The sequence below is a fragment of the Neovison vison genome, chromosome 13, assembly GCF_020171115.1.
Source record: "Neovison vison isolate M4711 chromosome 13, ASM_NN_V1, whole genome shotgun sequence".
Lineage (NCBI taxonomy): Eukaryota > Metazoa > Chordata > Mammalia > Carnivora > Mustelidae > Neogale > Neogale vison.
The window spans coordinates 49,639,854-49,711,942 of record NC_058103.1 but is presented as its reverse complement, the minus strand read 5'-3'; the positions used below and the strand labels follow the sequence as shown (position 1 = coordinate 49,711,942).

Below are 72,089 nucleotides of genomic sequence, written 5' to 3'. Positions count from 1 at the left end.
TACTTTTTTAATCCCTACATGGTCCCTTAAAGCTTCTGCTTTATTTCTATGACTTGACTATTGCAGTTACAGAGAAATGAGTAGAAACATGCTCCTTCCTCAGAGTAGGTCAGCTGGTTACTGGGCCTCATGGAGAGACCTTATAGTGCAATGGTCTCCGTGTGCCAGCATCTGCTCCCTCCCAGTCAAATTCAAAGAGATTAGCAATCTCAAAGAGGATGAGTCTTGCTTACCAGATGAAAGACTAATAAATAAATTAGAATGCCAATTAGTTACATTACAATGGGAACTGCAACAAGCCTGCAAGTCTAGTTGAAATTTTTTGACCAATGCATTCTATCCCCTTAGGCAAACGTACCTGGGAAGCTAAATTATAATCAGAAACTGGCTTAGTAAACATGAAATTTAGTCAAAGGGAAGTGAATATTACTGAAGATGTGGACTTGAAAAAGAAAGGGTATCAAGAAGGAACCTCAGAGAGGTGGGAAGAGAGCCAAAGTACAATGATATCTCTGATGGCTCAAGAAAAGAGATTTTCATGAAGAAAAAGGTCAGCATTGATAAATGCTGTGAAAGATGACATTAAGTATAAATAAACAAACCAGAAAAAAAGAGTTTTGAATTTGCCTTTTAAAAGGTAGCTGATCTCTGCTTAACAGACTCAGTGGGATAATAGGGCTGGAAACAGGTATTATAATGGGCTGCAGAGAATGGTTCCTAAAAGATAAGACAGCAATTTGCAAAACATTGTTTTAAAAGCCTGTTGGTGAAGGAAGTAACAAAAAAAAAAAAAAAAAAATGGAGGGACAGGGGACAGGGTATATGAGGATTTCTTAAGCTGGAGTGCTCAGCCATATCTATACTTTGGAGTGTAGTAATAGAGAAGAGAATAAATGATGAAACAAGAACCACCATTGATGAAATAAGGCCACTGTTGGAGGCATTATTAATTAGTCTTAGACAGAAGCAACATCTCCTCCAGATTAAAGGGAAACCAGGTGCTAGAATAGACACAGATAAACTGGTGTGGATAGAGACACAATTCAACAAGGCATATACCTGTCTTGACAGACATATTTTGGTCTATATGGGGAAGAAAGTTTGCTAAGAGAAAAAACAATAGTGGTGGAGTAGGTATTTTGAAGACGGTGGTTAATGTTTGGAAAAGATGATGTGGAAAAACAGAAGAGGATCTGATTAAGGATAGTACTGGGTTATAAACCATAGAGGTGACCACCCATTTGTTATCAGTTCCTCAACTCTGATTTCATCTTTCACCACCCAAGAAACAGGTATAGAAAAGGCAGGAGGTTGATCCAAATTAGAGTTAACAAAATAGATCTGGTAGAAATACAGGGAAACTTTGATTCTGAGAATGTTGGAAGAGAATGAATGGAGTGACAAACCACATGCTCCCTAGTAGTTGGAGGAAATGAAGCCATGAGTGGGCAGCGCATGAAGGGGAAAATGGAAAATAGGTAATCTAGAGACATTAATAAAAACTATCATAGTGTGTGTCTCCTAGAAGCAGAGATTCAGAAAAAGGCTTATCTGTAAACAGTTTAAGAAACTCCAGAGGGGCACCTGGGTGGCTCATTCGGTTAAGCGGCTGCCTTCTGCTTGGGTCATTATCCTAGGGTCCTGGGATGGAGCCCCACATCAGGATCCCTGCTTAGCAGACAATCTGCTTCTCCCTCCTCCTTTGTCTGCTGCTCTGCCTACTTGTGCTCACTTGCTCTCTCTGTCTGTCAAATAAATAAAGAAAATCTTTAAAAAAAAAAAAAAGAAGAAGAAAAAGAAAGAAAAGAAACTCCAGAGAACCAGAATGAGGATCAGGGAGAGTTAAACTGGGAAGAAAGGAAAGTCAATACAAGGATGTGTTCCCATGTTAGTTGCTGACACAGATAACAGCGTCCTTGATCCTGATTAACCTTCTAGAACTATGGAATGTGTCCGTAACTGCTCACCCAGGGAACAAGAATTTAAAGTATTTTCCATGCACTTTCAGATGCCATTGGTCAAGGGTGATCCCATGAGCACTAACTCTGTCACATTTCTAATTTGCTCATGCATGAATGCCAAACAGGTTCCTGAAAACCTTCCATACTGCAGCATCAGAGAAGCGCTGGAACGGGAAGTGAGGGGTATGTGAAGTGGGACATGTGAAGAGATGCTGCTGGGTTGTATCTTCACAAATTTGGTCAAATCTTCACCAAAATTTCACCATAACAGTGGCTGGAGAAGGAGGTGAGTGTACATAAAGTGGTATAAGGCCTAAGTAAGAAACTGAGAGAGCTAGAATTATAAAAAGCTAGTGACTCTAGATTCATATATCAACATTTAATATTTTAGAGTTGGAATCATTCCAGGCATGGATAAACATCTGGATGTGGCCTTAAGAATAAATTATTGGAATTGAAGTAATCTGGAAATTTTGAGACGGTATTTGATAGTTTACACTGCAATGACAAATGAACCGAAAATCTCTAATATGTAACAATAATGTTTATTTCTTATTCAGAACACCTGTCTACCTTAGATCAGAGAAAAACTCTGCTCCATGACATCACACCTCATGCTAACCAAGCAATCCTTATATGGAACATTGCCAGAGTTTTTGGTAGGAGGTAAAGACAGTGTGGTAAACTTCAAAGCTTCTCCTCAGAAGTGACACTTATCACTTCTTTTCACACTTTCCTGGCCAAATTTAGTTATATGTCCATGCCTCAGCTCCACAAAGCAGGGATATATAATTCTTCCACAGGGAGGATCACCAGTAGAAGTACCAAATGTGAGTGAAGAGTAATATATAATCTACCACTAAGGCTATGTTGTTACATGACTCATATGAACACTTACTGACAGTAGGATTGAAGGAGAAAAGAACAATGTCTTCCATGAACGAAGGTTGGAAAGTAACAACAATAAAGATCTGTGGAAGGTAACCCAGTGAAGAAGAAAGCAGCAATAGTGATCTTGGAGAATATCCTGGAACCATTGGCATGAGGGATCATAATAACAAAGAGCATAAGCTTAAGGAAAGTGCTGCAGAAGTTCTATATTTGGGGACAGCTGATTTTTGAAAAAGCATTTCTGTGACTGAGGATGCAATGGGAGTGACTTACAAGCTTATTTGGTTTTTTTGGTTTTTGTTTTTTGTTTGTTTGTTTGTTTGTTTTGCTCTTGTTTTCCTAAAGCTCGGTCTTTCTCTGGATTATAGCTTTCACTTCCATCATTTCAATTACTCTTATATCCAAATGACTCTCAAATCTTCACCTTAAGCCCAGACCCTCATCTGACACCAGACCCAGATATTCAGCTGCATGTCATCAAAATGAAAGAAGAACAAAACTAAACTCACCATCTACTCCACAAACTCCTCCTTCTATGGTCCCTAGGTAAATGGAACCATCAACCAAAGCCACTGAGAACTCTAGAAATGTGTTTAGGGAAGATAGAAATTATATCAGAAATTTTTCATATACCACTTCTGGCAATAATTAAGATATGGTGGCGTTCCTAGCAAAATAGATAGACACCAGACCAGGTTTACTATATATCTTAACTAGCATAATAAATTAAAAATTGAGAGCTGGCCAGCAGACAACAGCCACCATAAGAGAAAAATGTGGTTCCCTGTGTGGTTCCTAGATCTAAGTCAGTTCCCAGAGACCACTGATTGATGTAGAGGCCAGTTCTCTGAGGAAGGATCTGTCAGTGCTACTAGGAATACATACTGTAAATTTCATCCTGATTCTTCTCCAAAGTGACATGTTGCCATTTTCCAGGGTAACTATTCACTGAGGGATGGAAAATAATCACATTTTTCAAGACAGTTAGATATGGGGTTCGAGTAATACCTGGGAACCCAAAACGCCATTGTGGTCCTCTGTTTAGAGATAGGAGCTTATGAAACCAACTGATCAATGAAATTTTACTCTAGTATTTCTGATAGTTTGTCTAATGAGTTTTATATCCAGGTGGTAATTAATTCCCATTACCATATTCTATAATGGAACAGACATATCCTGACTTGTGGAAGAAGGCATTTGGTAGGAAAAGCTTTATAGATAACCCTAAAATTCCCCCTCAGCAATCTTATCTCTGAACAAGGAGCCTATTATAAAACTAAAGAAGTATATCAGAGGGCAGAACACAACAGAAGCGACTGGTCTGACCATGTATTCCATCACGCAGAAGCAGCTAGCCTAATAGAATGGAACAGTGGTGGCCTATTAACAGTATAACTAAGGCATCCTCTTAGAGACAACACCCTTCAGACTGAGTTGTTACCACCCAAGATACAATAGTTGATATGCGGGGCTGTATTCCCAAAGGCTAGAATACACATCTATGATCCAAGAGGTAAAAAAAGAATTCACAATTCCCACCATTTCTCACAGTGACCAATTTGCAGGATATGTCCTTACTACCCCTGTAATTTTCATCACCGGTTGGTCCAAGATCGTAGTCCTGAAGTGGGGGGAAGCGGGTAGGCAGGGAAGGTAAGCTGTGAGAGGAGAAGAAGGTTTGTAGGGAGTTTCTGCCAAGAGCTATATCTATGCTCAGCATCTTCTCTCTTGTCATTTTGGTTTTCTTATTCCAAGGGATGAGGAAGAAGATAAAGGAGTGGTTGTACTGGGAAAATCATGGACCCTGACTATCAATATGAGCTAGTGTGTCTGCTAAACAACCAAGCAGGAAGCAATGCATTTTTGTTGTTTTGTTTGTTTTGTCTCCAAATTTTTATTTAAATTCCAGTTAGTTAACATGCAGTGTAATATCGGTTTCAGGTGCAGAATTCAGTAATTCATTTTGCCATTTACATACAACATCCAAAGCTCATCACAGGTGCCCTCCTTAGTACCCTCACCTGTTTAACCCCCCCTCCCAACACTACTCACCACCCCCATGCAGCAACCCTCAGTTTGTTCCCTACAATAAAGGGTCTGTTTTTTGGTTTGACTCTCTTTTTTTCCCCTATGCTCATTTGTTTTGTTTCTTAAATTCTACCTATGAGTAAACAGAATAGAAAACCCTAAAATGAACACACAATAATGTGGTCAATTAATATTTGACAAAGTAGGAAAGAAATCCAATGGGGGGGAAAAAAAAAGACAATCTCTCCAACAAATGATGTTGGGAAAACCGAACAGCTAGATGCAGAAGAATGAAACTGTACCACTTTCTCACATCATACACAAAAATAAATTCAAAATGAATTAAAGACCTCAATGTGAGACAGACAGGAAACCATTAAAATCCTAGAAGAGAACACAGGCAGTAACATCTTTGACATCAGCTGTAGCAACTTCTTACCCGAAACATCTCCTAAGGCAAGGCAAACAAAAACAGAAATAAACCACTGGGACTTCATCAAAATGAAAAACTTCTGCACAGGGAAGGAAACCATCAACAAAACTAAAAGGCAGCTTACAGAATGAAAGATATTTGCGAATGACGTCTCTGATAAAGGGTTAGTATCTAACATCTATAAAGTTTATAAAACTCAATACCCAAAAAATAAATAATACAGTTAAAAAATGGGTACCAATGCATGTAGAACTCAGGGGCATCCCTACTGCTTCCACATCAGTGACTATAGCAGTCCATTGATTGTAACCACCATAGCCCAATAAGGACAAGGCAGCCAAGTACTCAGGCTCCTTGGGGAAGAAGTCTGGGTTATCCCACCAGACAAGCAACTCAGATCAGCCAAAGTCTTAATAAACAGTAAGAGAAATCAAGAACACAAGGTAGAGGAATGGAAGGATACTTCTAATAAGGTGCCAGGATGAGCCACCACAGTTGGAACTATAGCTTGTTTTACTTTCTTGCCTCAGAGAATGTAGTTAGCCACCACTCTGAAAGAAGCTCTCCCCCTGTCCACTCTGAAGGAAGCTCTCCCCTGTACCTCACCCCTAGGGAAGAAGTGAGGGCACCATGCTGTTACAATAGTAGAGGTCCCCTCTTGTGATGGGGGAAGGACAGAAAAAAGAAAAGGATATGAATAGTTCAAGGGGTGGATTGTATCAGATTTCTTTTTTGTACCGTTTCCAATCTTCCTGGCCTTCTATCCCTTGTTCTCACTGCTGCCACAGTGAGTAATCCCATAGAGTCTCTCACTGCCTTCACACTGGTGTGACCTGCAGGCACATGGCCATGTGCCTGGACTAAATGGCTCTCTTGCCTCACTTGCCTTTGATGCTTACTCAGGACCAGTAAGACAGGAGGCAGGGGACAAATTATTACCCTATGAAATCAGGAATAAGAATCTGAGACAAAATTTTTTGTCCAAGTGATTTACAGAAGAAATCCTCTCAGGAGAAAGGGAGCGAGGAAAACAGGTCAGAGCAGATCAAGCAGGTAAGCAACTATTTGACCACAGCCAAAGAGCGTCAATCTGATCCCATGGGGACAATTCAGAGAACATGAATTGGGTCAAGGGTCAGTCCTTTGAATCTCCTGTGAGTCAGCCATTGGCTACAAGCTGTCCCTGGGGCTGCAGACATAACCGCCCTAGTCCACTGATTTCCCAGCAACACTCCAGAGAAGAGAGCAGTGTGATAAGTTATTGGCAATCAACACAGCAGCTGGGGGATGGGAGGACAGGCCCAATAGAGTCAACTATTGGTGGGGGCAACTACAGTGTTCTTTCAGTCCTCTGATGGGAAGTTTGGGAAAGCTATTGACCTGGCTACTCAGGGGACAGCTCTCAGGATGAGATAATCATTTGAATTTAGTTAACAACCAGCTCCACAGTACACCCTTGTTTGGGGTCTTTTTCCTCCCCAGTCACACTGTCCTTGTCCCCCATTCCTGCTTCCTGGGATTGTAATCCCTAAAAAAGCAGTAACATATAAACCCACTGCTTCAGTCTCTGGTTTCTGGGAAACCTAAACTAAGACCATTAGAAAAGGGAGAAATAAGGGATATGGGACTGAGAGGATAGTCAACAGTTCAATATGTTACAGCAGGTGGGGAAGGAAGGAGAAGGAGTAAAAAGACCTAAATTTTAAGCACATTTTCCATGTAGGTAGCATGCTAGCTGGATGTCTTTTGACATAACTATTACACATTTGGCATGAATAGCACATAGGTGGAGAACGTGTTTAAGAATCCACTACCATGGGGGGTGCGGGTGCCTGGGTGGCTCGGGAGGTTATGCGCCTGCTTTCAGCGCAGGTAATGATCTCAAGGTCCTGACTTCCAGCCCCATATAGGGCTCCTTGCTCAGCGGGCAGTCTGCTTCTCCCTCTCCTCTGTCCCTCCCCGGCTTGTTCTCTTTCTCTCTCTCTCTCAAATAAATAAAATCTTCAAAAGAAAAAAAGCTTCTACTATGATGGAAAGCATTTTATTCTTCAGAAAAATTTTTTTTTCTCTTCTTCCTGCTATTTGGTAGTTCTGAACATTAAATATTTTTCCCGATGGGATCAAAAGTTACCTAAGTGCATGATTGCAAGTGGAAAAATAGGGGACAGAAATCAGGTATTGGCAGTTTTTCCATTTTAATTTTTATGTGAATATTTAATCTACATACAAGGACCGAAAGCATTCATTCAAGTCAAAATGTTTCAGTGAACGTATTTCAGCAGTTTGACTCTATAACAACAATAAACCTGTTACATTTTTCCAGACAATGCCAACATTTGGATTTTTTTTAAACAAATAAATTTCTTATTGACAGGAGCTAAATGGTGTTTGTAGCATTTGTATCAGACAGTAGATCCCATCCATTCACTATACTTTAACTAACTTGTTCTATGTGCAAGTACGTGTTTTTAATGTTTGTTTTCTGTGCTGTTCCTGTCAGCTTGCTATTAAAATTAATATATATATATATATATATATATATATATATATATATATAAACATATCTTTTAAAAAAGACCTGATTTGGCTGAGGCTTGTACAGAATAAGGCATGTTGTGTGTGGCCCTGGGGGCCTGATGAAGGCTGTAGTCTTGCTCAACACTTACCTCATATTTTGCCAAGAAGATAATCTACAGAATCCCCACCTAACACAACCCAAAGCAAGCAAACCTCAACTACTTAAAGTTTTGGAAAATGGACATCTCTCAAAGTACAAGATAGCTTATGATTTCTCTACATAGTTCATAAAGATTAATTACTTTATAATTAAAAGTCAAGGATGCCTAAAAATTGATAGGAGATGGGGAAAGGGTTGATTACTTGACTTCCTGGATGTTCCTCTCACAGATCTCATGAGACTTCCCCATTAGGAGAGAAAAGACCTCCAGCTACCTGGAGAAGTTATCAGTTCAAATCACAGTTCTTAGAAATAGTGTAAACTCTTATATGTTTACTACATGGACCTTAGAAATATTCCTAGCTTTTGAAGTGTGAACAGACTTTCATATAGTACAGAGAAACATTTTTATAAAGCCACATTTGAATTGCTTCTTTACTAAAAGGTTACATAGATTATTATGCCTAAGCAATTGATTTACTTCACATCTATAGCACATTTAATAAGCACTCCATTATAAAAAGGCTCCTTAATCCTCTTCAATATGAAAAGCAAAAATTCACTTACCAGCACAGGAAATAAGATTACTGTGCCTAGCAACACTATTATCATTAATTTTATTTGTTAACTTCCCCCCAACCCCGGTTCAGCATGTTTCCCAAATGTTAGTTAGCTCATCAAATGAAACGATGTCTTTTCAAATTAGCTGATGAAAAAGTACTCTGATTGTCATGAAAGGATAAAAAACGATGAGCCTAAAGCCATACAGTAAAGATGGCAGAGACTGAAAGTTGAAATGCTCTGTTATTTCCAATAAACAACCATCAGACCATGTTCTGTGTGTACACATAAGAACCATCTATGAACCCATGTTTGGACCGCTTAGTTACAAGCAAATAGCTATACAAATATCAGACTTCCTATATAGCTCAGGTGTTTTTTTAGGGAATTTGAAAGTTTTTTTTTAAATATGACAGAAGGTAGGCATAATAAACAAAGATAAACCACCACAAATGAAGAGGGAAAATGCTGAAAATATTAGAAATTTTGGAAAGCTCATAACTTAACAAAAAGTTATACATACCTTTTAATAAATGCCTGCAGGTAGATATTTTAAAGCTTAATTCCTTTGTTATCTAAAGTCCAAGGAACCCACACACCTTAGGTGTCTGCACATTGTCAAAAAATGCCTAGAAAACGGGCTGCTATGTGAATGGGGCACACATTTTTCTCATCATTATAAGAACGTGAACAGGTATGTCCAGTGACAAATCTAGAAGGAGCTATTAAACAGTTTTACAGTGAATTTCCCTGTCAAATTAGTGACCATATTTTAGTTTTTCTTAGTGCACACAAGTGAACACTTGGAATATAGAGCATCCGTAGAAATGCTGCATATTTCTTTTTTTTTTAATATTTTTTAATTTATTTATTTGACAGAGATCACAGGTAGGCAGAGAGGCAGGCAGAGAGAGAGGAGGAAGCAGGCTCCCTGCCAAGCAGAGAGCCCGATGCGGGGCTCGATCCCAGGACCCCGAGATCATGACCTAAGCCGAAGGCAGAGCCTTTAACCCACTGAGCCACCCAGGCACCCCATGCTGCATATTTCTGAGACTCCTATTTTAACACCTAACACCTATTTTAAATTTTAGCTTAGCATCCAGTGACATCCTAGTACTACTCCTTCATTAAGCACTGGTCGTTGAGAGACTACTCTGCACCATGCACTGGGCTGGGGATTGGATCTACAAGGGGAAGTAAAAATACTTTGCATTACTCTCAGGATTGTAAGAGTGTAAGATCCTTAAGGAAGGGAACCATGTTTTATATCTCCCATGAAGCGTTCTAGGCAAATATTAGGTATTCAAAACATTGGTTCTTTTTCCCTATGATAACAGCCTCTGATTTATTAATTCCCCAACAACAGTTGGTCAGATCACTCAAGGCATCTCTTGTGTTTTCATGTGATTGTTTTTTTGGCTTTTTAAATTTCTATTTTGATTCAAGTTAGATAACATACTGTGATGTTAGTTTCAGGTGTATAATACAGTGATTCACCACTTCATACAATACCCAGTGCCCATCATAACAGGTGTTCTCTTTAATCCCCATCACCTACTTCATCCAACTCTCTCCCCCTTCCCCATTGATAACCATCAGTTTGTTCTCTAGGGTCTGTTTCTTGGTTTCTCTCTCTCGCTCGCTCTCTCTCTTTCCCCCTTTGCTCATTCATTTTTGTTTTTAAATTCCACATATGAGTGAAATCATATGGTATTTGTCTTTCTCTGACTTATTTCACTTATCGTTATATGCTCTAGTTCCACCCATGTCACTGCAAATGGCACCACTTTTTTTTTAATCCTGAGAGTGACTGCTGACATATGGAACAACTCATTCTCATATGCTGAAATAGATCATTCAGTAGCATAAAAAAATACAGAGTAATTCTTATGGATTACAGCATAATGTGCTTATATATTGAGAGACAACCTTGCCTCTGAGATACAGGGTCTCTCTTTTCCTGCATTGTTAGGCAGCTTGGACTGCATGCTAACAATATTTGTTCACCTCATGAATATAAGAAGTACCACAACAACCTCCAAAGGAATTCTTCTACCTACACCTCTGCAGCTCATCAATTTGAATTTATCAAATATACTTATATTTCTAGTCTGATTACATTAGACATTCTTTGGACAGGTTCCTTGTTGCATTGCATTACTCCATTTATTATTTATATTCTACCTATTTCCTAAAAGGAAAAAAGACAACTTAAAATATAAAAACGTATGATGGACAAGGCCATTAAAGTTAGAAAGATCAAAAATCAGTTCAGAGTAATGAATAAACATATCAAAAAGTGAAAATGACTTACTAGAAGAGGGCACTAAATTTAGTTTCAAGTTTTCTGAAAGTCAAGGAGAAAAGAGGGTTTATGATATAACAGATGGTTCTCCTTGACAGATGCAAGGAATTATATAAACTTATCCATGGCAGGGACTGGTAGGTACCCACCAAAATCTGTTCTTCTCTTCTGGGGTGAGAGAGCTGTGGCTGGGCCATGAGTAAAGATCTCAGTTATTCTTCTTCCCTCGTGATGAACAATGGCCATGTAACTCACAAATGGCTTGACAGCAAGACTGATATGCACCACTTCTGCTTCTCATGCTTAAGAGGAATTCTACAATCCTGGATGTCCAGTGTTTTCCCATCCTATTGGTAGACCAGAAGAGAAATGATCAGTGTAGCCTTGGAAGCCACGAGTTAAAAAATGGTAGAGCCTCTACTGGCCCGGATCCCTGATTGATCACAAAGAAACAGAAAGAAGGTTTTCTCTTAGGAATTAGGTCGTTTAACTTCAACAGTTTCCTAGAGTCATCCAAATACCTCAAAAAGGTAATCCAAAGGTGTTATCTTTGAGCCAAACCAAAAATCCTACTAAACATCAAGAGAAATAAGGCCTGAGGTCATAGCTAATATTTAGGGTCAGACTAGTTAGAGAATTAGAAAAATAATATCAAGAAGCATAACACATTCTAGTTGCTACCTGGAGTCCTATGATAGCACAAATGAGTGCCAGGAAAGCTCGCCCCCATGGTGTGGTGTTGCCTAGTTCACCACTGCAAAGTTCATTAAAGAGCCACTCACTGTGCATTTGGGCCAGAGAACCCACTTGATCGTCATAAAACTCAAATCTGCTTCTCAGAAAAATTTTGTAGTTAAGTTTCATCCTTTCCTTTCCATCATATCCCACAACCCCAAAGAACCCCCAAGCCCCCACAGTGATCCCTGCCCCTGCTACATTAACCCTCATATCAGCATCCCATGCTCAGAGCTCCTTCTGATTTCCTTTCCCAATCAAGTTTTACTGATCGTGTGCCTCATCCCCTTAGATCCTCACTATGGAATGACTTTCCAATATAACTGTCTAATACCAAAGTATTGTATACAAAGATGTGTGTTCCAGCACCTCTCTCTTAATATTTCCCCTACCAGATATTCTACTTGAAATATAAACAAATTTCCAATGTCAAAGCACACACATGTGCACACACACATGCAAACACATACACAATTAATTCTTGGAATTTAGAGCATGTTGGTCACTGGGGTAGTAGTTTGGATTCAAAGAGAAGAGGGGAAAATGGAAAAGCCAGACTGTTATTATTAGTGTCAAGATTCAACTGTGGTGTTCTCAAATGATAGGACAGCTTAAAATAGGATTTTTAAAAACTGTCTATTTCCTGAAATTTTAGGAGATTAAATTGAGGTCATAGATGGCTCACAGAGTTGTGGAACTATCTCTTGGCTGACTTCTGACATTCTAAGAAAGTCTATTTCACCATGCAATCTTAATTTTTGTTCTTAACTAGATGACTGTCATCTATTTTCCTTCTCAGAATCTGGTAGCAGAGAGTTAAGTACTTTGGATTTGGGGTTCTTCCCTCAAGTCCTGCATCACTAGATTAGATAGATACATACCAAAATTACAGATACTTTATAAGAGCTGTGAAAGCTTAAGGCAAAATAGTCTGTGATGAAAGAGGGGACAAACTATCTTCAAATAGCTCTGTTTGTTAGATGGTTAATGAAGGGATGTTTTAAAATAGAGGGCTACTATACTGTTTAATCCTGATATACAACGGGAAAGAATACTAACTAGAGACCCTATGTCTGCATAGGACATAGTGTTAAATAGCTCTCCAATGACAGCCTTAATGTATATATTGCATTTTTTATCCCCATGACAATTCTGTCAAGTAGATATTATTAGCCCACTTTGAGTAAGCAACAGTTTCAGAGATCAGTAAAGACCCAATTCTGTATTTGCCAGGACTCTGTCAGCTGTATGAGATTGAAACCAATTCAAAATGTCTTAAGTGAAAAAGGGAAATCACTAGTTTACACAATCAAAATGTCAAGAGGGAGATCTGGCTTGAAATATGACTGGGCACAAGTGCTCACATGGCATCTTCTGGACTCTGTGTTTCTCTCCATCCCTTAGAAAGGAAAGGGGCTTGGTTGGAGCCCAATGGCCATCAGCAGCCCAAAGATCACATCTTTAGAGTTTAGCAAACCTAGCAAAACAGAGTGTTTTCCACAAAGGTCTGGTTGAGGTTGCAGGCTCTTTCTTGAACCAAGTTCTGGGGGTAGGTACATGACTATCCAGGCACAGAACTATTCCATGCACATCTGATAGAAAGAGGAGACAGATTAAGCCCCCTCTACTATGACATAGCATGGTCCTCTCTACATACTACATATGCAGAGTATTGTCTTTTCAGAGAAAGAAGGAAATGGATTAAGCAAACAAAACCAGGAGATAATCTACTATAATCATCATCCTTGACCTTCAAGCATATTGTAATCCTTTTTCTCATATAAATATAAAATTATTTCATTTGGCATAATGGAAGTATTCATTATACAACCAATAATGCACTAACTCTTTTGTCAGGGGACATGACCCAAATTCTCATAAACTCAGAATTTCTGAATATTATGCATACTTTGAATGAAATTCCTCAAGCTATAGCAATCTATGTCAATTGATTACTCTAACCTCCATTTGCAGACATAGGGGGGAAAAAAACCCAGAAAAATTACAAACGACGTCCATTTGAGAAAGGAGGGAAAAGGAGGCAGTATTCAATGGTTAGCTATTGACAGCACTGCCTATTCTGTTGGAGAAGAATAGCAAGGACTCACTGCCTCAACGGTACAGTGAGTTCCTTCACAGCTGGGTCACTCTACCATCCTCACCTGGAGGATTTCTGCTCTCCATCATCCTTCATAGTAATACCTGAGAGGGCCATAGGAGAGGAATCCCCTTTCAGAGGTTGCAAAGTTTCAAGATGCTTCTTGTTTGTATGGTCTCTAGGACCTGAACCTTAGAGCTTAGGCAATCACATTCTTATGGCAAGTCTAGGTGTTTCCTTTAAATACAGCCCCCTTGAAAGTCTCTGAACTCTCTGGGACACACATTTTCTTTCCCCCAAATGACTAGTTGAGCCTTCTTCTCAGTCCTAGTAAACAACACAATGCAGTTTTCTTTTTAAGATTTTATTTATTTATTCATGAGAGAAAGAGAGAGGCAGAGGGAGAATCAGTCTCCCTGAGGAACAGGGTGCCCGATGCAGAACCCTGGGATCATGACCTGAGCCAAAGGCTGATGCTTAACTATCTGAGCCACCCAGGCACCCAACATATTGCAGTTTTATCTCAGCACTCAAAGAATTGGACTGATGGCAAACTCTCAGAATCAGAAAATTGTACCATAATACTTATTTCTTTTTTTTCTTTTGCGTTATGAAAACAGTTCTTGAGACTTTCATGAGTACTAACAATAAAATTTAAAAGAGGATGAGAATATCCAAAAGCTTCCACCAAACTTTACAAAAATATTTTTGTTGTTGTTTGAATGAATTTATTACATTATTTTAACATTATTTTTATTATCTCTTTTTTATTTTTAATTGAAGTACAGTTGACATACATTATTACATTCGTTTCAGGTATACAACATAGTGATTTGACAATTCTATACATTACAAAATGCTCACCAATAAGTGTAGTTACCATCTGTCACCATATAGTTACTACAATATCATTAATTTTATTCCCTGTGCTGTTCTTATCATCCCCGTGACTTATTATATAACTGGAAGTTCGTACCTCTATACCCTTCGCCTATTGCACCCATGCCCCTGAAATACTATTCTAAAGCAATTGGGAACAGTTAACTAAATTGACTTTACTCCTGAGAAATGAAGCCTGAATTTTAGTTTGAGAGCCAGTTCTCCCCTTCAGCCAGACCTTTGCTTCCCTACAACATGGAGCCGCTGGTTCCCAGAAGTGAGGGCCAAGGTGATTTTAATCAAGGTTTGTCTAATAAATTACTTTCCCTCTACCCTAAGCATACACACACACACACACACACACACAGGTCCAAAAAGCCTGATTTTATATTACTGAAAAATAGACATAACTTTGTTTGTTTGTTTGGCTTTTCAGAAGCTGTCACCTCTGGAACCATCACTGAGGTATTTGGCTGGAGAAACATGTGTTTTGCCAGTAAGTTAATAGCAGCTCTTCTAATTCTAGTCAACAGTGTCTGCATACACACCCCACTTTATACTACCCCTACTTGGAGGCAGTGAGCTGTCTTTATCCTTCCAACCCATTTCTATTATAACTTGTTAAGTTGCCACATTTAGGATAACTGTTTGGCAAATTGCAATTTTCCTTATGCACAGTACATGAAAGCTCTCATTATATGTTTCTGCATGGGGAGCAGAGGAAAATTTTATTTCAGAAAAAGAAAAAAGAAGATATCTAAGCAAGGAGAAACCATTTCTAAGTGTGTGCTCAACAATTGCATTATTCTTTCAAAGTTATCTAACACTGTTGTTATGCAGAGGGAAAGTGTTTCCAGTGCTATCATTTAAGTTATCCTTACAGAATTCCAATAATGGAAAAAAACATATAAATATTATCTCTCTCTTCTTATGGGTTATAACTAAAATAAAGCAACAATTATTTCAGAGAGCCAGAGCAGAGTTAGACAGAAAGGCTGTCTTGATTTGAAGAAAGATGATTTAGGATTGGGGGGGGAAAAAAGAAAGAAAGAAAGAAAGAAAGAAAGAAAGAAAAGAAAGAAAGAAAAGAAAAGAAAGAAAGAAAAAAGTTGGAGGTAGAGGTGAGTGTCAGGTACAAAAGTTGAATGCCCATTCTGTTGTGTTTGGTTTTGTGATTAGTATGTAACACTGGCCTCTCAAAAACTGGGGTTTAGAAGTTGTGTAGTAAAGGGTTAATTCCTCAATGACTGGTCCTTGAAGACCTGTACCTTCCACAGAAAGGCCTGTCTTTAAGAGAACTGGTGCTTGGCCAGTTCCTGGCATATAATCTCCAATCCCTTGGCATATTCCACTTTATAAGACTGTTTTTGCATTCCTGAGTCTTTGGCTAACCTTTTGTCAGTCTGATCAGATGGCTTATGCTAACATTGTGACTTATGTTGAATGCCTGTCTTGATATGCCTGAGGGCTTGGGATATGCTGTATTAGTTTGACCTCTAGGTCGAGGGGAAGGAGCTAGACTCTGAATAGCTAAAGTCTGTCACACAGGTGTTCCTTTCCTATGTGGCAGACCCCAGATAAAAACCCTGGACACCAGGGCTCCATGTGAACTTCTCTAGATGACAATACTAACACATATTGTTGCACACTGCTTCTGAGAGAATTTAGCCCATCTCTGTGCAGCTCCACTGTTGCACAGTGTCCCCGGGAGGGGACACTCAGAAGCTTACATCTGGTTTCTCTGGATTTCATCCATTGTCTTTTTTTTCTTTTAAGATTTTATTTATTTATTTATTCATTCATTCATTTATTTATTTATTTGCGAAAAAGAGAGCATGAGTCGGGTTAGGGACAGAGGGAGAGGGAGAGATAGAATCTCAAGCAGAATCTGCACTGAGCACAGAGCCAGACAAGGGTCCTGATCTTATAACCCTGAGATCATGACCTAAGCCAAAACCACGAGTTGGAAGCTTAACTGACTGAACCACCCGGGCACCCTAACTCATTGGCCTTTTTAACTCATGTTGATTTGGATCTGTATCTTTTCCCTGTAATAAACCATCAGTATGACAGCATTTCTGAGTTATTGGAGTCCTAGGAAATCATGAGCCCTAAGGGTGAGCCCCTTCTAAACCCCCAGCACAGAAGTGACTGAAAGAGATAGCTGGAGGAACTTGTCCCTTGAATATTTAGCAGAGCTAAATATTTTGTGCTGTCCAAACAGAAATAGACATACTCAAGGGTCTATTGATAAGTGGTTCCTTGAAACCAGCATCCTGGAATCACACCTGAATTCCATGGTACTTCACAATTCCTGGACTTTTTTTTGTAAGAAAATTACTTTAAACAAACATAAAGTTTACATAAGATACAATTTTGACCTTTTTTAATATGTAAGTTAACACTTACTTTATTAGAAAAGAGTAAAACACAATTATCCTTCCTTGATGCCAAGTGCATTACTCAGGAGATAAAAGTTGCCATATGATATTATGATATTCCCTGAAATGATCACATCATTAGAAAATCTTTCAGGAGCACATAGATTCAAGCTGATATGAGTAAAATGCACTTTTGAGTATCTAATAACATAATTTTGATGTTTTGTATTTTATTCTTACACAAGAAGTATTAAACTTTCCAAAATATTGAAAAACCAGAATACACAAAATTAGATAATTGTCCTGATTGGGTTAAATTTTAATTACATTATATTTAAAAGAAGGAATGAGTAAAGTGAAGAATGAGAGCAATAAACTCCTAGGATACCAGTATGATAAGTGAGTTCAGGCAGAGAGAGAAAGTCTCATGTCTGAAACAGTCTACTGTGCTTCTTTCCTAAATAACAAGAAAATGAGCTCTCACACTTCAGTGCATTAGAATGCCCGTACTGGCTCTATTGTTTCTTAAAATCCTTCTTTGATATTGCAAATGTCGTTTAGTTTTTATACTAAATCTCCCTAGTTTCTGACTTTTTCATCTTTGTTAGACAAAGACTTCTTCTTAGAATGGCTTCTGCCCAATACACAGTTCAAACCACTATCATCTCCCAATGTACACAAACCTAAAAATACCATCTGACTTGGCAAATCCCATAAGATGTTTTACTTAAGCCTGAGGAGCATAATTTACCAAGAAGAGGCTATTGAGAACTGAGGAACCCAGTCTCACCCAGGCCTGGCTCATCCAGTATACCTTGGATTATTACTAGTGAAAATCAAGACAAATATTTCACATTAGAGATATAAAACATGGCTGCTTCCCAACTGGAAAAGTGTACTGGGTCTCTTTTTAATTTTCATGTGTAAAGGATGCAGCAAATATCTCAAAACCTTTCTTCTGAACTGCCCCCACTGAAGTATAATAATACTAATAAATCTATTGAGCCTGAAAATTCTGGGCAGTATAAAAAGTTTTTCCATCCTAGCCTTGCATAAAAGCAACAAACAACCTCTGTGCTTAAAAAGACTATGAGTCTGTTTTATAGCCTCAATAGGAACAAGCAGCTAAACCAATCTATAGTCCCATTACCACCTAATAAACTTACATTAAAAACCACTAAACCTAATGCCAAAAAAACTGCCTCTTTCTATTGTGCAGTTTCTGAAAAATCACAGCTGTAGAGCCCCATCAGCTAATTTGCGTACAATCTCTCCCAACAAGACTTTCCCTGAATAAAAACTGAAAATCTAAGGTGCAGAGAAGCACCCCAGATTCTTTAGATGTAGGTAAAGAAGGAAGTTTAGATTTAAGAGGTTTAAAAAAAGCAGCAGTCACCAAGAACTGCCTTATTGGAACAGAAATATTGAGGTCTGTTAGAGGGTTATGATTGTAAAAGTTTGATGTACTGGCGCGCTTTGGAAACCATAGAGCAGCTCAACATTCAAATAAGAACTGAAGTGGACAAGAAGTGCAAAAAAATTTTTATATCTGCTCACTAAGATCATTGGCAAGGTATTTGATATCATGTCCTCAAGGCAGCACACCCTCAACTGTCCATATATTTGCATAATGACTTCCCCTGTTCTTTTTGTTCTTTCTCTACTCATTGCTATAGAATATTTCTGCTATTTCCAGAAGCCCTTTAAAGGGAACTCAGTTCCCTGAAGGGTAAAATTTTGGTAACCTAGGACCTTCAAAACCCATTATCTAATTTATTATTGGTGTTAGAAATCCTTGAAATATTAAAGGAGAAAAAGTCTCTAGATCAGATACAATTCTCTTTTTTGCCTAGCATTAAGATTGCATAAATGGAGTAATTGGGCAGATATGGGAACATATAAAATAAGGCTGGAACTTTGAGAAGTGTGGTGGTCTCAAAAAATGGAGACCTAAACCATGTCCAAGGATTAGGAATCTCAATATTGTTCAGATATCCACTCTACTACAAATTATCAGATGAAATCTTAAAAGATTTTTGGAGTAACATCAGAATTATGACAGTATAAGACATTGCACATTTTTATCTCCCCTCAAACAACAAAAATTTGACATCCACTCATAAACAAAAATGCCCTGTGGAAGATGTGGGACTCAGCACCATATGCCAAGGGACCTGAAAAGGAGTCTTGTCCACCTATGCATTGGGTCACATACTGAGAGGCCTCTGCACCAGCCGTGGTCACCACAGTAGCCTGTGACCTGGTTTCAGACCCTCTCAGCTGCAGTCTAAGAGTACCTGGAAAATACTAACTTGGATATTCACCCACAGATGAGCTTTTGTAGAAATCCAGGTTTCCAGAAATGTTCCAGAACTCCAGGAAAGGAAAAAAAAAATGACTATGAATTTTAATGCACTGGATTGTATGAGAGGAATAGTTTGACTTAACCCACATTACCCTTCCTCCAAGCAGAACAACTTAGGGCAAGATGAAAACCTCTTCTCCCACGGGGAAAGCTTCTTCTACCATGGGGAAAAGAAAGAGTGGGTGAGTGAGCACTCAGCTTCCTCAGCTGCTCAGCTTGCAGCCAGAGAGATTCATTTTTCTCTTACAGCATCCAGAGTACTAAATCATAAGTTCCATGCTGGGAGGAAGGGAGATTAGGAGAGGGCAGAAAACATATTCAGAGGGCATTAAAAGGGCATAGTTCTTACTGACTGCATTATGGATTCCATCAGGAAGAATGCCCACAAGGCACTGGGAAAGCATCACCCAAAGACTTCCCCTGACTGGCCCACAGCATCACCCAGTCCCCTGTGGGCCTCACCTACATTTCCCTCCACTCTGTGACCAACACCCTGGGCATACTCCCGAGCATGGTAGTAACAGTAAGTTTTGGTAGATGGCTAGGTAGCATGCACAGAAAGCAGCCCAGAGTGTGTGGACCAGGAAAAAAAAAACCCTACATATGAACTGTAGCACTAACTTCAGAGAACAAAAGAGAGGCTATCAGCAAGCAGCCTGCTTGATGTGTGGTAGGACTGAGAAAAGATATACAATCTTAACAATTCAGCCACAAGAAGGCACAAAAAGCATGGAAGAGAGGTATCCATAGAAGGTCTCAAAAGGCCTCAGAACCTCTAACAGCAGTGATGGGTTTTTCTACCCCGAAGGAAGTTAGGAAAGATTGTGGCACAATCTTTAGGAAAGAAGTGGCTACTTCAAATGCAAAGATGGCAACGCAAAACTCCAAGAAACATGAAAAATCAAGGAAACATGACATCATTAAAGGATCACAATAATCTTAAGGTATCCAAACTCAAAAACATGGAGAGCTAAGATTTCCCCAATAAAGGATTTTTGAAATAGCTGTTTTAAGGAAAATAAGTGAGCTACAAGAAAACACAGAAAGGAATCCAACAAATCAGGAAAACAGTACAGAAACAAATGAGAAAATTACCAAAGACATAGAGGACATTAAAAAAAGGGGGGGGGGAGCAGAAATTCTGGAGATGAAGAGAAAAATGAATGAATTGAAAAACACAAAAGAAAGTATGAACAGCAGACTAGAACAAACACAAGAATGAGTGTGTGAGATGGAATATAGAAACTTTGAAATTTCCCAGTCAGAGAAAAAAAAAACAAAATAAATGAAAAAGAATGAGGAAAGCTTGCTTGATCTATGGAACACCATCAAAAGAGCCAATGTGTGGGGTGCCTGGGTGGCTCAGTGAGTTAAAGCATCTGCCTTCAGCTCAGGTCATGATCCCAGGGTCCTGGGATCGAGCCCTGCATTGGTCTCTCTGCTCAATGGGGAACCTGCTTCCCTCTCTCTCTCTGCCTGCCTCTCTACATACTTGTGATCTCTGTCAAATAAATAAATAAAATCTTAAAAAAAAAAAAAAAAGAGCCAATACGTGAAATACTGGAGTTCTCGGAGAAGAGAGGAAGAATGAGGGCAGAAAGCTTATTAAAGAAATAATGTGGTACCACAAGTGTGGGGAGAGATTTGGACATTCAAGTTCATGAGGCTAATAGGTCACCAGTAATTGCAATCCAAAGCATTCTTCTGGAAGAACCATTATAATAAAACTCTCAAAAATCAAAGATAAAGAATCCAAAAGGCAATAAGAGAAAAAACTATAATCTGTAAAGGAATCCCCTCCATGATATCTGTGCATCTCTCAGCAGAAAGTTTAAAAGGACAGAATGACATATTCAAAGTGCTGAATGAAAAACACACTAGCCCAAAATACTCTATCTGATTAAATTATCCTTCAGAAATGAAGGAGAAATGAAGATTTCCCAGACAAATAAAAATTGAAGAAGCTCACTACTAGGTCTGCCTTACAAGAAATGCTGAAGTGAAAGGATGCTAATTAGTAACATGAACATAACATGAATATATACAATATGCCAGTAAAGGTAAATATATAATCAAACTCAAAATACTCTAATAGTGTAATATGGTGCTATACTAACCACTTATCTATAGTACAAAGGCTAAAAAATTAGTATTAAAATAACAATAGCTCTACAATTTGTTAACAAATACCCACATTAAAAAAAGGAAAATTATGACATTAAAAACAAGACAGAAGAGTAAGAGAATGAGTTTTTGTATATGGCAAAAGTTAAGTTGTTATTTATAAAAAACAGATGATTATACCTATAAAATGTTTCCTATAAACCTCATGGTACCACAAAACAGAAACCAGAGTAGATTCACAAAAGATAAAGAGAAGGGAATTAGAGCATGCCACCACAAAAAAATCACCAATTCACCACAGAAGGCAGCAAAACAGAAAGAAACAAGGGAAGCACAAAACAGCCAGGAAACAGTTAATTAAGATAACACTAGGAAGACCTTACCTATCAATAATTAACTCTAAATGTAAATGGATTAAATTCCCCAATCAAAAGGCATAGAGTGGTAGATGGATAAAAAATAAGACTTACCTATATATTGCATACAAGAGACATATGTCACCCTAAAGACACACATAGACTCAAAGAGAAGAGATGGAAAAATATATGGTAACAGGACACAAAGAAGATCATTATATTATGGTGAAGAGATCAAGTCATCAAGATGATATAACATTTATAAATATATATACACAACATCAGAGCACCTAAATTCCTAGACGAAATACTACTATATCTGAGGAGAGAAGTAGAAAAAGTATAATAGGAAAGGATTATACCTTCAACAATGATTAAATTACCCAACAGAAAATCAACAAGGAAACACTGGACTTGAACTATACTTCAGATCAAATGGATCTAACAGACACATAGAGGCATACATCAGAGATATTGTGGATTTGGTGCCAGACCACAACAATAAAGCAAATAATGCAAGAAGTGAGTCAAATGATTCTTTTTGGTTACTCAGTGAATATAAAAGTTATGTTTACAGTAATCTACTAAGTGTGAAATTAATAGTGTTATATAAAAAAGTACATACTTTAATCAAAAATACATTATTGCTAAAAAATGCTAACCATCATCTGAGCTTTCAGTGAGTCATAATCACTAATCATAGATCTTCACAAATATAATAACACTGAAAACCTTGAGATATTGAAAGATTTACTGAAAAGTTATGCAGAGACATGAAGTCAACAAATGCTGTTGGGAAAACGGTGCTGATAGACTTGCTCAATGCAAGGTTTCCACAAACCTTCAATTTGTAAAAATCACAATGTCTGCAAAGTACAATAAAGTGAAGCACATTAGAATGAGGTGTGTCTATATAGAACAGTCATCCAACAACAGAGTAATACACATTCTTCTAAAGCACCCATGGAACATTCTAAAGATTATGTCATATGACAGGCCACAACAAGTCTTAGCAAATTTGAGAAGAATGAAATCAAACCAAGTAGTTTTTTTGTTTGTTTGTTTTTGTTTTTGTTTTTTGGTAACAATGGTACGAAATTAGAAGTTAATAAAAAAGGAAAGAGGTAAATTTTACATTATTCTTAGAAATAAGAACAAATTAATATACTCCTGAACAGTCAATATATCAAAGAAGAAATCAAAAAGGAAATTAAAATATTTTGAATAAATAAAAATAGAGATACATCATAATAGCACCTACAGGATATGGCAAAAGCAGTTCCAAAGGGAAGTTTATAGCGATAAATCCCTATAATAAGAGAAAACAATGATCTTAATCATATTTTACAAATTAAGGAGCTGGAAAAAGAATAAACTAAACTCAGTGTTGCAGAAGAAAAGAAATAACAAAGATCAAGGCATAAATAAATGAACTAGAGAGTGGAAAAACAATAGAGGTTACTGCCCCTGCCCACCCCCAGAATAGCCCCCCAACTGGGCATTCCACCTCTGACATGATGCCACCTTGGGTAGCAAAAATCTCTCGTAAGTTACTTTGTTCCAATTTTGAGAGATCCTGGCATTAAGTTGAAATCGAGAACTCAGAAATCTTATTGTCTGATCCTGGTTTTCTTCTCTTCTTAAAACCATTTACCCCACAAAACTTGGAAATACCTGAACATAGCTAATAGGTCAGCCATCTAACTCTACTCAAGAGATGAAACATCCCCAATTCTTTCAATTACCCCTCTTGTGATCTGGTTTCCGTTCCTCTCATCTCAGTGATGATGCTGTTCTGAAAATATACCAGTTTGCCATTGTCTTTCTTGAAATGAAACACCCAGAACTGGATAAAATACTGCAGATGTAGTGAGAACAATATGATAAGAAAATCACAGATTGCTCTTTTAATCTGCACATTATTTTATGCATCTGAGGTTGAGCTGGAGGTCCTGCTCGGGCAGGCACTCTGAGGCGATGGAGAGGAAAGGAGGCAAGATCCTCTTCCCTTACATGTTAAGCCCAACATTCTTTTTTTTTTTTTTTTTTAAGATTTTATTTATTTATTTGACAGAGAGAGATCACAAGTAGGCAGAGAAGCAGTCAAAGAGAGAGGAGGAAGCAGGCTCCCCACTGAGCAAAGAGCCTGATGCGGGGCCCAATCCCAGGACCCTAGGACCATGACCTGAGCCGAAGGCAGAGGCTTTAACCGACTGAGCCACCCAGGCACCCAAGTCCAACATTCTAAATATGAATCTCTTCCAGAAGATTCTGGTCTTTCTGCAGTTGGAAAACATCACATCATGTTTGAAACCCCTGGTTCATGGTTTTTCTCTGACTCAGTCTCTTCCCTCCCTCTCAATCTTAGTTCTCATTCTCCTCTCTAGCCTCAAGATCTTCAATTTCCTGGTTTTTTATTTTATTTATTTTTTTAAAGATTTTATTTATTTATTTGACAGACTGAGATCACAAGTAGGCAGAGAGGCAGGCAGAGAGAGAGGAAGGGAAGTAAGCTCCCTGCTGAGCAGAGAGCCCAATGCAGGGCTCCATCTCAGGACCCTGGGATCATGACCTGAGCTAAAGCAGAGGCTTTAACCCACTGAGCCGTCCAGGCGCCCCTACCTGGCTTTTTAAAAACGATTTTCCTAAGTTATCTTTTTTCTACATAATAAGCCAGAAAGTAGAGAACTTATTATGGAGTATTTGTCACTATCTTCTCAAGCCAGAAAACCAAAAGGTAAGTATACTTTAGTATGCTTCCTGTGTTGTCTGTTCCTCTTGGTTAAGATTGTGTTCTGTAACCACCCAATTTACAATTACAATTACAACTACAACCCCACCCCCAGTGACCCTTAAACCAACTTAGCCTGCTTTATTTTTTTTTTCCTATCCAGATTCAGATGTATTCTTTTTTTTTTTTTTTTCAGCGTAACAGTATTCCTTGTTTTTGCACCACACCCAGTGCTCCATGCAATCTGTGCCCTCTCTAATACCCACCACCTGGTTCCCCCAACTTCCCACCCCTCACAGCTTCAAACCCCTCGGATTGTTTTTCTGAGTCCATAGTCTCTCATGGTTCACCTCCCCTTCCAATTTCCCTCAACTCCCTTCTCCTCTCCAACTCCCCTTGTCCTCCATGCTATTTGTTATGCTCCACAATTAAGTGAAACCATATGATAACTGACTCTCTCTGCTTGACTTATTTTACTCAGCATAATCTCTTCCAGTCCTGTCCATGTTGCTACAAAAGTTGGGTATTCATCCTTTCTGATGGAGGCATAATACTCCATAGTGTATATGGACCACATCTCCTTATCCATTCGTCTGTTGAAGGGCATCTTGGTTCTTTCCACAGTTTGGCAACCGTGGCCATTGCTGCTATAAACATTGGGGTATAGATGGCCCTTCTTTTCATGAAATCTGTATCTTTGGGGTAAATACCCAGGAGTGCAATTGCAGGGTCATAGGGAAGTTCTATTTTTAATTTCTTGAGGAATCTCCACACTGTTCTCCAAAGAGGCTGCACCAACTTGCATTCCCACCAACAGTGGAAGAGATTTCCCCTTTCTCCATATCCCCTCCAACACATGTTGTTTCCTGTCTTGCTAATTTTGGCCATTCTAACTGGTGTAAGGTGATATCTCAATGTGGTTTTAATTTGAATCTCCCTGAGGGCTAGTGATGATGAACATTTTTTCATGCGTCTGATAGCCATTTATATGTCTTCATTGGAGAAGTGTCTGTTCGTATCTTCTGCCCATTTTTTGATATGATTGCCTGTTTTATGTGTGTTGAGTTTGAGGAGTTCTTTATAGATCGTGGATAACAACCTTTTGTCTGTACTGTCATTTGCAAATATCTTCTCCCATTCCATGGGTTGCCTCTTTGTTTTGTTGACTGTTTCCTTTGCTGTGCAGAAGCTTTTGATCTTGAGGAAGTCCCAAAAGTTTATTTTCACTTTTGTTTCCTTTGCCTTTGGAGACATATCTTGAAGGAAGTTGCTGTGGCTGATACCGAAGAGATTACTACCTATGTTGTCCTCTAGGATTCTGATGGATTCCTGTCTCATGTTGAGGTCTTTTATCCATTTTGAGTTTCTCTTTGTGTACGATGTAAGAGAATGGCCAAGTTTCATTCTTCTACATATAGCTGTCCAGTTTTCCCAGCACCATTTATTGAAGAGACTGTCTTTTTTCCACTGTATATTTTTTCCTGTTTTGTTGAAGATCATTTGCCCATAGAGTTGAGGGTCCATATCTGGGCTCTCTACTCTGTTCCATGGGTCTATGTGTCTGTTTTTATGCCAGTACCATGCTGTCTTGGTGATCACAGCTTTGTAGTAAAGCTTGAAATCAGGTAATGCGATGCCCCCGGTTTTATTTTTTTTTTTTTTCAACATTTCCTTAGCGATTCGGGGTCTCTTCTGGTTCAATACAAATTTCTGGATTATTTGCTCCAGCTCTTTGAAAAAATACCGGTGGAATTTTGATCAGAATGGCATTAAAAGTATAGATTGCTCTAGCAGTATAGACATTTTAACAATGTTTATTCTTCTAATCCAAGAGCATAGAATGGTCTTCCATCTTTTTGTGTCTTCTTCAATTTCTTTCATGAGTGTTCTGTAGTTCCTCGAGTACAGTTCCTTTACCTCTTTGGTTAGGTTTATTCCCAGGTATCTTATGGTCCTTGGTGCTATAGTACATGGAATTGATTCTCTAATTTCCCTTCATGTATTTTCATTGTTAGTGTATAAGAAAGCCACTGATTTCTGTACATTGACTTTGTATCCTGCCACGTTGCTGAATTGCTGTATGAATTCTAGTAGTTTGGGGGTGGAGTCTTGGGTTTTCCATATAAAGAATCATGTCATCTGTGAAGAGAGAGAGTTTGACTTCTTCATTGCAAATTTGGATGCCTTTTATTTCTCTTTGTTGTCTGATGGCTGTTGCTAGGACTTCTAATACTATGCTGAACAAGAGTGGTGAGAGTGGGTATCCTCGTCGTGTTCCTGATCTCAATGGGAAGGCTGCAAGGCCTGCTTTATTTTTTTTATCATACTTATCTAACTTATTGAAAATTTTACTCACATTGTTCATTATCTTTGTCTCCCTGTTTGACTGTAAGCTCCACAAGGGTAGAGATTTTCACTATGCTGTTCATTCCTAGACCCTAGTGTCTAGAAGAGTGCTTGCCCTATTTTTAGGTGCTCACTATTTATTAACTGAATGTCCATTTCTTTGCTTGCTCCCATTGGTGTCTGCCAGGACAAACTGCCTGTATTTATTCCTTTGTGCTTAGAATTTCTACTTGTGAATACTTTCTCACTTTGTATTTCATTTCAGGTCAGGTAGGCTGAACTGTCAATTGCTGGCAAATCTTTCATAATTTATCATCAGTCTGATAGTTCCTTCCAAAAGCCAGCAGACAGAAACTCCATCTGTCAAAGCATGCCATGGACAAGGCTGGAAAATTATTTGTCTTCTTTCCATTTGTTCAGCTGCTTTAATGGTCAACCACACCAACTTACCCAGGGCTCTGATGAAGCCATGGTCCCGCACATGGTCAGGATGGGTTGCTGTATTTTGTCATCACTATCAAGGTCCAAGGCCTATGGATTCTTAAGATGAAGACATTAATCCTCTTAACCCTGTGTCATGAGACTTTTTCATTTTATAGCTTGCATTAATCTGGATCTTCTGGGGTTTCCAGCAATTCCATTTCAAAATATTTGAACTTAATCTGCTCTCTTTCCTTATATTTCAACACTGCATATGTCTTATGTGAGTGTTGCAAAGCATATTGTTGGTGTAAAGGGTATGCTCAGATAAACAAGGTACATAAGACAAATCGAAAGCAATTCCCAGTCCTATAGTTGTTGATAGTCCAATTCATCATCCCAATTCGTTCTCCAAGAAGCCAATTCAGTATCTTCTTATCTACTCTGGTACAACCTGGTGACCCACCTTCTTGAAAAGTCAACAGAAGGAACACTTGAAGGACACCCAGGAGTCCCAAGGTACTTTTTGAAATGCAGTAGGAGGGAAAAAGAAAAATTAGGCAACATCCATCTTCCATTCCTCATAAAATACTGAAGATGTGCCTGACACAGGGTCAGAGATTTTTAAAAAAGGACACAAACTATAAAACAGAGAAAACCTTTAAGAGAAATGTGTGTGTACATCGTGGAGAGTAGTGGCCAAGTATAGTAAGGAAGAGAAGGAACATTTGATTGTTCTGTGCCTAGCAGAGAAATATGATTAGTTTGCCGTATCCAGAAGTGCTAGCAGGATACTATATTGTTTCAAGTATTTTTCCTGATTTTTCATAGTCAGGACAGAAAGGAAAAAATACTTCTATGACATTCCCTCCAGAAGGAACATAAGCCCTGCTTGACCCAGTTTTCCTAGCAGAGCTAGGGCGTTTGACAAGCAGCACTTGAAAGGCTCAGAATTACACGGCCTTGACCACAATGTTGATCAAAGAATGGCCCTCTGGTAAAACTGGACCAAACACAAGAATCTAAACTGCGGGCTCCCTGCTCAGTAGGGAGCCTGCTTCTCCCTCTGCTTCTCTCTCTCTCACTCTCTCTCTCTCTCTCTGTCTCTCATGAATAAATAAATAAAAGCTTTAAAAAAAAAAAAAAAGAATCTAAACTGAACCCTCCCATGGTTCAATAGCCCTAGAGCAACATTTTGCCTGAAGTCCTTAGCCTGGCCACTCTTGAGGTTCAGAATACAAATCTTAGGCTGCCAAATATCTGATAATTCTGGGGAAAATAAGAAAAGCCCCAGAGAATGGAAGTCGTGTTTCTCTGCCTTCCAAAAGAGCGCATGGTGTGCTACCATCTTCACAGGAGTGAGAGGACACTGGCCTGCAGATTCAGGGCACTGCCTATATTCAAAACACAGCTCTTTCCATCATGTCAGAATTCATGACTCCTCCTCACCAAGTGATGAGCTTTTGCTATGGCACAATCACCCCCAACGTCTCCCCAGAACACTGCAAAACAGGTTCCCTGCATGCTTCTATGGCTCTCAAAGTCAAGCAGTTACCTCAGGGGTCCATGGCACCACTTTTTGCCTTGGTCTTAATGGGACCATGAAACTTGGAGAACAAGGAGCACACTGATGAAGGTTAAAGAGGTCACATATTTAGATCTACAGCAAATGAAAATTCAACTCCGACTCCAAGTACTAGCATTTACAGAACCACAGGCACTAGCTTTCCGTAATCATGCTTAGAGTTATTAATACTGGATGGCCACCGCTGTGGTTTTAAAATTATCACTGAAATGTAATTTCACTGCTCATGATGATGTAATTGCTGGGAAGCCATGTGGTTGGTAATTACACAATGCAGTGTATGGAACTGAGCTAATGCCCTGCAATCTATTTATTGTTTGCCTTTTTTTCTTCCTTCTAATTAATTCCCCTGCCTGATGTGCATTGTATGGTTTAAATAAAATAAACCGTAGCATCCATATTTGTTTGCTTAGCCCCTGGAGAATGGAGAAGTGTGAGAATGGAGGTAGAGAAAATATAAGTGACTCTAGATCATTCTGAGTTATAAGACAGCCCACACGGTAGTGGTACCACATTACACATTGGTCATTTCTCCATTGCTACTGCCAGCAACCCATAAGCACAAAGTACAACTGTATGTAAAATGCATTCGGCATATGTGGAGGTGTGGGTACACATATATATTTAAAAGATAGAATGGCTGTCATCACTCTTATTTCAGAGATCCTAAATAGACTCTCATTATAATCCATATAAAATTACAGCCAGAAAAGAAAATTAAAAGCAAAATTTTTTAAATACCATAATAGCCTACCATTAATTACCCTTCTATTTTTTAAATTTGACTTTATATGCAAATTAAGGCACATGTCTGTGTGTCAAAAGGACGACAGCTGGAAGAGTTGAGGAAAGGCCCAGGTTCCATGTTGCACCAGCCCCCGTTGTATGCACGGCAGTGGTTTAGACTTCTATCTTTGTCTCAGTCGTGTACGTGCACATTGGTCAGAAGTGGTACAGAGAGCTTAAAAGCTGGGCTTAGAGCCAGTCTGCCCGGGTGAGCATCCTGGCATGGCCAATTACTCTCCATGTGATTCGGAGAGCATCGTTTAAAACCTCACTCTATCATATTTTCCCCGTAAGTAAAAAGAGGATTATAATAGTATCTTTCTCACAGCGTTGTTCTGACAATTAAATGAGTTAATATATGCAAAGTACTTACAACAGTGGCTGGCACACAGGAACTACCATTCAAGTGGTGGCTATTATTGATTACAAATAGAAACAGTCTTTGGCCAACTTGGGCAGAAGAGGAATACATTAAAAGGAAATAAGGTAACTTGCAGAAATGACAGGGAAGCAAGAGAAAGCACAAAAATGGTCAGGAGCAAAGGCATCTCTGCATCAGGATGCACCAGCCCTGCCCCCATCGCCAGGAGACGCTGCTACCCCGGTACCATGCATGGCCCCCTTAGAGTGGGACAACTGATGGTGCCTCAGGTAAGTTCTAGGCCATTCTTTCCATTACCTACTCAGAGTCAAAGCCCCACACAGGGTATTCAGTAGTCAAGCCTAGGTCACCAGCCATATCCTATCAACCACAAGAAGGAAGAAAGAGCATCTGCTCCCTTTCCGCTCCTGAAATGAGAGGTCCAATTCTGTCTTCTTCCAAGATTCAAAAATAAGGGATCTTGCAAAACAGGGAGGGAGTTGGGGTTTGGGGAACAATACAGAACAGAAGGCTACCTTCAAGTTAAGTTGCCCAGTCTTAACCAAGATGCCTGACCCATTAAGGAAGAAAACGTAGAATGAGCGTGAGGGTGCCTGGGTGGTTCAGTCATTAAGTGGCTGCCTTTGGCTCAGGTGGTGATCCCAGGGTCCTGGGATCCAGCCCTGCAACAGGCTTCCTGCTCAGCGGGAAGCCTGCTTCTCCCTCTCCCACTCCCCGTGCTTGTGTTCCCTTTCTGTCTCTCTCTCTGTGTCAAATAGATAAATAAAATCTTGAAAAGAAAAGAAAAAAAGAACAAATGACCGTGAGAACCAGAAAACAGAGATCAACCCAAGACACAAGTGTTCAAGGAGAAAGTGGAAGAAAGAGAAAAAGAAAAGGAAGCCAGAAGCTGTCCCCTAGGTAGTAATTCTCAGTGTAGCAAAGAAATTCAGCCTAGAAGGTTGTAAACACAGGGAGCACAGTGCTGTTGGAGCCTGTTGGAGCCAAGTAGTGTGCTACTAAATGTGCTGGTCTTAGAATTCTTTTTTAATCTTAAAGATTATTGAAAACTTTAATGAGCTCTTGTTATATGTTTTGTTATGTGTTTACTTGCCATGTTGGAAATTAATCAGAGAAATTTTAAAAATTATATTAATTCACTTAAAATAATTAAAATAAATCTGTTACATGTTAATATAAATGGCATATTTTATGAAAAATAATTATATTTTTCTTTTAAAAATGTAGTGTAAAGAGTGGCACTGCTTTATATTTTTGCAAATCTGGCTTATTAGAAGGGTCATACTTCCTTCTATATATTCAATCTGTTGTGATATCACAAATCATATAGCCTCTAGAAAACTCCAGCTGTGAGAGAATGCATAAAAATAGCAAATAACATGTTAGTATCATTATGAAAACAGGTTTAACCTTGCAGACCGTCTGAAAGCACCTTGGGGACCCTGCTATAGTGGACCAAAGATAGGAACAAAATGAGCTAGAACGACTATACAGGATTCACAAGGAGCTACAAAAGATGGTCTGTGGTGATAATCATCACAATATATTCTCACCTCACATTAATATAGCACTTTGTTATTTATCAAAGCATTTTCACATGCACGTGATAGCTGATACGCATCACAGTGTTATAAGACACAATTTCCATTTTAGAAATAAGGATTCCGAAACTCAAAGAGTTTAGCTAACATGCCCAGGATCATACAGTTTCTAAGTAGAAAAGCTAGACACTAGATTTCCACCACTGGCTCATATTGAAAAAAGTAATTTTTATCATCAGGGAAGTATGGAAACACTGATGTAGCTTTCTTCATTTTCTAGACAGGAATCTAAGACCAGGAGCTTAGAAGGTGTCCTGCTTCTGAACTGTAAGCAAGAGAAGAAATGGGTCGGGATCCCAGACTTGCTGGCTCTAACTTCAGCTTTCATAACAAAGCAAGCGTATACCAGAATTCAAAAACCTCCGTGGAACACCGTTTGTTTGTTTGTTTGTTTGTTTGTTTTTTAATTTTTGTATTTGTTTTTTAAAGAGCTGGATTCTAATTCCATTTAGTAGATGAATACTGCATGGCAGATACAGACAATGGTTTTGGCTTTTGCCCCTTAGTCTTATTCGCACTTTAAGAAGTGTTTTAGGACCTTTGACAGTTGACCTAAAAATAAATGATGAGTAGGGATTTCTGGCTCCTACATGGCAGAAGGAAGGTAGAAAATTTGATAAGATACTTAATTTTATGGTCTGATTCCCAGATATCTTTCTGAATCAAGTGACAGATGGAACAAGAAAAAGAGAGGAAAGAAGAAAGGTAGGGAGGGAGGGAAGGAGGAAGGAAACAATGATTGAACTAACCTAAATAACAAGAACATTTCATTATCTTAGCTATTAAGAAATACCAGAGTGGACATCTCCAGGATAAGCTAATTCAGAAGCTAAATGATCTGAGATGGATTTTCTTTTCTCTTTCTACCCTGCCATCTTCAGCATGGCAATGCCCCTCATCACCTCAAGATAGCTGCCAGACTTCCAGATGTCACTTGTAAATACAACTTCAAAAAGAAAAAGAAGGACTATTTCTTCTTGTGCTTCTTTATAATAGCAAAATATTAATAGCAAATTAATTTTGCTTTGTAATAGCAAAATAAATTTGTCCAAAAGCCCGCATGCAGACTTCATCTCACATCCCACTGCCTTTGCCCAAATATTCTGGTGAGAAGAATGTGGCCCAAAGACGAACTGAAATGTTTAATTTTATAGCTGGGGACAGATCAGCTTTCACTGAGACCATTTTGGGAGGGTGTGTCAGGAAGTAAGAAAGATGAAATGAATATCAGTAGTTGTTACAATTTAGGGTTTTCTCACCTAAGAATTCATTCACTAAATTTTGTATTGTTGTCCCATGGAAAAAAAGAAGCCCCAGAGCCTGGCATACAAAACGTGCTTTATGAATGTAATATTTGTAGGTTATAAATGTAGGTGACTGCTTTTGATATAATGGAGCTAAGTAATTGCTAATTTACTAAATGTAACATGTTAATTTTTTCAGTGTCTTCCACATAAAAGTTGTCACTAAACAACACTCCAGAGTCCCATTAAAATCACTGAGTGCAAGCAAATTCAATTAGTGCTCGCTTTCAAGGCAAAGAATACTATTCATATTAGGTCGGTAGATGTAGTAACGCAAGCATTAAGGGGTGCCCAAAAGCAATTTGGAGAATAAATGACTAAGTAAGGGGCAAATAAGAATGGGGAGAAAAATTCTATTGTTACGAGAGAAAAACCATCCAAATAAAGTTGAGAGGCAGCATTCCATGAGCCAGCCCCTCAGCGGGCAATGAGCCACTCTCAATCCTTCAGTAGCAAAATCATCATCCTCTGGGCTATAAATCAACACCAGTGCCAAACAGTTTTTGCTAAAAACGTCTTTGTTCCTGGGGTCAGTGAATTTTGTGTGTTTGACCCCAACTAATCACCTCTTTTTAAGCAAGAAGAATACAAAATACAGTAGGTTTTACAAAAGACACTAGCTGTGTGGCAGCAGATACATCTGAGGAAATCAGTGTACATCGGATCTTGATAGCTGAGGAAGGACTACATTGCATGCAGAAAGTACCAAAGTCCCTTTGACAGAGCTTTAAAAGAAGACCCGTTCTCCCGCCTCTAAGAGAAATCTCAAATAGATGGAAGCAATCTGTGGCAGTGTTTAGTTCATTACAACTCCTTCACCCAACAAATACTCTACAGATAAACACAGCAATTAACAATGACAAAGTTGGATTTTAAGCAAAAGAGCTAAAGACTAAATGCCTGCTCCGCCACCCAAAAAGGACTCACTAAAAATCCACCTAGATGGCCCTGCAGAGAGAGCACTATATTGGGAACACATTCATGCCCTCTATGGGGGTGATTTCTATTTCTCTGTACAACTCAAGTGTCCTGACTAAATGTTGGGAACAGACTCTAAGGTGGTCCTGTGCTCTTGTCTCAAGATTTGCCTGTGCTTGCGTGATCCCCTCCCATGACTGCTTCTCATCAAGACGATGGCAGAGGATACTGATAGCACTCCTGGGATTATGTTATATCAAACTGCATCTTTCTAACAGACTTGCTCTTACAGACACACTTCCTTTCTCTCTTGCTGGCTTTGAAGACACAAACTGCCATGCTGTGGAAAATCCTATAAGGAGGAACATGTAGCAAGAACTGTGGGCAACATCTAGGAGCTATGGTCAGCTTCTGAACAATAGCCAGCAAGAAGTCAGGACTCTCAGTCTTACAGTTGCAAAGAAATGAGGTTTCTCAATAATCTGAGTGAGCTTGGAACCTGATCCAGGGCCCCGGCCAGCACCTTGACTGTCTCACTTCTGAGGATCTGCTAAGTCTTGCCTAGATTCCCAACCCACAGAAATGGAAATGATAAGTACGTGCTGTCTTAAGCCACTAAATTTGCTACATTGCAATAAAAAACTAATACACTAACCAAACTTAGAATAATAAGACTTTGGGTCCTATTATTTGGAGATGCCAAACCAGGACAGATATACCAGCTCTGTGCCAGATTTCACAAGTAGTACCTTGCTTTCTACTCCCTGTTGCCTCTTTCTCAAAATCTTACTAACTCTCAGATTGGTGGCTTAAATTTGGTCTGCACTTTTTGTAACTTAGTCTTAGAGTTCTTTCTCTTTTCCCAGAGATACCACCACTCTCTCCATCTAGTGGGAAAACATTCCATGCAATGAAACAAAATTTATTAAACTGTGTCCAAATGGCCTGACAGAATTTATGCACCACCAAAATGAACCAATGTATTCCTCATTCAGGCACCTCAATTTTGTTGTCTCTATGTTCATTAATATAACATCCTTCACGATGTTTCAGTGGTTCTAAGCAATATCAACCTCTTGTAAGACTCTATGATGAGAAAGAATTTCTCTCTATGATGAGAAAGAATTCTGAGAAAAAAAAAAGACTTCTTATAAATTTCTTGCATCTTTTTCTAGACTAGATAGCTAGATAGATAGGACCATTAACAATAGCTTTATTATAGATGCAGCAAAAGGACACACTGTTGGCATTTAATACTATATGTCCCTCTTATTCAAAGTGTCTTTATAAGTGATAAGTGAGGCTGAATTTTAGTCTCAAAAAAAAAAAATACTGTCATAGATATAGAAAATAATATATGAGTATCCTGTCTCCAATTCTGCAAGTAAAATAGATTACACAGGAATTTTAAGTTAGAAGGCCAAATACAGCCTAGGATGGGGGTGACAAGGGATGGAAATAAAAATCTATGGAAAGTGGAAAGTAAAATTTTGATAACCTATGTATTTTAGAATCTACACAATTTCTTAATATTAGGGGGAAGACTAAAGTAAAATACACAACAAATTAATACATCTTTTAATTGCTCTACCACTGAAATTTACTTTGCTCATTAGCAGAGTTACAGTAGTTCATTCCATTAACATAACTATATCACCAGGGCTCACCCAAAAGCTGACAAAAGCAGGGAAACCCAGAGGTTTGTAATAAAACAACATAGCAGCCACAAATTCATCAATACCTACTTCTTCCACAGTACCTGAGAAAGGAAAATTTAGCTTGCAAAATACACACTAAAATAACACCATAAGAGATCAGATTATAGTGTCTTAAACAATAGAAACCAAAGTTAGGACACTTCTGGAAGATGGACTCCAACAGAGTTGCTCTGATGGAGAGAAACAGTAGGAGCTCAGGAATTCCATTGTAGAGGGGACTGGGGAGAATGATGGGATGGAAGAGAGGTAAGATACTTGTTTTTTTTTGTTTTGTTTTTTGTTGTTTTTTTTTTTCAGCATAACAGTATTCATTATTTTTTCACCACACCCAGTGCCCCATGCAATCTGTGCCCTCTATACTACCCACCACCTGGTACCCCAACCTCCCACCCCCCCCGCCACTTCAAACCCCTCAGATTGTTTTTCAGAGTCCATAGTCTCTCATGATTCATCTCCCCTTCCAATTTCCCCCAACTCCCTTTAAGATACTTGTTTTAAGTCGTGTTTGCCTAGACTTTACCTAAGAATAAAGAAAACACTTTTTGTTTTAAAGAATGGGATACTGCAGAGGGAGGTGATAGCCAAAACCACCTCTTGACCATCACATGAGAAAAAAAAAAAAAAAAGATTCACTTCTGTCTGATGCCCAGGTTTTAGGTACTTAGGATGAGAGGAACCAATGAGTAATTCGACTTAGTTCTGAGTAGGGCTAATAATTCCCAATGTATATATATTACTTCAAATAACCTTTCCTCCCTCAGCTTTCCTAAGGAGAGAGCCATGCCTTGATCATTTGGCCCTCACCAAGCTTAGCATCCACAATTTGAGAGCATCCCAACCCTTGGTGTATGAATTACTCTTTCCAGTTTTCTAACTTACCATGTGAGTTTATTATAACCTAACTTGTCCTCAAAGCTATAAATGTCTCCTGTCCAATCCCTACATTGAGTAGAAACTGACAAAAGAAGGGAGCCTCCTCTCTTAGTCCTAAAATTCTGGAATTTTACAAAAGTAATACATATACTATGTATATATACATATATATGTATACATATATATACAATGTATATACTCTGTAAATTACAAATTTACAAAGTATATACAAAAATGGAAATACAACATATTAAATAATGTAGTAAATAAATAATTGTCATAAATAGGTTTAGAAAAAACCTATTTATATAGGTTTTTATAATTTTTAAAATATATTTATATTTAAAAATAAATAATAAATAATTGTCATAAATAGGTTTAGAAAAAAGTAAAAGTACATTATGAAAATAAGAAAAATAAATACCACTAAAATTATCTCATTAATTTTCAATCTGCCCCCTCAAAAGACTGTTCAGCAGTAAAAAAAATTTTGTTTTTAGGAGCCAATACAACCATGTTCTAAAAATAGTAATAATAACCACAACAATAATAATAAAATCTCAGACTCAGCCTCAAATACATCAAGTAAAGATGTTAAGGACAAAACCTCTCTTATGAAAGTAATATAAAATTTTGGTTTCAAAGAAACCAAATGTGAAATGAAAGAAAAAAATACCACTAATGAAATTCAAAAACATACTGTTTGCTAGAATGACAGTCCTCCTATGGGGAGAGAATGGGCTTTAAAAATAGTTAGACTGTAGGTCAAGTTGTGGTTCTAGCACTTGGAAGCCCCGGGTCTGGGCAAGTCACTTTATCCTGCCTTACAAAATGGGAATAATACCCACCTGTTTTTCTGGGATAACAATAGAGCATGTAAAGCATTTTAAAAATCACAACCATTTATGTTGTATTATATGCCAGGCATTATTTAAAACACATTGAAATACATTTAATCCACATGATGTAGACAAGGTTATTATTCCCATTTTGCAGATGAGGAAACTGATACCCAGAGATGTTCACTCACCCATAGTCACAGAGCAGAATTTAGGCCCAGGCAGTCTGAAGTCAGAGCTTGTGGCTCTTAACATGGATTCCACTAGGCTGTCTCTCCAAGCATCAGTAATAAAATTAATGATAACTAGCTTTCATCAAACACTTTCTTTGTGTCGGGTACTGTGTTAAGCATCTCACTTGCATTACCTCATTCCATGTTTAAAACAATCCCGTGAGGTAGGTACAGTGAGAATCACCACTATGCTATGTCCTATTGCTCCGTGTTCAGCCCCTGGCACAATACAGCAGTTCCAAAGAGGGTGGTAATAATTATTACTGTCCCCGGTTGTATTCATCTGTCTTCAGGCATGGAGCAAAGGAATGATACTGAGCAAAACAACTGACATCAGAAATAAAGTTACTTTGTGGAATAATGTTTTCTTTAGAGTGTCAGAACACACGCGGACCATGCCAACATGTTCTCCAGGTTCCTTCTATTGAAGTCACCTCAGGAACTAGGCAGACTCTCCATTTGCCACCAAAGAAGTATGGCCATTTGGTCAGGGCTGTTTTCTGCCGCTGTTTGGAAAATGAAATTTCTCTGCTTCTGTTCAATGTATTGAACTTTCTAACCATGGCATCAATACCCACACACTTCCCAGGCTCCATCTTTTGTGTTAGAAATTAGGGAAGGATTGTGAGAAGCTGCTGCCTTTGGAGGAGACTGATGGATAAAATGAAAAATTCTCTGCTTGGCTCACCGAGAAAATTCCATTTTTAACGTTTAGCCTTGTGCTACTGCTACCACCACAGAGCAACAAATATACTTGGAAGGACCGATTCCAGAAATGCGGTTTCCTGTTCCGCACCTGAAACCAGCTGACAGGGCCTGGTTGGGGGTTGGGAGGGGAGGTGGCCTCCTGGCCACTCATCCAGCTTCACATAGGGCTGGCTGCATGGCCGATGTGGGGAGGGCAGCCAGCAAAGCCTGTCCTGGTGTAAAGTGGGATGGAGATCTCACCAGATGAGCTGTGTTCAAAACTGCAGACTAACAGAAAGGAGCGTATAATCCAAATGTAAGGCAGACTTTCGATGTAACAATGAATCCTATGTGATTTTCAGCAGCACAAGTGCTTACCTTAAGCTAATTTTAGAAATAGTCCACATTTTTAAAATACAAATGCCAATTACTGGCAAAAAAAAAAAAAAAAAAAGGCATACTGAACAGGAGAAGGAAATCAGACGGATTAATACAGACAGCTGGCTCACCTTAGCTGCCTTCTTCAACTGAAAAAAAAAAGTGATTATTCAAATACAATGTACATAAGAATCACCTGGATAGTTTTCAAATGCAACTATCCCAGCCCCACCCTTGCTGATTCTGATTCCACGGGCTTGGCAACCTCCTCCAGGTAGTATTTTGCCCAGCTTTATTGAGATACACTTGACATATAACACTATGTGTATTTAAGGCATGCAATATAATAATTTGATCTACCTAAACACTGAGAACTGATTAGCACAGTAAAGGCAATTAATAAATCCACTGCCTTACAAAGTTACTGTGTGTTTGCATGTGTGTAAAACATTTAAGATCGCTTAACAACTTGCAAGTACACAGTATAGTATTGCTAACTACAGTCACTGTGTTGTCTGTTGGATCACCGGAACTTTTTCATCTCGAACTGGATGTTTGCACCCTTCTGATGAAGTTCGCTTGTGGACCAGTGCTGAGCTGTAATATTAAGTGCCTCTTGGACACTGGTTATGGACAAGCTCTGCATGAGTCCGCAGAAGTGGCCCAAGAGGAAGCTTGAACCATGTGCTTCCCTGGGCCTTAGTACCTCGGATTTATCCCAAATGCTGGAGGACAGCCCACCGAAGTCCCCTTAGGGAATTCCACTCTTCCATTCTACCTTCTGACTTGTCTCTCAGAACTGTTTTAGATGTTAATATATCATCTGGCCTTATCCCCACCCAGAAAATGAGGGGTAGACTCAACAAAGGATTATAGAATTTTCTTAAATTCACATAAAAGCTACATAATAACACTAGCAACATTCAAGGTCACCCCGTATGCCTCTCCATTTTGCCTCCCTGCCATTGCCTCCCCATTGTTTGGCCTATAATATCTAATAACAGGAAATGATAATTGAGCCCCTTCCATGTGCTCTGTGCTGACTATATCATAGAGATTATTGTATTTAATTCTAGTAAATGTTAATAAAAAATAGGAGTCTGAAAGTTTTTGAGAAAAAGTTTTGAAAAATAAGTTTAAGTAAGAATCTCCATATGCCAAAAGAAAAAAAAGTTAAACAAAAAGAGGTATTCAGTTGGTTAAGTGTCTGACTTGGGCTCAGGTCATGATCTCATTTCCTGGGATCCAGCCCCCTGTGGGGCTCCCTGCTCAGTGGGGTGTTCCTCTGCTACCCACTGCTGCATGCATGCTCTCTCTCTCTCTCTCATAAATAAATAAATATAATTTTTTTTTAAAAAAAAAAAGGAGGTATACTTACTCTGGCCAATTGCTAATGGAATAGGAGCAACAGGAAACTCCCTTAAATAGCCTTTTAACTCACTTCTGCTTAACACTATAACTTAGTAAGTTGCCTTCAACCAATGGGAGAGCCTACGGGGGTGTATAGCTTCTGCCCCTACTCCCACCCTCCCCATCTAGGCAGACTTTCCCCAAGAACAATAAGAAAGAGGGGCAGGAATGAAGAATTCTGAGCAAGTGTTAAGGCTTGGAGGCAGAAGACTGGAGAAAAAGTGAAAGGCCCAATCAAAGATTCTCAGAAGAAAAATTTAGGAAGTACTGACATTCGCCCCACATGGTATATTATAAAATTGTTAAGTTGAACATAATGATAACTGACATCTATTGTTTAAGTAGTTACCTCTTTTTTTCTTTTAAAATGGACAAGAAAAGTAAACCAACCTCTCTTCAGGTTTTCTCAGAGGATTAGAAGAAAAATATATCAAAGCCCAAAGAACCATGCCTAGTTCATCAGGAGTCCTCAGTACAGGTTGGCTGTTCTAATTTTCCATCACCCAGGTGATGCGAACAACTGTGCCCAGGCTGCTTTAATAAAAATTTACTAATCACCCAATGGCAACTAATGCAATAGAAGATGCTGGGATAATAGAATTGAAAACAAAGTCTCCTGTCAACCAAAACAAACAAACAAACAAACAAACAAACAAAAAACTCCACAAAGGTGGAAAAGAAAGAAAACACTTTTATTACTAAACAAGCAACAAACCAGAAAAAGATGTGCATCACTGGTAATTTGCTAAAAGATGACAAAGACAAAGAAAAATCTCACCTTTTTCTATAGGCAACTAGATACAACCCATTACATACATGTTCTCAAAATAAAAAATAATCAGTCAAGTAAGAAGACTTGACAACACCATTTGTCACACACAGTTCATCCTAGTTTCACCCTGGAATTGAGGTGACCAATTGTGTTAGCTAGAGAGGTTTATCCAAAGGAAGAATGAATTTCTCGTATGTTTAGGAGGGGTGATGGTTTTGGAGGCAGGCACCCTCTGGAGTGAGCCTCTACCTTCCCATAGAAACTGGGAGATGGGGTGGTATTGTCCTGATTATATTTAAAAAAACTGATTCCCAAATCCTTAAGACAGCCTTGGATCATAAAAACAATAAAAGACTCATTAAGTTTTTCAAAAGGCTTACATGCATTTCAAAGAAACAGAGAAGGAACCTAAAATTACAAGTTTTCTAAAACAAATCCTCTAAGAAAAGGGAGAAGAGACTCTTATATTCAACTGGGAGAATTAAGCCTCTTGTTTTTTAATTTGCATTTGCCTTTACAAAAGCAGATATCTGGGAGGAATTAAAAAAATCTCTCTGGTATCCTTCCCAGACGTGTCAATTATTTTCTAATGAGGAAACCCACATAAACATAAACAAAGGCAATACAGGCATTAGAAATTTCCAAAGAACATATGGGAACTACAGGGGACACATAACATCTATTTTTATTAAGTCCGAGGAGAGGACTATTACTTCTGAAAATAAAAAATACTAAGTTGGCAAGACATTAAGAAACAGTGTTCCATCAGGGGCCATATAAAAGTCAAGTACTGACTTCATAATCATCACACCCTTGCTGAAACCTTTTGAAGGACATTAATATTGGTGTGCCAGTCAAATTGGGCAAATAGATTATGTTGCTTTAAAATTAAGGTCTGGTCTGATTAAGTGTTATCATCACCCTTCTTTCTGGTGGGAGAAGTGACCTCAGGGGTGTTGCTGCTTTCCTAAGAAATGGCTACAACACAGAGAAAAGTCATTCCTGGAGACATATGCTCAGAAGGCACTTTGGGACCCTTTATGATGAAAGTACCTTATAAATGTGAGATATTGCCACCATTTGGAGTGAGATCTAATCCTGGACGGCATCTTAAACTTAATAGTGAAAGTTAAACCACCATCATTTCCAACTATGCCAGCCAATGTGTACTCTCATCATAGCTCAAAAAGCATGGGCAGTTATTATCAGAATATCTGCCTGCAGACCCCAAAACATCTTTTTCAGATCATAAAAACACAGGACACTCTAAGTTTAACGTTCCTCACCAAGTAGTATACTTAAAGTATTAAACTTTAGAAAAAAATACATGTATCAAAATGATTTTACAATTCCACTTAAAATAGGCAAAGAAATAATACTGATGTGATAGCCTTTTTAATACAATACTCTGGTTTTCGTTAATGCCAAGTAAAATAAAGTGGCATTCATTTTCCCTTACTAATAACCAAACTTAATATTATTATTTTATTTCAAAAGATAAACATTTGAGAGTTGGGAAGACACTGTGCCCAAAACAATATTGTGCTAAAATAAAAAGGTGATGTATGGTAAAATAGTCTTCCTACATTTTTAGGGCTCATCCTGATAAAGACATCAGCAGGCTTCCAGTCATGACAAGGCAAAATCTACAACAGACACAGGTGACCTAATAAAAGTATGCACTGGGTAAAGTTGCCAAACTGCTCGTGATCTACAAAGTTATATTTCTGTATCTAGTGTATTACTTTACTGCATTCGCCAGCTTCCAAGTTTAACTCTTACCCAAGACTATAGTGTTCCAACACTTTGTTATAGGTTTTTAGAGCTTCAGATACCACTGAGGTTCTATTGAATGAGTGCATTCTTTGATTCCTTCTACCTGATAAAAATGGCAAGATTCAAGGAGGGCTTTGTGGACATGGACTTTACAGGGAGAACATCTACTAACAGGAATACACATTCTTGTTTCTGAGAGAGGCTGTTAGCTCTCCCACGAGCTCCCCTTTGTGAACCTTGCCAGCCCCACCTTGTTGGCATCTTGGATCCTGTTCTGCACATCCGCACTCCTTGCTTATCTGTATCTGTACCTCCTACTCCACATTTCCATCCCAGACCAATTGATGTAAGCCATTTAGAATGGAGACATGTATCCAAAACAATCATCAGTTCTATCCTATCCCAAGGCCTCTATGTGCATGTTTTATTAAAAAGTAGCCCAAAAAAGAGATTTCTTGGGTAGAGAAAAACTTTCAACAAAGTAGTGTTCAAGTTCTGTAGAATAGGAAACAGCAACCTGATCAACCACTCAGACTCAAAATTCTACTTTTCAAAATTCTAATCCCCCCTGAGACAGTAGAGCTTTCTAATTAAGAAGATGCTTTTAGGATTCTGGCAGGCATGGATTTGTTACACACTCCCATGAAGACTTACCTGTATGACCACGAGTAAGACACTATCTCCCCAGCTTAAATCGACTCATTGGGTAGAATGGTGATAATAATATCTACCTCAAAGGGGTATTACAATTCAAGAAAAGTACTTAGAATAGGACCCTGAGTAATCTTAAGTATTCTATAATTTTACCTGCTATTGTTAATTTGTTATCCAATGGTTCATTCAATGCCAAGTAAGATGGATAATCTCCCTTGTGAAATTTAACTTATAAATCTCACAAGCCACAAGACCTTAACAGCATATCCTACCACAGGATAAACTCATGCACATAAACTCATGATCTTCCTATGTAGCCAGAATTTCATTATCTTCCAACTGGCAGAAGCAATGAACTACACAAAGAACTAATCTTTGTGAAAACCCAGTGTCAGACCTGAACAGAACCTCTCTAATAAAAAAACCTTCTATACATGCATTTCTCCAGAGTGTAGCCATCAGGCAGATCCAGACACTCACAGTCTACTTATCTCAGTGGGACCACATTGTCTACATGAAGTCCTCTTCTAGGTTTTTGGTGGACTTCAGATAATCTCGGATCCACCATATTGGGTTACTTCCTTGACTATAAAGACCATCTTGAGACCTTGCTTCAAGGTCCAAGGCTCATTGTTAAGCTCTTATCTATACGTAACCATCTCTGAGAAGGAGTCTGATGCAGTGGACACCCCCTGCTCTGCACCCCAGTCTTTCAGGGGCACTTAAAATACATTACCCATGCAGAGTCAACAAGCAGGGGAGACTCTACAAGCAGGGGAGACTCTACAATCAGCCTCACATCAAACATCTTCAGAGCAGAATGACAGAACCTGAACGATTATCATCCAAGTGCCTAAAGAAGGTGAGAGGAGATTTTAAGGGTCACAAATGGGATTTCCCCATAGGCTTCAACACAGTCTACAGAGCTTTTAGTGAACTGACTACCCATTATCTCACCACCTTCACCACGCCCAGTCCCTCCCCTGCACTCTACAACACTGCCTTATTGGACAAATGAGTTTCTCTCTCACACCTTGATACTATTACCCATCATCACACTCTATACCTGAATATATCCCTACTAAAACTCACCAAATTCACACTTTTCGTTTAGAATCCAGCCAGAGCATCTTCACCCTGCATGGTACCTCTATCCTAGCACCGAACACATCCTGTTGTGATTACAGGGGTGCATTTTAGTCTTGCCCACTAGAATTGAAGCCCTCGAGGGCAGGGATGTTATAGCTCAATGTGGTCCATAGGAGGCTCTCAAAAAGATTTTGTGATGTAATGGATATGGCTGTTCTTAGTGGAAACTTTACTGTACTTTTTACCTATTATATTTCAATTAGTTATTAGTGATTTATATGAAAACTATTAACTTTATATTATTTTCCTATCTTGTTTCTAACTAGTTTACCTACTAGTAATTACCAACTAGGAATTACCTAGTAGTCATAATAGTTCCAACTAGGTTCTCTTGGGCTTTTTCTGACCAAAAAAATCTTATCATCTGGATATGATGATATGTTCATCTTTTATTTTCAAGTATTTCTATCTCCTATTTCTATTTTATAAGTATTGCATAGCCCCCAAACTCAAGAATATGGTCAAATAATAATGGTGATTTTAAGGTCCTGTTTTATTTCTTAGGACAGTCACTCATATTTTCCCATTAAATGTGATGTTGGCTATTAGTCTTAAGCGGTTAATTCAATTAAAAGACAACATTTCTCAAAATAAAAAGCCAAGGCCAACCTCTTTAGAACAAAATTACAAAATTAAAATAAACAGACAGGAAGGCAAATCAAGCAAATGCAAACGAATACTGTAAAGAGATAATACTAGTATCAGACAGAGTGGACAATGAGTCATTTGTACATCTTTCTTGGACATGGGATATAGAGGTCCAGTTTTTTAGCAGCAACTGCTAGAGAAAGGATTTTGAGGTTTGGGATTAATTGCTTCTTAAGAAAATATGATAGAAAGAAAAAGGTAAGATTCAGTCTGGGATTATGAAAGAAAGCACATTTAAATTTTTATTTACACTATGTAGGATCTTGTTTTAAAATCTGGTCTTTGTTTTATGCAATTGAATTGTTTTCACAGGGGATATGTTATATTGAAAATCTTTTTAAACTCAAAAATTCTTAGCTAGTTTATAGATTTCTCTAGGAATTGAAGATGATGAGATACAAGCTAGGCATCAAGGCCATGAGTTTCTGAAAGTGAGGGATTTTTATGGGAGCACTGTTCTCTTCCCTACAAGTAGATGTTTGAAGGCCAAGCCTGTGTATTATTCTTTGTATGACAAGGCCAGGCAGAGAGGGAGTCTTGAGCTGTATTAGCAAATCCTTCTCTTCCCTTCACCTCATATGTCCCAAGCCCAAGAAGGGGAGGGGAAGCGGAAAAAAAAAAAAGATAATCTGGTTATATTTACAATTGTTATTTATTCTCTTTCCATATTCAACACTGATCCCATCCTAAATTTTGATTTATCTTTTGGTTATCTATAATGTCTTCAAGTAACTTGATTAGGAAGTATATCTAGGTAGTAGGCATATTTATTTATATTTAAAATATTTAAGTATATACAGACATGAAAAATAAGATGAAATATTAAAAATAAAAATAGAGGAAGAAAAACAATGATGAAGATATAAATTAAACTAGCCCTGAGACATTTAAATGCATTGTATACATGCTTTTTATCTGAAAAAGTTTTGAATTCTAAATTTTGAATTCTAAAATTCAACTGATGTTCCAGAGAATAAAATAGCAATGAATTTATAAGATAGAAAATAATTTCCCCTGTCACAGAAAATTTCAGAAGACAGGAAAGGTGGGTCTGTTCTACATAATCTTCAGAAGCCCGGGCTATCTTGTGGTCTTATTGCCTCTCACAAATAGTCCATATTCACATGGTTCAAGATGGCTGACTCCTCATTGTACCTGCATTCCAACTGCACACCTCAATATCACTGTATCTCATTGGCCAGAATGTATTCACATACATGGCCACACAAGACAAGGAAAATTGGGGAGCATAACTTTTATGTAGGCAATCATGTACTCAGCTAAAATTTCTATCACTGCGTAAGAAGTGGAAGAAAAACAGGTATAATGGACAACTAGCTCTTTTTACCTGATCACTAAGGCCTTATCAGTGGGCCTCAAATATATTTGACTCTTAATAGTCTTATAATCAACATAAAAAGAAAAACCACTATGGTTGTATAATTCATGGTGAATATAAGATAGAAATGGTAATTTTCTTAGGAGAATTACAAATGCTTTTACTGATAGAATTTCTCCTATGTGCTCTATGTTCTGAAACTTTGCCTATCAGAGAAAGTCTTCCTGCTGCCCTTAACCCTGAACTCCAACTTGGAGAGACACAATTCTGAAGCCACACTTTTAGCTTGAAAATGAATATCATCATTTGATATTTGGTGTTCAGGGGTGGGGGGCGGAAATGTGATGTCAAACTCATTTTTATTCTTTCAGTTTTATTTTACTTTATTCTTTCATTTTTATTCCTTCAGTTTATGTGCTTAGATATGTGAAGAAAATTGATTTTCTTTTACTGGAATAAATCTAAATATAGCTTTCTTTTCTTTAACTACACATAGATTATGATGAAACTTTATTCCCACACTCAGATCTTCTAGTTCACAAGTTTTACTGCTATTTCTTAGATTATATGCTCCATATTAATTTTTCTGTATTATTCTTCAAGAATATATATGTATTTATAACACATAATAAAAAGAGCTTGAAATTCTATATCTGTTTTATTTTACCATGTTTTTGTCTTTATTCTCTTCCTTGTATTATGATGGTATTCCTCCAGTTTGTGTCCCATATCAAGGTCACAATTTTTCACTAAATGGAAACATTTCTATTACTTGATGCAATTATTATTTATAAATAATATCCCTTGTGAATTCCAACTTTTAGCATTAAAAAGAACTAGCTTTACTTCATAATAATATTAGTATTTGATAACAGTATTTGACTGAGATTTTACTTTGTCTGTTATTAAAATCACAATCTCTGCTTTTGTTTTCATTTCTGTAATAGTGCTATGTTTCCTTCAACCTCTCTCTTAGGATGAGGAAGAGGTTCTCATTCCTTTTCTACTTGGAAGTGCTACCAAAGTGTTCATTGATTGCTAATTTTTTCACTCCTAGGTGACTAGAGACAATCAACCAACCCACCAACCAAATAGTACATGTTGAGCATCTACTATGTCTCAGTAACTGTGCTAGTTTGTCACTTGATAAGAAATGAGAAAAACATGGCTTCCATGGAATGTACTATCCAGCAGCAAGAAAGGTGAAGAGTAGTAAATTTCACTGACAAGAAAGCATGTTTGCTATGAGAGCTCACATGACAAGGGACTTGATCTAGGTTAGATGGTAGGAAAACACCTTAAGAGGTGGCACTTAGGCTGATATTTGAACACTGAATGGGAGTTGAGACTTAAAGATGGGTAGAAAGGATGGAGTGTGGGGAAGTGAGAGCAGGGAGGTGACTTCATGAAGAAGCTCATGTACAGAAGCTGACAGTGAGAGGAAAGAGCATAGTATCCTCAAGGCTCTTCTCCCAGATGGCTGGAGCTTAAGGGTTGAGGGGTCAAGTGGAAAAAATTTTATCTGAGTAATAAGCTGTGCTTCCAAGGGGGAGGGATAAAAAGCCTTATGATGTGACAACTAAATACTTTGAAGCCCTCCAATCCTAAGATTTTATAACATGATCCTATCCTATCCTTGGCTACCACCAAGAATTTGCCTCAGGTGTAAGTCAATATCTTACCTGAGAGGAAGATATCACAACAGTTACCTGGGAAAGTCTATGGTCAAAAATCATCCAGCACAAGTCAATTTTAGTCTGTAGATGCTTAATATTACTTGGTTGGTTAGTTGGTTCATTGTCTCCGTATGCATAGAAATAAAGAGAATAGCAATTAAAATATACTATGGGTTAAATTTTAATTTAATTTTCAGACTTGTCTAAGATCTTAAACATTAACATGAAAGTGAAAGTTGGTTAAAAGGGTAATATATGTACATCTTACAAAGGATTAAGAGAAGCTGTAGTCTTTCAACAACCACAAAAGTTTATCTTCAGTGGCTCACAAGGATCACTGAAGAGAGAAAAGAAAGATGGTCAAATGTCAGTGCTTCTTTTCCAAATAGGAAATGAGGGTACGATAGTGTGATTCATTACAAATAAAATCAAAGGCACTTTGGACTGAACAAAACACATGAATATCAGACTAATCCTCCCTGTGTCAGTGACTTACTATGGGATGCTTGTGGCCCCACTTAACCTCACTGTGTCTCTATTCCTCAATCTGTAAAACAAGGTTAATAATTTTAACCTACTTCTCAGAGATAGTAGGTGGATTAACTATAATAACAATAAACTGATTAAAAACACAAATCATGAGAATGTTTTACCAAAAGCTATAATTTCTCATAGTAAGAAATGTGAATTTCTTTTTCTCTAGAATTGTTACAAATGTGTCAATGCTAATACATTTACAAAAATGAAAAATACATAGTGACCTTCTCTTTCAGTGACTGAAAATACTCTCTAGAGTGAGTCTCTGTTTAAAAAAAATAAAAACTTAACTTTTTTTAGGTGTAAAAAATGACTTTGATCTTATCTCAGCCAAGTAATTCAATGGATGGCAACTCAGCCAAGAAGATTTAAGAGCACTGTCCCCAACCTACAAGACTCCACTGAAAAATACTCATTTAGCAGTTTGAGAGTTACCTTGACCAAGAATTTATGCCAGAAACAACAAGGGCGTAAAGATAAAACAACTTTAGCCCACCAATCAAAATAAACTTATCCTAGACAAATTTACTGAATAAATACAGGGCTAGGCAATTCAATTGTCTACCCAAACTTCAGACTTACAAAAGTATAAATATCAGGCACCTAATCCTATCCCTAAAACAATTAAGCTTACTGTTTCCTCCAGAAATCAGAACTACAAGAAAACATTGAAGTTCATTGTCAAGCACTGGTCATAAGAGTTACTAGATAGTCCATCTGCGTTTGTACTTTATGAGAATGTTCACATTCCCATCACATCCAGAATGCTGAAATTCTGGTGCCAAGAACAAGTTAGGCAAACATTAAAGGAATCTAAATCTGCACAATACATATCAGTGTTAAATCCTGGCTGACTACAATTTATTAACACCTAAAGATAGACTACTTCTGTTGAAGTTAAACAGCCTGAAAAAAAAAAATGGATTTTCTATAATCTAGCTACCCAGTTTCCCTTCAATTTTCAAAAGATTACAACACTCAGTTTATGACACGTTCACATTTCTTTCACCAGAGGGCAAAAGACAAATTACATTGTAAATAATGGGGATGGGATCTCAGGACCCAAGCATTATAAATCCCACCTCCAAAAGAAATGTGAACCCTCCCATTTTGTGATGGAAACATGTATGTAAAATAAGGTTTCCGCCTAGATATAATGGCCACTTGACTTGCACAAAATACGGCAGAAATGTCCCAAAAGAGCAGCAAGTTAAACAATGTTTCCAAGGTTAAGACATTATACTACTTTCTATTGCCCTGCTTTCCAAGTCACAAAGAAGAACTACCTAATTATACTAACATAGTATACTAACATAGTACTTCCTTCTGGGGATAGTCTATTGTACGTTGATGAAGGTTTCTCCAGTGAGAACTTGAAGTCCTGCGAAGGAAACACAAAACAAATTAAAAAGCACAGAGTTTCTTATACAACTATTTTCAAGTTGTTAACAAAAGTGTAACATTTATCGTTTTTAAAGTTTCATCCTTAAAAATATGCTAAAATAAGGCTTTTAAGTTACGAAGTGGTGGGTTCTATTGCCATAAAATGCTGGATACTCTGACAAGCTAGGTACGATCATTGTTTCTAGACTAATTAGCATTAAGTCAAGGGAAAGTTGAACTACGGTAGCATTAATCATGAAATAAAACTATATTCTTTGTGGAGTGAAATAAGTCAAGCAGAGAGAGTCAATTATAATATGGTCTCACTCATTTGTGGAGCATAACAAATAGCATGGAGGACAAGGGGAGATGGAGAGAAGGGAGTTGAGGGAAATTGGAAGGGGAGGTGAACCATGAGAGACTATGGACTCTGAAAAACAATCTGAGGGTTTTGAAGGGGCGGGGGGTTGGAGGTTGGGGGAACCAGGTGGTGGGTATTGGAGAGGGCACGGATTGCATGGAGCACTGGATGTGGTGCAGAAAAAAGAAAAAATTTTTTAAAAAACTATATTCTTATTATTCACACTAGATATCCAAGAATAATGAAAATTTGAAGAGAAAAGGAAAGGTTTAGATTAGTTTGAACTATTCATAAAATATAAGGAAGTAAAATAATTCTTTTTAATAAAAATACAGCAACCTTTCCACTGGTACTCAAACAATACCAGATGGCCCTCATTGGTACAAACCTCCCTTCCACATACATTTCAAGAAATTTTTATACTCACTTGGCCAATTTAAGTTATATAAATGGATACATGTAGTCAAAGTACAGAGTAGATCAGAGAAATTTCCAAGTCCAATATTAAAAATAAATTAGTATAGTATTAGACTGTCTCTAAGCTTCAGACTTCCTATTCTGTCTTCCAAATACCTAACCATTGTTCCTTCTGAGGTCCCTGCTACAAGATTTATCATAAAAATGTATCCAGATGAAGAATCTTTTCATTTTCCTAGGGGAATGCCTGATGGTAGTTTTCTACTGCATAAGATAAGTGTGAAAGTGTGTTAGCAAATATGATGAAAATGCTAATTAGAACATTAAGGCAATTTATTCAATGCAAAATGAACATAAAAATAAGCATTATAGGCTCTGGAATATTGAAAGTTCTTAAATGACTTTGCACATTTGGAGAGAAATGTGAAATATGTATTATTTCCTTTATTTCTAACTACACTAGATGCATTATTAATTCAAATAAAAATCAAATTCATTGATCTCCAATGAATAATCAAAAGCCACTGGAAATACTGAATAAGAAGCAGTCCCATAATAAAAGTTTTCTAATTTCTATTTTCAATTTCTAACATGTATAGCAAGATAGGCTACCCACAAAAATCAGAATCTGAATATCCCCCCATCCTGTCCAATGTAAATAATTAAATTTCCAGGTTCAGTTTTCAGTGTGGTAGAAACTGACAAGCCATAACCCCTCCCCCGCCGCTCTATCCCCACATACAGATTCAGCAGAGTTTAAAAATTAGACTTTTAAAAGAAAACAGAAATGCTTTGTTCTTCACATATTAAGATGAAAAATAAATTCTGCCAGAGGAAGGATTAGTATAAGTTTTAAAGTTCTAGTTCTGAAAAGTTTTATTATAGATATTGCTTCTTGCACTATTGCAACTAAAAGAATTCATAAAAGACCTTAATCCTAACTTTGAGAGTCTTCCCTGAATACCTGTGGGTTCAATGTGAATATTGTAGGGGTTATAAGTTTGATTCCAAAGTTTGCTCAAAGGTTCAGTAAGTTATTGTTTATGAATATAATCATCATCACCATATATTTTGATCAGTAATCCAAAGGGGAAACACTCTCTTGCCTCCCTCCTTTGACCAAGGTCACATTCTTCTCTGACACAAAATCTATCAATAGAACCCACCGAATTTGTCTTTTTTTTTATATGAATGTGCTTTTTTTTTAAGTACTGATATAAGTTAATATTCCACTTTCCTCCTTTTTTAGCACATATTTATGGAATAAGTTTCTATTCATTATAAGCATTTATAATTCCATCATTACATTGCCAGTTGCTACAACAATATGTTGACTACCTCCTGCATGCAAGGAAATATATAGGGTTCTCTCATTATTGTAGTTCTCCCAGAATACATTGGCCAGTTCCTTTCTCCCACATTTATATCATCACCCACCTATCAGAACCACATAGAATGTTGACAGAGAAGACCAGCCCTTCATACTTCTGGACTTGTAAATATGTTCATAAGCCAAAGATCTCTTGACAACAGCAACAGCCATTTCTTGAGCATTGCAATGTTCAATTCAGTAAATTTCTCTGCCCTTCTAGGCTCCATGAGTCTGATCTCTATGGACTGTATGACTCAGGCTCTAAACCTTTGGTTTCCAATTCGGCTTGGCCCCTGGGAGCCATCTACAAATCAGAGGCAGGAGGAGAGAGAGGGGGGATTTCTTTTCTGTTCCCCTCCTGCCTCAGTATAAGTCTCTGCTGTGGCTGCCTTATTCCAGGGCACGTCTTTCCTCCATAATCTGAACTCTCCCCAGGTTCTGGTAATGACTGGTAGTGTTCTGGAAGTCTCTGGCTGCTTCATCATCCCTCCTTTGCTCCCTTTACCCTGCCCATATCTCTGTACACAGGCTCCTCATGAACATCTATTAATCTGAACCATTTGTCGTAGGCATACTTCTGAGATGGCTCCCCATATGTCCCTCCTCTTGGGTGTAGTGAGTCTAGCCTAATCAGGCATGCCCTTATGAAGAAGATTTAGGGGTCAGAGATAAAGAAGTCAGAGAGATTCAAAGCTGCAGCAGATACTCTCCTGCAGGTCCTGAAAGAGTAAACTGCCATATTGTGGAGAAGGTCACCTGGCAGGGAATGGCAGGCAGCCCTGAGGAGCTGAGTGGACCTGGCTAACAGCCAACAAGAAATGGGGACCTCAGTCCAGTAGCCACAACTGGAAGAAGCTTGGAGGAAGATCCCAAGCTCCAGATGGCTAACTCCTTAATTCCAGTTTTGTGAGACACAAAAGTTTCCAGTTTTGTGAGCAACAGACTAGCTAACTCAGACACAGGCATCTATCCTACAGAAAACTTAAGTTAATTGGGTTTATACCACTATCACACAGTTATGTCACACCCATTTACTAAATAGAAACGTTAACACTTTGCTTTAAGAGTTGGAGTCATTTCACCTTAAAAGAAACATATACTTTATCTTTTTCATATCCTTTCTCATTCCAGAAAAGATTTAAAGTAGCTAACACAGCTTTGCATATAGTGCATAGCTGAAACTTTCTAAAAGATATCCACTTCTTAAACCTTGTTGGCATTAATGAGTTTGTATTGTCTTAAAAACTGATTTCTTAACTTCATTTGAATGAATTATGATTCTAAATATTAAAAAATCTTTGTCTTCCTTGGACATCTCAAGAACTTGCAAGTTGTACAGTTCTGGTTCAATATCCTTTCTTACCTCCTATTCCTGTCACTGTTTCAAAATTAGGTGAATGGCTGGCTAACTCCTTTCATAAATCAAATAACATTCTTCCTGTGGTTTCAATGGAGTAAGTCAAGCTTCAGAAACCAGCACAGATACTTACAGTAGCACTGTTCCGGGGACCCCAAGGAATGAAAGACTCTATGAAATTGCTCTGTATAAGTCACAGCCCCCCTCAACAGAATCACAAGTTCCGCTGCAGTTGCAAACAATGGAGGTTTGAATTCTAAATCGGTCCTTCAATTATCAGAGCTGTCACTCCTTCTCCTTGATGTTTTTTTTCTGCTCTGGCCAAATTCCAATCACTTTTGCTATTGCTTCAAAGTTCTCAGATTCTTACCCTGAGAGTTCTTCTAGAGAACAGAAAGTTTCCAGGAAACAATGACTGTTGGTGAATGCTGACCTAATGGATGGCTTCTCTCTGCAGTAGGTTCAACGTCTCTTTCTCTCTAGCTGTCTCAAAGCTTCTTCCAAAGAAATTCATACATCCTCAAGTTGCTCTGATTAAAAAAAAAAATCCTCCCTCACACCCCCATAGACCTTTTATCTCATATTCATTTCTCAGGCAATTTTCTAGTGTTATCCATATTTACTTTATATCTTTCCTTTAGACCCATTAATTTTGGCTCCTGCCTCGTTTTACCAAGACAATGCTCACTTCAGGGTACCAGTGATCTTCACATCGTTAAATCCAAAGACTGGTTCTCAGTCTTCATTTACTTACTATCTCATAAACATTCCTTTTGAAATCTCTCTTCCCTTGGCCTCTCCCTATATGTAAATACACTTTCATATATTTGATAGGGAATAGGCATTATCTTTTTGCTCTACCTTAAAATTCCCATAATACAGTCTCTGTGCATCTACCATTGCTGAATCCTGTTAAAGAACTCCTCATAGGGGCACCTGGATGGGTCAGTCAATTAAGCATCTGCCTTGGGCTCAGGTCAGATCACAGGGTTCTGGGATTGAGCTCTGCACTGGGCTCCCTTCTCAGCAGGGAGTCTGCTTCTGCCTCTCCCTGTCCTGGGATCTCTCTCACTCTCTCTCAAATAAGTCAATAAAATCTTTGAAAAAAAAAAAAACCTCTGCATAAATAACTGTCATCAAAAACACTGAAGACAATCTGTTGCAAGTACTATAAAAGTGCAAATAAAACATATCTCAGACTACAAAAACAAGACCAGAAATTTTTTTATTCTCTGAAATGAGAAACTTTAAAAGCCGCCCTAAAAAGAATAAAATTAGAAAATTTTTCATATTTAATAAGGTGGTCAGGGTCGATATCATGCAAACAATTGACATGTAACTTATTAAACAAATCAAGGAAGGATTATCTACTCGCTAGGAATTGACCTTGACAATGTGAAATGGAGCTATGTAAAGCATAGAAGAGGGGTCTGCATGGGGAGAAAGAAAGGAGATCCCTGAAGTAAGAATTTGTCAGTTTTCACAGATGCTTGGGAGGAAGAGAACTCTTTTAATAGACAAAAGTAACCCTGGTGTGTAGAAAAGCAATCCACCTTTCTGGATGAATCCTTATAGATATGACTTACCATCATCTGATCCCCTTGGTCTAGAATCATCCATTCATTCAACAGCTCTATGTTAAGTGGCAGGCACAGCAGTACATAAAGCAGGATCCAGAAATAAGATCCTCAAGGATATGCCAGTCTAGAGAGAGGAAGAAGTTAGTGTGTCAACAATTACAAAGTGGTTAGAGCACTCTTTGTTCACTGAGCTCCCTGTTGATGTATGTGCCCCTCCCTAACAGCCTACCACTATAGTCCTGGTTATTGAGTCAGCCATAACTTCTGCCACAAACCAATAAGGCAATGTTCTGGTTTATCAGCAGGTCTTTTATGAATTTATTAGCACAAGTCAGGCTCTCTGTAGGCAAACATATCCAATTTAATTTAATTTAAAAGCAAAGCTGAGGTCCAGGCCCCAAAACCATAAAGACTCTAGCTAATGAGGCTCTGTCCGAAGCAGCCAACTGATACCTTTTTGGCAACTCTTAGATACAGGAAAAACCATTTATCAGCAACACTTAACCCCCACGAGCCAGGACTTCTATTCCACAATAACATCTCCCTACATTCTAAAAGTACAAAGACGTTCAGCTTATCCTATAAAAGTGATTCCCAGACTTTGGTGAGTATAAGATTCTCCTGGGGAGATTATTTTAAATGTCAATTCCTGGGGCCCACCCTAAGAAATTCAGATCCAGAAAGTCTGAGAAGAGTCCAGAAATACACTTTTTTTTTTTTTCAAGTACTCTGGGTAATTCTGATGTGGGTTGCATCCAAGACTACATTTTAAGAAACTATGTTTAATATTAACACTAAAAATGGTTTCTATAAATTTAAGGTATATGCATTAATGTAGAAGTATTAAGTAACCTCTATAATCTTGTTTTTAATAGTAATTACAGACTCATTACTATTACAGTTTTAAAATTCAACTCACAGGGCACCTGGGTGGCTCAGTGGGTTAAAGCCTCTGCCTTCAGCTTAGGTCATGATCTCAGGGTCCTGGGATTAAGCTCTGCATTGGGCTCTCTGCTCTGTGGGGACCCTGCTTCCTCCTCTTTCTCTGACTGCCTATCTGCCTACTTGTGATCTCTCTCTGTCAAACAAATAATTAAAATCTTTTAAAAAAATAAAAAATAAAATTCAACTCACAATGTTGCAGAATAGGGTCTGCTTGGTCCCATTGCTTTACCATGCCTCCCTTGTCCCTACCCCCAACCAAGGCCAGGGCTCTCTGGCCTGCTCTGTGCTCTGCATCCTAAGTACACTTAACTCTTCCAAGAAGCCTCTCCCAAATAATCCACACTCATCATAGTTTTTCCTTATCCAGCTTATCTCTGGTCCTTGGTGTAGTCATGTAGATTACTCCACATAATACATATTTGCATAAATGTTATTTTATTATTGTTTTATTTTTGTTCCTTGCAGGGATATTAGAAATAACATGCAAAATTATTTGATAATTTTTATATCCAAGTGATCGTTGGGCACAAATAGAAGTGAATCCAGCCTCCCTCTGACACTGGGCCAGAGTGCATCCCCATGATCTCCTCATTGATGTTTCTCCCTCTGCTAACAAATTGATCCTATTCCCATTGAGTGTGCTTCTGATCTGGATGGGAGCAAGTTTAATATTGAGAAGGGATCATACATGACAAGAGGAAGTAGTAGAACATGAAAAGTGACCAGGTCTGAAATTGTAGATTCAATACTAATATTCTTAATAGAAAGGAAACCTCAGAGCCCCTGGGTAGGACAAGTGAATATAATAAAATGTTGATTGAGAACTTACACTTTTGCCTTAGAAACAGTAGCACAAGACAAAGCTAATAATAGAGACATAAGATACTCCACCTTTTAAAGAAGTCTTCAGAAAATTGAGGGCCAGACACCCCCTCCATGCTTAGTAGGAGAAAGCCAAACCAGTCCCACAACTTTCCCCAGGCCAGTGAACACTCCAATGCCCAGACCCTTTCCACAACCCCATCTTAGAAGCAACACACTAAGGAGAGGAAGAGAAGTAAGCTCCTGCCTAGTGAGGAAGGGCTCCTCACTAGGAGGAGGAGCTCTTAGCAACTGGGTTGTTAGTTTCAAACAACCCACTTGCTAATAGACTTCTTAATTGCTTTTTGTATGCTGCATGGTACTTGATAGCTCAATGGAGGACATTTCCAGGCGTTGTACAAAGGTGCCACCTAAGAGCCAGCAGTTCCATTTCAACAGAGCTTCCATCTTTGCCAAGACAGTATGGGAGTGACTGAATGCTCTCTCCCCTAGCCTGAAACACAACTTTCTTTACACAGATTCTGTAATGCCGTGACTGTGAGTTGAACATGTGAAAGTTATTTATACTCTTTATTGATTCTTAACGAAAACAGAAACAAAACGCAATCCTGTCTTGGTAGGGGTCAGTCCTGAAAATCAAAATACCCTACTTGCTTAGTGAATTAATTTCAGGTCTGGTGCCACCAAGTGAAGCACTCCTTTGAGAAACAGAGACCCTGCAGAGGACTCTTCTTCCCAGATGTCAGCAGAGCGGTTCTGGAGGCTGATGCAATGCTAACCCTCAAGTGAACTGGAAAAAGAGTCTGCTGCTTCTACCATTGCCCAGAATTAATTCAAGAGAAGAGCAGGAAAAAAGCCCCAAATTTCTGTTGTGAGATATTGGATGGTGAAAAAAGTAGCCCAGATTTAGTAGCCTGATAACTCTGAAAGAGCCAAATGATTCAAAAATTTATTTTGCACCATCCACTGCATTCAAATGATGCTCTCCAGGCTACAGATGCAGTCATCCACACATGCTAAGATGAGAGCAAGACTCCATTTATTTCCAGAGATTCTTTGATGAAAGATGCTGTGACGTGTATGTGGTATTTACTGATACATCAATTCACAATTGACTGTGATTGTCACAAAAATGTAAAACTTCAAAAAGACACAGAAGAGGATCACTCATCTGAGTGTGTCTCCGCCTTCCCACTTTCATTCAAGCAGTATGTGGACATGTCTAAACCACATTCCGTTTCCATCCAGACCAGAGTCTGGACCGCGGGAGCCCTGATACTTTATGTTATGGCAGCTACAACACCTAGGAAAACCACATGGGACTTTGAATAATCTAGACCAGGTTCACAGCCTGGTTTTGTCACTTACCAGCTGGGTGGCCTCACAGCCTCAGTTTCTTTGCATGTGAAATTTGAACAATGCTTTAACTCTTTGGTTTTTTAGGAGTTTTAAGTTAGATAATACTTCTGCAAACACCTAGAACAGATGCTCCCAAGCACAAATGCTCCCGAATTAATCTTCTCAAAAATCTATTAATAACGATATCTTTCTAAGTTATCCTCCACGAGACTCATTCATTTTCCTTCTCTGCTACCTGTTATAGCTGTGGCAAAGTTTCCAAGTACAAATGAAGTGACCCTCGTCAGGCAATAAAGAAACAAATCCTCGAACAGCTATTTCCTGTCTGACAGTTGGTATGCATATGCTTCACTGACTTTACTGTTTAGCCATGAAACCTTCATCATAAGTGTCATTTGGCTTTAACTTTGCAATAAGGTAATTATAGTGCTGGGCTTATTAAAAACAGACTCCATCACAGAAGACTTTGACGGATGTTGGTTGAAGTTCTAACGTGACAGGCAACTGGGATGAGCAAGTAGATGGCAAAGCCAAAGACATTATGTTGCAAATGCTGTTTATTTTCTGTCAACTATAAACTATGCAGTAAATAACACATTATAAAAGAGATCCAGAAATAACATTAAGCTAAAATGGAACCATCAATTATTCTCTCTTCTTTTAGCTTTCCAAAGATTTTTTTTTCCCTTCACTATTGGTAGTTTTTTCTTTATTCGTTAATTGCTTTTTTCCCTGACTCCCCTGTTCTGCTCCAGTGCCTATAAATCATTGTAAAAAAGATAAAATGTTACTATTATGAAATGAGTGTAAAAATGGTATTTAAATAAATTTGCTTTTGCCATCGAGCCAACTTTCTCTAACCTTTAAGCAAAAGTTTAAAGCTTCTACTGAGAATGTTGTAAACTCTTTTCAGCACAGTACAGGTATTTTTAGCACTCGCACTATTTCACACTATTTTAGGCACTGGGCAGAGTCCAGAAGTGAAGCAGTCACTTCACAGTGAGTTTTGAGATGTAAATTTAAAATATATGAGAGGAAGTTCAAGGTTTTACTGTAAGGAGAAACTTTGAAACAGATTCGCCTATGGTACTGAATCACAAATGATTCCGGATTAGGCCACTGCAAGAGCAGAATGATTATGAATGGAGGAAGGAAGTGGAGAGGAAGAGGAAGAAAAGAGTGAGTGAAAACTTAGTCTAACCTAACCCAGATCTGCCCAGTTTCACTGACTTCCTTTCCCCATGTGTGGGTCCTGTTTCATGTCTAGATTGTAACTAGTTTCTGAAATCAGGCTAAACACAGCTTTCATAAGTATCTCATCATTCAAACACTTTGAGTACCTACCGCCTGTCACCCCATCAGATCCAACTGTGAGACAGAGATGGCCCCTGTTTTCAAGGAGCTTCCACTTAATGTCTTGATCAACTCTTAAGACAGTCAGGCTTGCTTTTGAAAATTCTATTATCTCTAGAATGGATGGACCTATGTTGCTGCTACAGAACCTCTTTATTACACAATCTTTGATGAGCATATCACTGTTATGGGTGAAATGATATAGGAACAGGAACAATTAAAGACACCCATACATGGTTATCAAAGCAGAGAACTAAAGGGAACTGAATGAGATAGAATTGAAGAAAGTTCTATAATGGAGAAAATGTACATATCTCAATTCCATCAGTGGGTTGCAAATTACTATTTAACAAGCAACAGAAACCAGAAGCACAAAGACACATATAATAAAACCCATTGAGTGAAGTCCATATTTCAGGTTCTTATTGAAAATATTACATAGCTCATGTATACAGTGATGTAAGTGGCAGTGAGCACATTGAATAGTAACCAAAACTACTTATAGTCAGAGCAAGAAGGGCCACCATTCCCCCATTAACATTTTCAGCCAGATACAGATAACCCATTCCATGTTAAAAATAATAATAAACAAATTCTAGTACATTTCGTTAGAGAAATTTAAATTCGTTGTATCCCTGCAGGTAATGGGAGGTCATCTAAAATGTCTCAAAACTCCAGGACTGGAATTCACTATCTGGTGATCAAAGTGCTATGTGAATTACAAGGCTTTGGGAACCACTAACTGAAAAGAGCATGTGCCTCTTCAAGCATTGTTGGCTAGTACGAAGTACCATGGGAATAATTGGAAAGTATTTGAAACCACTAACCATTATCACAATTCAATAGGAATAAGATATAAGAACCACAAACCTGACATATTTAGATAACAAGATTAAATTTCATTGATAAAGTGCCACAATGAAATCCCCACCACACCAGGCCAGCACGCTCCATTTCTTTAACTCTCTGATCATCAAAATTCTCTAAAACCATCAAATAAAAGGTTGACAATTCTATTAAGTACTGTAAGGAAAGTGAGCACTATTATAAAACAGATGTTCATGAAAGGAAGTCATAGGAAAGTTCTACATGGTACTTAAGATACAAGTGGTAGTCACTAAATCCTCTTCAGTCTTGGGAGTTTCTTAAAGTTCTCATTTCTCTAGAATGCATACATTTGCAGCTTGTTGATTTTGTCACTTTTCCAGCAGCATATTTTGGCACATATGTCTCTCCTACATCTTAGGATATAAATTTATTTATGACACATACTGGTGATGTGGAAAGGACCTTTGGACAATCCAAATCAGAAAGATTCAAATAATGATGTCTCTATGTGCTATTTCATTCACAATGCTTTGGTTTCCTCAACTAATGAGAATAATGGCAGAGTCTTCTGCCTCCACATGTTACAGGAGTAAATGAGATAACCCATGCCAAGGGCTTGGCACTATGCCTGGCATGGTAGTTGTTATAATTACTATTATTAGTGGTGCTGATAATGTTTATAATATCTTTACCAACTGTATAATGGATATGTATATATCAATGTATTTGTGTATTTAGAAAGAGAGACAGACAATCTATATGGAATGGGTAGGAGGAAGTTGGGGTCAAAAGATGTTAAATGAAGATGGGATAGGGAGGGAGACAAACCATAAGTGACTCTTAATCTCACGAAACAAACTGTGGGTTGCTGGGGGGAGGGGGGTTGGGAGAAGAGGGGTAGGGTTATGGACATTGGGGAGGGTATGTGCTTTTGGGTGAGTTGGAGGGAGAGGTGAACCATGAGAGACTATGGACTCTGGGGAACAATCTGGGGGGGTTGACGTGGCGGGGGGTGGGAGGTTGGGGTGCCGGGTGGTGGGTATTGTGGAGGGCACGGCTTGCATGGAGCGCTGGGTGTGGTGAAAAAGTGGTGAATACTGTTTTTCTGAAAATAAATAAATTGGAAAAAAAAAGATGCTAAATGTTTGAAATAGCCAAAGACTGTCTTTCAGACATAAAATCATTTCAGAATTTCTAAATGATAATTATACATTGCAGAGCCTGCAGAGCTCTAATGCACAGAATTCTATGCATGTGCCCCAGTGCTCCCTTCTGCCCATCACTCCCTCATCAGGCCAATCTAGTTACCCTTCCAGAGCTTGTTTTTGTGATATCTGTGCATACCTCCATGATTCCACTTTCTATGTCCTGCTGAAATGCCTCCTTCCTCCCACAGAAATCTCCCTCATCCACCCATCAGCTCCTGAGAACTGCCCTTAATCCCTCTCTGAGTCCCACTGTCCTAACACAGTGCCTTGCTCTAAGCTTGAAGGAGAGGGAAAGGAACGAGAACAGAGAGCAGAGAAAAGAGGAAAGGAGCAAATAAAAACAGATGGAAAGAAAAGAGGCAGAATGTGCACAATCCAATCTCCATGAAATGGTTCAAGGTTCTCTTCTCAGATTACTTTGGTTTTGATTTCAGGATCCTTCTCCAGAATTCTTGGGTGTTTTGTTCTAGTCTGGACCTGCACTCTGAGAGACAATGCTGTTGCCCAACAAGTGAGACCAATAAAGCCACAAGAAAAATGGTGAGACAAAAAGTATTCATTTAAATATCTCAAGCATGTGCCTCTACATTCAGCAAGAATTTTAAGAAATTATAAATCCTATACATTTTAAGAAACTCTGATGATCTTTGCTCCTGAATTCCATCACTGTTTGCTATTTACATTAACTGAGTTACTTCATTGATTTGACAAGGATTTATTGAGCACCTACTATGTGCCTAGCATTCTGCAATGGGCTGGAACCAGCCTTCTTGAAGTTTACATTCCCAAAGGGAGAGACAGGCAAAAAAAAATCAGTAAGCAAATTATTACCTGATACATAGGTAAGGGGAAGACAGAAGGGATGGGAGAATCAGAGCGCCCGGTTCAATTTTAAATAGGCTGGTTGGGTGAGGTGATGTAGAGGGTGACTTTTGACCAGAGTCCATAGGCAGTTCTCAGGGAGTGTTTCACACAGAAGGGAAAGCTGATGCGAACATGGCCAGCATCCTTGAAGGGCAGCAAGAAGGACAGTGTGGATGAAGCCCAGTGTGCTGGAAGGAGTGGAGAAGAGGTAGATGAAGTCAAGGAGGTCATGGGACAGACGGGTGGCAGATCAGGCATGGCCTTATAGCCACTGCAAAGACTATGATTTTACTCTGTGTCACAAGGTAATCCTTTGGAGGGTTTGCCTTGAGTGACCTTTCTCTTCCTATAAAGCAGCTTCCTGGGTTTGCCATGCTATCCCTCACTGGACAGTTAGGGGCTTTCACAGTTAATCTGCCTGCTCTTTTTTTTAATTTTAACTCCCAAGGGCAAAGTTAGTCTAATAGCAAATCAGATCAGTTCGACCCCTGTCCTGGGTCCCATGCATTGGAGATCCTCCCCTTGTCTGGCCCTGTCCTGGTTGTGTCTCTCCCCATAGGGTCAAGAGTCCAAGAAGTCAAGGGAGTTTTCATCCAGGTCTCCCTCCCTCCTTCTAGACAACACTCTAATTTCCCGGAACTTTCTGCCCAAACAGGAGTTTGGGCATCATCCCTAGGGCCTGTGCAGCTCTCTTCTCCTGGTCCACTTTCCCTAGCCAGGCCGTGCTCCCCTGCTGTGAAAACTCCTCGGTGAAGGGTGGCCTGGTGGCAGCTATTTATAAAAGGGACAGAGTTTGGTCTTTCAGGCTGGGGTTGAGGGGTGGTGGTTATGCATTGCCTGGAGGCCCCTGAGATGTGGATGGGCTAGAGGGGGTGGGCTAAGACCCGCACCTATCACATCTAGCTCCCGCCCTTCAAGTGCCCAGTGGACTAAGCATCAAAGTGTTCGAATGATCAACTAGAAGACTAAAACTCTCCTGCCACAAGTAGGAGTGAGAATCTCCTCTCCACCTAGTCAAAGGCAACAAGAAGCTGTTTCGCTCTGCAGTTCTACTTCCCGGCTCGCCTGGCTTATTCACTTTATCAAAATGGATTTACAGATCCGGCAGAGATATGAACTCCCGATGTTGTCTGAGCACATTTCTCTCGGGGCCCCTCGTTCCCAGGCTGCCAGCTTTCTCTGAGATAAGAGTCACCCAGTCACCCCCGAGCTTCTCCTTCCAGCCACAGGTCATCGGACACACCATGGAAATTGACGATTCCACTCTCTTCAGCTGGGAGGCAATAACTGTCCGTCAAAATGACTATGGCCAGCAGCAATCACTTTTTAAAGGGACCGAGCACTTATGGACAATTTTAACTTGAACGTAACATATTTTCAACACTTAAACAGTAGCTTTCTCCATAAGAGTGTTTCTTTTTAGAAGTGCTTTCAAATCTGCTATCTCCTTTTATTATCTTAAACATCTCTGGGAAGCAAGTAAAGGAGTTGAAAAAAACAGAATCCCAGGAAGAAAATGAAGGATTGACTGTGGCCTCACACAAGGAGAGTGTTGCCACGAAGACTAAGTCTTGATCTAGACCCCACCCGCATACCCTTTCCAGTGCACCAGGCAGATCCTGATCCTTCACCTGCCTTCAGAACCCCTCCGTCCCCACCCAAACAGCCCTCAATGTTTTGGGCCATTTCCCAGTTTCCTGTGTTAGCTCTCCTTTTCTGCCACATCTGTGTTATATACTTGAGAGTAAAGCAAATGTAAAAGACTATCTGTTTTCCAGTAAAACTTCATGTCTCTGCTGCAGGCACAATGTGGGAAACACAAAACAGTCCGCATGCTGTCTTGGACCTTTCTTTCAGAGGCAGGGAACAGTCAGGAATCTGGGACACACATGACAAATGAGAGGGCTCTGCCTCAGTGCTCACTACTCTCACAGAGGCCAGTCCAACAGCTTCCTACCAGAAGCACCTGTGCCTCCCGAGACTTGTTCCGCCCTGCCTGGTCCTCACAAAGGTCAGGCAGAAAGCCCTGGAGACTTGATAGCCCCAGGGAACACCCCTCAACCAACGACAGGTGGACAGTCAGTGGACAATCACAACAGGTTCCTCACCTCTCAGGTGGGATACCTTTGAAGCAGACTTTTCTACACTGTCACTCAGACTCCCCATGGCCATGAGCCTCAATTACCCACAGCGGTCTCCTGCTCATGAAAGTACCCTTTTCTGAAAGGTCCTTGGAAATGTCTGGCTGCCTTTAGATCCTGTGCCCTCCATCCTAATACCTAACAGTACACAGGACCCATAACCAGCCCCCTGAGATGGCTGAGTGACAGCCTATGAGAGCATAGGAAGTCTAGTTAGAATAAACTTCAGCAAAAAAAGAAGAAGAAGAAAAGAAAGAAAGACTGAATGATCTAAGAATTTTCCTATGGCTGAGAACTTCCCAAATCTGTAGCTCCCCACACAAACTCCCCCCAACACACACATCAAAAAGTGTATTCGTTAAGACCTCTGTGAAGAAAGTCATGGGAAGCTCAACTAGACATTACTGGTTCCAAACATCCTTCAAGTGGCAACATGCTCAAGAGGGCTGTGTCACATATATAAAAGTTTCAAAAATTCTGTCACTTCCTGAAAAGTCATTTTGAATTTTAAAAAAAAAATGTTTTTCGCTAATAGGAGAGAAATGAAGGTCAATATAGCTGACCATCTGGCCCCCGAATTCGAAAGATCACTGCTTTTAAGTCCTCCTTGCTCTTAATGGTGCTGTACCAATGCATATTCCTCCCGAGAGAAAGTACTTTGCCATTTTGTTATTTAATGCCAATGCCACAGCAGCAAAGGTTAGAATCTTGCACCTTTTAGGGCAAAAAGATGAGGCTAGTTAGGCTGATGCTTGACAAGCAGTCAGAATAAATTAGTTTCCCCTCTCTGAAATGTTCCTTTGTCAGCTTTTGGCGGGGGTGGGGGGTCAGTCACAACTTTCGCCTGGTTAATGCCGCCTAGAGCAGAATATCAGATGAGATGCAGAGAAGTTTACTTCAAAATCACTGCTTAGAGCTAAAGCATCTTGATGTCTACCCACACGGTGCCTGCTAGCCTGTCACCCTGCCCTCAAAGTTTGATTCTATTATCCATCACTGTTCCCAGGAGTTACTTACTTGGAGGCGGATTATTTTGTGGGAGAACATGTTACTAAATTTTTTAATCCATGCACTTCCTAAAAGAATTACATTAGGGAAAAATGCTCTCAAAATTAAGTAAACAAAAGCAATCGCCCACATTTTTTAAAAGGGAGATTTTGTTAAAAGGAATTGGAAGCAGAGAGAGTCAATTATCATATGGTTTCACTTATTTGTGGAGCATAACAAATAGCATGGAGGACAAGGGGAGTTAGAGAGGAGAGGGATTTGGGGGAAATTGGAAGGGGAGGTGAACCATGAGAGACTATGGACTCTGAAAAACAATCTGAGGGTTTTGAAGGGGCAGGGGGTGGGAGTTTGGGGGAGCCAGGTGGTGGGTATTAGAGAGGGCACGGATTGCATGGAGCACTGGGTGTGGTACAAAAACAATGAATACTGTAATGCTGAAAATAAATTTAAAAAAAAAAAGGAATTGGAAGTAGCAGTTAGCAGTTTTATTCCCTCTAATTCTGGATATTTTCAGGAAGTTACATATCACCAAAAAAAAAAAAAAATGACCTCTTGGTTGATTTTTTTTTTTTCAATTTCATCCCTCACAGCATTATTATCAAAAATTTGAGTGTGGTGTCCCTAGGTAGTATTGGAAAGTCTCCCAGGGTGCCTGGGTGGCTCAGTGGGTTAAGCCTCTGCCTCCAGCTCAGGTTATGATCTCAGAGTCCTGGGATCAAGGCCCGCATAAGGCTCTTTGCTCAGCAGGGAGCCTGCCTCCCCTTTCTCTCTGTCTACCTTTCCGCCTTTCCGCCTACTTATGATTTCTCTCTCTGTCAAATAAATAAATAAAATCTTAAAAAAAAAAAAAAGAAAAAAAGTCTCCCATACCTGAAATCTAAAATGCAGTGTTTTGATAAAGAGTCAAGATAACAGGTCTCTGATTCCACCCAAAGTCTGAGGGTTATAACCAGTGCAGTAAAAAGGAAAGTCTGCTGGGAACCCTACTGCATTCAAAGTCATGGGGGGCTTGTGGGGGACAGGGGCAGTCATGCTTTTTAATTGATTCTGACCCTGTACTAGGAAATGGGAAGTTAAATTTTGACCCTGAACTTTCTTCTGTATCTTAAGTTGCATCACTTTTTTTTTTTAATTCTCAAAGTAATTATCCATTTTGCAAAATTCATGTAAATAACCGTTCTAGCTTGTCAAGTGTGTTTGTGGAATAAACCCCAGGGAAATCATTTGTTTTAACTTATATATGTGAATGAAGTAAAAAAACAATGAGCTACAATTGCTGTACTATTAATATGTGTAGGTATAGTCAAAATAATATGTGAAATTCATTCGTTCCACAAATTTTAGGGGGTGACTATTCTGTGTCGGGCATTGTTGTAGGTCCCAAAAAGCAGCAGTGAAAAAATAGACAAAACCTTCACTTGTTATGTTTATGTCCTGGTGAGGAAATACAAACCAATCAACAAACCAGACATATGTATGTTTATGCCAGAGTTAATAAATGCAAAGGAGAAAAATTAAACTGAGATGAGGAACAGGGAAGGCTGTGGGAATAGGGTCACTATTTTAAATAGAAGGTCTGGGAAGCTTCCCTGATGAGGAGAAATTTGAACAGAAACCTAAAAGTGAAAAAATAGCCATTTCTAAATCCAGGAGGAAGATTCTAGTCTAAAATAATGGAGGTGCAAAGGGCCTGCGGTAAGAATAGGCTTAGGGGTTATAAGGAATATGAAGGAAAATGTGACTAATGCCTAATGAGCAGCAGGAAAATTAGGGTAAATGAGGACAAAGAGGTAGCATGCTGAGGGATGGACAGATCATGCAGGGCCTTGTAAGTGGGTGTAAAGAAGTATTTGTCAATCTGCTATAAGCTAGGCACTGAGGATAGGGCAGTCGACCAGACCACACATTCCCTGCTTTCTAGTTGATACACACACACACACACACACACACACACACAGTCTCTCTCTCTCTCTCTCTCCACTTCCATCTCTTACCCCTTTCCTAATCCTCCAGCCATTTTATAATTATTCTCCAGTCAGTAGAGGAAGCAAGACCAGATTTTACGGGAAATAAAATTGCCTACCCCCCATTTTGCTCTGAACATAGCCGATCCTGAGTCTCATAGCTCAAAGGGAGCCAAAGCAACACAACAGTTTTACTTTAATGGCAACAGCCGCAAAATACATTTTAATATCAAGAATTTCTACATGTTTTAAAACAAGAAATCCTTAGCAAAATTAAAGCAAACTTCAAATATAAAAATAACTCCTCTCTGGAGAAACATTTTAAAAAGTAAATCGACAAAGTCTAAGATGCAGTCCATTTCCAACAGCTCCTAGGACTGCTGGTCATCATCTTATTTATAATTCATATTAATTAACTCTAAATTTTAACTTGGAAGCAAGCCATTATGCTCTGCTCTAGCTTTTTCCTTGGTTTAAGTTAAGACTTCAAAGCCCCCAGTGTTTCTACTTTGTTCCTGTCAAGAACAAATTCACCTGCCATCCTGCGATACTGTTCTGATGGCAATTAGCACTGCAGGCAAAAGACCCCCACTACCTACCACTCACCTGGACCCCGCAGTGCTGTGTGCTCTCCGCGGGAATTAACTAACGCTTAGCCATCCATCCGCCACCCCCCAACACACACACACAGTTTATACGGACCTGTGGCCACCTCTAGGTACCTGTCTCCTGGCTTTGTTTTATTCCCTTTGAAGGATCTTGCCTCCATAAGTATCCGGAGTTCATCCCCAGTTCACCCTGAGAGCCTTCTCCTCCATTACGGATTCCTGGACTAGGTACCAGCTTCCTGCCAGGGAAAGGAGGTGCAGTGTGAGTGCGAGGTCGAGGTCGAGGTCGAGGCCAGGCTGTTCTCCGCCACTCCCAAGGGCCCCAGAGCACCCCTACCTGCCCACCTGCTTTCCAGCCAGGACTCGGTGGCTTAATCTGTCCTCAGTGACAGAGGTTAATTAATTAACTGCCTCTGCCCTGGTTGCCCTTAGCAACTGGCTTGGCGCATAACTGAATCCCAACTAGAGACAGTTCTTAGAGATTTGTTAATTTATACTAGAAGAGAAATTTCATCAGAATTTAGAGCAGAAAACTAACTGGTTGTCAGAGAAACCTTCCCCACTGATTGAATCTCTAACTCTACATCTTCCCACAGTGGTTGTGTCCTCATGACTCAAGGTTACTGTAAGAAAGGTCCCAACTACATGCTGTTCTCCAAATGAAAGAAACAAACATCCACTGGCCTTTAAACCAATCAAAAACCCCACCTTGCAGGGGGTCCCGGAACACCAATACGTGCACCAATAGGAACCAAAGCAAGGGATCTGCCGGGAACAACCAGGCATACGTAATTCCCCCGCTGGCCAGGTCCAGCCACGGGCAGCAGCTGACTGACGGCCACACAGCCCAACCAGCCGGTTTTAGTCAGCCCCGTTCCGGAAATCACTCTGTGCTGCTGCGGAAACTGTTTGTGCCTTTTCCAGCCCGTTAATTTCTCTGTATTTAAGAGGAACAGCATTTCCAACTCTTCGATTAGATTTTGTTCATTAAACCCTCATCTCACTTCCCAACCTGCCAAATTTTCATCAGTAGAGATCTGGGATTCAGACACCACAACCCATTAAGCACAACATCTTGGAATTGACAATTTTGTTTTACAAAGCCCTCTCCAGACGGTCTATCTCACATATATTTGCCTAGCAAAAGATTAAGTACAAATGAATGCTTTCTAAAGCATTTTCAATGCATTATTATTGGCTTCACACTTTACAAACTATTTCCATTTTGCAGAATATTCTTAATCATATATAAGAGCAGAGACTCTGGGAGGGAGACAAACCATAAGTGACTCTTAATCACACAAAACAAACTGAGGATTGCTGGGGGGAGGGGGGTTGGGAGAAGGGAGGTGGAGTTATGGACATTGGGGAGGGTATGTGCTTTGGTGAGTGCTGTGAAGTGTGCAAACCTGGCGATTCACAGACCTGTACCCCTGGGGATAAAAATGTATGTTTATAAAAAATAAAAAATTTAAAAAAAAAAAGAGCAGAGACTCCAAGTTCTTATTTATTTCTAATTACAACTGTTTAAAGTATCCTTTTGTTCACTTCCTTTTCTTAATTTTTAATTAGTGAGAATAGGAAAAACACACACACACACACACACGATGCTTTGGGAGCATGTTGCTTAAGGTCTTTAAAGCAGAAGATTTTGATGACCAAATCATATTATGCCAGAAAGGAGGAGTTAAGTGAAAAAAAAACTGAACCCTTGGAGGGAAACCCCATAGCTCATTTAGTTTCTCCCAATGTGACTTCTAGGATCAAAGGAGTCCAGTCAAGAGGGAGTGTAAAAAGCTCCAAGGGACAGCTGAGCAACAGTAAGCTGTATAGGTCAGCCCTCGGGCTTCTTCCTTATGAGCAATGGGACATCATCTTCCAAAACACTGGGCTGACAAGACCAGTAGGACTGATCATGCCTGCAGAAGCCTGAAGTGGGAGAACCCCCCTTCCCCGTGAGGGAAGTACGAAGCATCCGAGAATACAGTTCTGTTCCCAAGAGCTGGAAAGACAAGCCCTGAGGGAGGGAGCTAAAAAATTGTCCCAAGCCTAGACAGCTAGGTCCAAGGAAAGAAGGGTTTAGCCATGGGCAGCAGCAATGTCAGCAGTTTTACAAATGATTTCTCAGCCCCCAGGAGACCAAAGCTTGCTGTCTTCTATGGAAAGTCACGCGCTGGTTTAAATATTTGGGACTGACAGACTAACGTGGAAGTGAATCACGTCAGAAATGAAAAAATTCAGACACCATTTCTCACATTTCCTGATCAGGCTGTTCTACAATGTGATTAACACTGTGATCACAATAAAAATGTTTTATTTAGTGGATAATTGTATGTACCGGTATCTACCATTTCCAAATGTCTCCTTTTATTACCCTTGTTCAAGAAAGTCTTAATATTTAAGTGATTTACTGATCACTTAAAATGCCAGCCTTGCCATTAGGAGGTACATTCACTATACGTTGCTTAATTTTATAGTACATTATTTCTTTATAAACAGACACATTACTGTAGAACATTAATTAAACCTTTTCCCCATTATGCATTGCATTTCGAGGACAACAGTGGAACCAAGTGCTGGCCTGACGGATGTGCCTGGGCCTCCATTTCTTGGCTCACAAAGGAAGCTCACTTCCTGAGAAGTGGAGCTGCTGGGACTCCAGGAGGAGGCAACAGACAGCTCTGATTTGTGAAAGAGACACTTAATGAATAATGCATGGCAGATGCGCTTCAACAACCCAATTTGCTGAACTATTTAGCATCAATAACCTAGCTATAATAGAAACAGAAGGCCTTTTAGAGCTAGGCCATGAGAAGAGTTTTAATAAAATGATATCACTCCAATCATGTGCATCCCATTTGCATCTAGTAGAACCTGGTGTTTAGACTGGTATAAAAAGAAAACTTCTGCGGCCGCAGTTTTGTAAAGCCCTTGCTCTGAAATATGTTGGCAGGTGGGTGCCGCGTGAGGCTCAGCCATGGGGGCAGGATTTGGGAAATCACCAAGCGGGGTCTTCTCCCAACGCATCACACAGTATTCAAAAGGCCAAACTCTGATTTCAGAATATCCTTCTGGTTGAAAAAATAATTCCAGTGAGAAGCCCCAAGCTACAAGCAGATTTTCTATTTGCTTTGAGACTAAATGACAAGAGTTACATTAAAATTTCCTATAGGATAACATATTTTCTCACATTAATGGAAAAGGGCAAGGGTAGGTAGGGTCAAGAAATGAATCTTTAAATAAATGAAACAAGATGGGATCGGGAGGGAGACAAACCATAAGAGACTCTTAATCTCACAAAACAAACTGAGGGTTGCTGGGGGGGCGGGGGGGATGGTAGGGAGAGGGTGGTTGCGTTATGGACATTGGGGAAGGTATGTGCTATGGTGAGTGCTGTGAAGTGTGTAAACTTGGCGATTCATAGACCTGTACCCCTGGTACTAATAACACATTATATGTTAATTTTAAAAAAAATTTTTTTTAAAAAGAAGAAAGAAGCGAATCTTTAGTAAATTATTTGCTAAACATATTTGAATTGTGTATCTTATATTTCCCATTGCCTAATACCAGAGAAAACATGCAAATTCTCTGGGCACGGTGTCCAATTAGCATGAATTACATAAAAAAATTATAATTTAGTACCTTCCCATTGGTAAGAATAAGAAAGCTGCAGTCATGTCCCATTCCCCATACCAGTAAGATACATAAAAATCGGGACTAAGGGGCGCCTAAGTGGCTCACTGGGTTAGGCCACTGCCTTCGGCTCGGGTCATTATCTCAGGGTCCTGGGATCGAGTCCTGCATCGGGCTCTCTGCTCAGCAGGGAGCCCGCTTCCCTCTCTCTCTCTGCCTGCCTCTCCATCTACTTGTGATTTCTCTCTGTCAAATAAATAAATAAAATCTTAAAAAAAAAAAAATCGGGACTAAATTTGACATCAGGAGCGTTTACTGAGTGAACAGAGG

General features: G+C 39.0%; 2 long non-coding RNA genes across 2 annotated transcripts; both read right to left on the bottom strand.

The window, feature by feature from the left end:
- Window positions 1-48,296: 48,296 nt before the first annotated feature.
- Window positions 48,297-55,056, bottom strand: LOC122893837. Its single transcript, XR_006381697.1, has 3 exons — window positions 55,033-55,056; window positions 49,870-49,937; window positions 48,297-48,356 (listed from the first exon to the last, which is right to left on the bottom strand). It is a non-coding gene; the product is annotated as an uncharacterized LOC122893837 (long non-coding RNA).
- Window positions 55,052-68,482, bottom strand: LOC122893838. Its single transcript, XR_006381698.1, has 3 exons — window positions 68,472-68,482; window positions 68,221-68,365; window positions 55,052-55,150 (listed from the first exon to the last, which is right to left on the bottom strand). It is a non-coding gene; the product is annotated as an uncharacterized LOC122893838 (long non-coding RNA).
- Between the last annotated feature and the right edge of the window lie 3,607 nt (window positions 68,483-72,089).